The sequence below is a fragment of the Sprattus sprattus genome (assembly GCF_963457725.1).
Source record: "Sprattus sprattus genome assembly, chromosome: 15".
Taxonomy (NCBI): domain Eukaryota; kingdom Metazoa; phylum Chordata; class Actinopteri; order Clupeiformes; family Clupeidae; genus Sprattus; species Sprattus sprattus.
In genome coordinates this window covers 18,889,518-18,948,729 of record NC_137913.1, presented here as the reverse complement: position 1 = coordinate 18,948,729, position 59,212 = coordinate 18,889,518, and the positions used below count along the sequence as shown (strand labels likewise).

At 47.0% G+C, this 59,212-nt stretch overlaps 1 protein-coding gene across 1 annotated transcript; it reads right to left on the bottom strand.

The window, feature by feature from the left end:
* Nucleotides 1-9,706: 9,706 nt before the first annotated feature.
* On the bottom strand, nt 9,707-51,250 carry sema4c (sema domain, immunoglobulin domain (Ig), transmembrane domain (TM) and short cytoplasmic domain, (semaphorin) 4C). Its single transcript, XM_080852971.1, has 15 exons — nt 50,870-51,250; nt 25,115-25,317; nt 19,278-19,432; nt 18,793-18,855; nt 18,565-18,663; nt 18,119-18,215; nt 17,745-17,858; nt 17,385-17,536; nt 16,539-16,717; nt 15,312-15,456; nt 13,717-13,933; nt 12,234-12,343; nt 11,537-11,694; nt 11,273-11,364; nt 9,707-11,040 (listed from the first exon to the last, which is right to left on the bottom strand). The coding sequence occupies exons 2-15, from the start codon at nt 25,215-25,217 to the stop codon at nt 10,124-10,126; spliced, it is 2,601 nt and encodes an 866-aa protein (XP_080709097.1). The 5' UTR covers nt 25,218-25,317; nt 50,870-51,250; the 3' UTR covers nt 9,707-10,123.
* Nucleotides 51,251-59,212: the final 7,962 nt, after the last annotated feature.

Here is a 59,212-nt window from a genome sequence, read left to right as displayed (position 1 = left end):
ATATGAATCGATTTTGCAGTTTTTTTTGTGGCCAATTATACAACCTACACCTTTATTTAAACAGGTTCATAGCTCTTTTAAGACTAAGGGAGCATTGATCATTGATAAAGTAACATTACCTGTTCCTCTGGAGTACCTTGGAGTATGAGGTCACTGCTCACAGCTGCTTCCGGGCCTTTGGTCTGGCTAAGGGTTGGTGAACCACTACCGGCCTCTGGAGCTTCATTTACCAGTGCAGTCTTTAGCACTGGACACAGCTCTGCACCTGCAGAGGCTGGATGACGGAATGGGGTGCTACCCTTCTTTAGTGGGGTGCTGGAAGGGAGAGTCTTGTCAAAAAACTCAGGAGAGAGTGGCGCACCAAAATGAACCCGCTTCGGTTCTGAATGGCGTTGGGCACGAAGTGTCTTCTTCCCAGAGGCAGATGTGGAGGCCGTGCGGCTGGGTCTCCTGCTCTCAGACTGGGGCTCACTCTCAGCAGCTGTGGCTGCTGCTGCTGGTTGCTGGAACACAGAGGCGGGCACTCATGTCAACACCCATAGTACACAAGGAGCCCTCATCAAAGCTTGTTCTGAAGCAAAAAGAGAGACAGGTGCATCTGTCTGAACAGACGAAACTCTTAACGCTTAGATCTTACCTTTCTCTTCCTGCCGCGGGGTCTGCCTGGGCTGCTGGAGGTGGCGGGGTCCTGCTGTTCCTGCTGCTGGAGAGGAGGAGGCTCCTGCTGTGGGGAGGAGATGAGCTCTGGCTCAGCTCCTACTGGAGAAAAGTACACAGCTCAGATCCAGCCATTTCTGTGGTGTCCTACCAAGGAAGCTTAAGGGCTCTTACATAGTCAAGACAAATAAATCCATTACAATTTCGAGAGACATCTATAATGTGAGAGTGTATGTGTGTGTGTGGGAGTGTGGGGGTGGAGATGGGGATGGGGAATTACAATGATACCTGTCTGTTCCTCAAGTAGGGGCTCTGCTTTGCAAAGAGAAGTCACAACATGTGCCTGGGAGCCAGCCAGTTCGTCCGAGGAGGCTTCTTTGGAAATACCTGCGAGGTCATATAGGTCTTCTGCACTGTTCAGCTCTGCCTCAAGCTCAACCTCATCCTCCTCCTCAAGTACAAATCGAGGAATCTGGGGGGGGACATGAAAAAAAAAAAACTAATAACACCAGGAGCGACCAATCCTGTGCCCACAAACTGTGATATTTAAGATCAGCACAAAATATTGCTTGACCTTATTTTCCGTCAATTACAAAAACATTTGTAGATATAGGCCCCATACATTTGACTGGCTTGCAAGGTTGAAAGGTCTGTGAGCTGCATAAAACATAACATTAAGCAGAACCCATTCAAATCAGCATAGGCGCAGCGTAATTTGTATACCTCATCAGACCCAGCAAAAAAACTAAAAATCTACACAGAAAAATTCTTGCACCAGTGAGGTCATTTATTTTTTTCTTATACAATGTAGTATGGCCCTTACATCCTTGGTTGAATTTTCATCTTTATTCTGTAAAGACCAGTCGAAATGCATTTCTGGCCCTGTACCAAAGTCTGTGTAAATTAAGCCTTTAGTGATGTTTATTTATCACCGATATGGCTTCTATTCAGTGATTACAGTTATCAACATATCTTCTGTGGCACATTTTCTTGGACGTATGGATCTTAACTGTAACTAAACACAAGGAAGTAGAAACTTCTATCATGACTGATCATTAAGAGAGTTACGGTACCTCATCCTCTGCATCCCGGAACACAATGTCACTGCTCACTGTTCCTTCAAGAACTTTGGTCTGAATGATGCCTCTTCCAGCCTCTGGACTGATGAAGTTGGGCTTTCGAAGGGAAGCTTCATTTCTTTGGGGGGTCTTTAGCAGAGACCGCAGCTTTAAGGCCGATGATGCTGGCTGACGCAGCGGGGTGGCACCCTTCTGTAGTGGGGTGCTTGGAGGGAGAGTCTTGTCAAAAAACTCAGGGGACAATGGCACACCAAAATGCACCCGCTTCTTGTTGGTAACAGATGAGATCCCAGACTCATCTACAGTTGAAGATGGAAACAGATTTGCCCCAATTACTAATTAATATGCTGAAAACAATGTAGCCATAGATATGTTCATGTTTCATGAGGCATCAGAATAATTTATCACTACAATAATCCTGTAACCCACTTGCGTGAAACCACAAAAAACTTCACGCAACATCTGGGGAAAACGGGGTGAAAAGGCGAGTATTTATCTCATTGAGCTTGATCAAATAATTTGCTCTATGTACACAGAAAGGGTTTCAAGTGCACCTTTACACTGTCACAGATATTCTTACCTCTATGGTTTAAATTAGTTTTCATTTGTTGTGATAGGACAGGGAATGGCATATGTTGAACCAGTCGATGGAAGGCGGTGTCTTGATGTGCAATGGGGCTCTGAAAGTCAAAACCTTGAACCTGTGGGAGAGAAGATTTCATGATGACATTTTGCAAAAAGTGAATTATTGCCCTACTGTATTTAGCGCTGAGGCTGCTACTGTACCTCCTCCTGAGAGGTGCATGCTGGGACAGAGAATGTGGCCCCTGTAATCTTCCCTTCACATTCCTGTAGCGGGCCTCTGCACACTCGCTTCATGGGTGGGGGTGTCGTGGGGGCTAGATAGCCTGGTGTGACCCTGTTCTCCTTACCCAGGGGCAAACTCAAATGATCTGAAAGAGTTAGGGCATCTTATTAGTTGTAATCTTTAACAGCTCCACTAAATATATCCATCATTGTCTTCTCTCCTCAGAAAATAGGTTTATATTCATGTAGCTCAACTGGTAGAGCAAGGAGTTAAAAGAGTGTGCTGAAAGAAAAAATCTAAATATACTAGATATACCAGTGTGTTGACCTTCTGGTTGTAAATTAGAAAACAAATCGCAAAAGTTACACAATCTGCACAGCAGTCTATCTATCATGGGCTACGGTATGTTTATGTGGAGCTTTTTCTTTAATAAGAATTTCACTGAACTGAAACTGGACCCTTAATGGTTGCAGATGTAAGTGTTAAAACGAATTAAACGACAATGATACTCGGTAAAAAAGAAACACATTCATTATTGTTGTACACATTGTCCAATAACTGACCAGACTGGGCCTTGCCTGCCCAGATGCGATCCAACTTCTGATCTTTCTTTCCCAGAGTAATCATCGATTCTAATTTCTCTTCCTCATCAACGTCCTCCATCACAAACTGGAAAGCAGCCATTTTCTGCTTCAGCGATTGGCTTCTTGGCAGTGAGGATTTCAATCGCAGATGCTGTGCAAAAACAAAGTGCTGAGCTCTAAACAGCCATTAACTTAATAAAGACCAAATTAATGATATTGAAAACCTCATTGTGCCTTGAATATTACAAAGAAAGTCCAGCCTTGTCATTTCTGACACTCTAAGCAAAACTTCAGAAACTGTCTGTGTTAAATGGACTGCTTGCAGCAAAAGATCAATGTCATAATGGAACCAAAGTCCGCTCATACCTCTGTTGCAGGTGAAGGGGCCAGCATTCTCTGCTTGGCTATGTAGCGGATGAGAGAATTGGTTTCTGGGGATCCCCTGGCTCCAATTGTTGATCTCCGTCTGTCCTTCAGCTGTAACACTCTGGATTTGTCTAAGATAAAATGTGTGGTAAAATTCTCGCCGAGTTATTTCCCAACATATTTATTTGGCAAAAACATACCCTAGTTGCTTTGCTCAACATAAGACAGGGCATATGTTAGGGGGCACATCTGTTTACTGAAGAGCATTTGACAAGATACACTGAAGAGAGAGAAATCAAGAATCTGTTCAGCAACAGCTGTTCACCTTTGGGTTTGGAGGGCACAGAGAAGCTGTTAGTTGTTATTCCAAACTTCGAAGGCGTGAGGTACGAGAAATCAAGAGGTGCTGTTATACCGCCTTGTTTGGGTGAGGTTGGAGATGTTGGGGGGTCCAACAATGCCACATTAAGGCAGTCGTCCATGTTTGACGCCGAACCAAGGCTGGCCATTAAGAAGCTGTCACAATAAAACAACCGTCAAACTAATTAATACGTTTTTTTCTGTGTAAATTATGGAAGTATTTCAGCTTGAGGACAGCAAGAAAATGTAAAACGTTAAACGGCATTCAGTTGCAACCTGGCTAACGTCAGCTAACTGACCCAGTCGACGCTAACTTAACTCCTGGACAAACATTAGCTCAACACCTCAAACGTTACTTAGTCAACAGTAGCTCACATTCTTGTATCAGATATGCTATGAAACAACGACCCGACAATACAACCGAGTCTGTCGAGATACATTTAGTACAGTATGGCAATTCATAATAGCTGGGAGTCACATAACATAAGCTAACAGGACCTGTCCATGTCGTGAAACAATAACACACAGTTTGCTAGCTAGCAAGATAGCTAACTAAACTACAACTTTATCGTCAAGCAACTAACTTACATTCAAACTATCATACAGGCAGGGATACGTGCATATCACCCTACCTCTAAACCTAATCGTCCCAAAAACCTGTCTAAAGTGGAAAGCTGTTGTTTATAAACAAAGCCAAAGCATTACAAGGTATTGAAGGCACACTACCAACAAACGATACACGTCTTCTTCAGGCTAGTTCAAATTTCGCTCCTTGCTGCAGCCGAGTATTCCTCCGCTAGACACACCTAATTTGCTGTGTGAGTTTATAGGGAATTGAACTGTTGCATTTGAAATGTAATTAGAGAGGCTCAAAACGACTACATTGTTCAACTGTAACTGAAACCTCAAACTTTTAAATATTGAAATGATATGCGTCAGGGACTATTTCTTGTGTTGCTGTATTAAAAATGTGTGCGTTCGCAACGCCCCTCTCTGGATATGAATTGACCAATTGAAATTCAGAACAGACATCACGTGGTAAAACCATTTCCACGTTATGTCCGTCCCATTGAAATTCGATGAAAACCTGCTACCTGCACCACTTTTATTAATAAAAGTATCTTCGCTTTAGTTTGCTTAAACAATTCCAGCCAAAAAAAATAACCATTGGCATCTTTTTTTATGAGCTGCCCAGAGATGTCCCGCTCCATACGCTCACTGACTCGGATTATGACACTTTTGCTACAGCCCTTTCTTTCTTTTATTGGAATTACAGTCATTCAAATTGTTCAATGAAATGTTTGCATATAGGCTACATGAAATAACAACAATGATATTCTTTTTTTTCTTTTGAAACACTGCAGTACTCGTAATTAACAATTTGATGGAGAGTCTAGTGGGGTGCTGTACGAGTAGGGCCCTTGTGTCCTTTCCCCTTGATTGTTATGCTTATCATTTACTAGTGGAAGACGGGGTGGACGTGATGCACTGTAATAAAAAACTATCTCAATTAGTACCATCATTTAAAAAAAAAATTAAAACAGGTGGTGTATTTTCTTGTTTTACTTCCAATATTATGAATTATGCATGTTGTGTACATTTTAGTGAAACAATTTTTTATACTAGAACATAATGGCTTTGCAGCTGCATTTCAGAGAGAGCTCCCTCCCTCCCTTCATTTGAATGTCTTAGCAGTGATTGCAGGAAGGTATACACAGGAACACAGCTGTAAGCTATTCTCTACAGCTGTTCAATACAGTGATAGGCCTTGGAGTAGTATCCGGCTAAATAGGAGGACAAACAGATGGAGGAAAAATGAATGCAAAAAGGCTGTTGTGGCAATGAGGTCTCATTTTAATTCTGGCTGATTGGCAATTTTGCGTTTGTCGAAAGCAAAATCAGTCAAAGTGTCCAGTTAGTCTCATCCATATTCATGGACATACAGCCATCCATTCTCTTGGTATTTAGCCAGCACTTTCCGTCTCTCCCTCTCTCATGCCAGATGAAGGCGCGGCAGTGCCTGGTGACCAAAGAGGAGATTAGTGTGGATACTGTGGCCCATGGTGTGTGATGATGGCACGTAGAATCACACAGCACCAACTCAGCTGCATGCCTTGTATTTTCTCTATTTTCCTATCATGCTACATGGAAGAGTTCAACACACCTTATGATGTCAATTTCCTTCATATTGGATTTTCTGGCATACTGGATTTTATGAAAAAGCAGAAACTTGGTACAAAACCAAACTTGGTATATTGACTTGAGACCACATTGTGAGGAAGCTCGAAAACTTGTTGCACCTTTTAACCTCTAAAAAGCAATAATGGTTTTGGCTTATAACTGTTGATGTGTTCGCCATAAAATAAACCTGTTATATCAACCTGATCTTCAGATCAAGCCTCACAAAAGTTATTTGTTAACTTTTCAATTGTGAAAGTGTTTGTCCTAACAGCCAATCAAAATTCGCCAAAAAAAAGGTGAGGTGATACCTTAGCAATGCTTTGATTAATCAAACCAAACTTGGCACATGGACTCAGATGCTAAAGAATAAAGAAGCTTAAAAAAAAACCTTATTTGACATCAGGGGGTGGGGGGGGGGGGGGCACTACTAAACATGAGCTGTTTTAAGGTTGAGACATGGCAAAAATGTCATGTTTACATACGTGTTGCGACTGCCATATTGGATTTTATCAAAAGATATTGAAATTGGAAGCTGTCAAACATGACGTGAGGGCATATCCTAACAACTCTTTGATGTATTGACACCAAACATGGTATATGCATTCAAAACACATTTTCCAGGTGTAGGCCTTATACAAGTGATTGTTTTTTTCTGGTGATATCTCGGGCGGATGTATGTTTTCAGTATGTTGGATTTAATCAAAAGCCTTGTAAGTTTTCAGCGGCCACTGACCTTGTTGAATCTCCATCAAATCTATTTTCAAAACCATTCATCTGTTACAGGCTATCAAATTCTTTGGTGAAGCTGCCAAACAGGAAGTAAGCTCATATCTCAGCCAATCTTTAAACAAGAGTTAATTAACATGAGGCTTGCTGTGAGTGCAGAGCCATGCCCTTTGATATAACATCATCAAGTTTCCATGGCAACTAAGCCCTGACGGCTGCTTGGCCCCCTCATCACTCCTTGCATTCACTTATTTACTAAATGCTCCATTTTGTTCATGAAACATCAAGGGTTAATCCAATAAACAGACTATATCATTCAGAGAGACACAACGAGAGTGAATTGATTTCTACTTTTATTTCATGTTTATATACATATATAAAAAATAGGGAAATATGTACAATGGTAATAAATATTGACATTTTTACACACAAAATAAGTTACTTAAACATTAAACTCAAAATAAAAAAACTGAATATTAAAATGCAACCAGGAAGAATGTACATGACAGACATGACGTAGGCATTATGTTAATACAAAAAAAAAAAAAAACATCCAAATAAACAAACAGCAAAATTAAAGCATTATGAGAAATAGGCCTAAAAACAAAGGCCCTGTCTGGAACAAAGAATAATGATTTGGACATGATCCGAATTAATACACAGAAACCGTGCATTTGATACAGCAGCAGCCAGAATCCTGTATCTTCAAAGTATTTGTAAGTTAGTTTCCAGACAGTCCAACAATAATTTACCATCACCTATCAACAAAGCAGCAGCATGTTGCTTAAAGGAAACCAACCCAGGTTGTCTCAAAAGAAGAAATGAAAGATCATATGGTCTGCATTAATAATGAAGAGACAAGATGAAGCTTTAGATTTTGGCCCTGAGAGCTCTTTTAGTTCGACTGTAGGGTGCATGGTGTGCACAGGGCTTTGAAACTCTAAAACATCCAGAAACCCCAACAAGACAAAGAGACATGCTGACTTAGGTCCAGTCTGAGTCACAAACTATGCATTAGATCATGGGGATTCTTAGTTGTCACTGTCTCTCACATATGGATTGCTACGCATAGAAACTGAACAGTAGAAAAAAGTACTCTGGCATGCTTTGTGTTCTTGAAAGTGTTCTTTTTCTATTGATGAGAGGGTTTTATTGAATACATGTGCATTAGTCGAGAGAGCAGAAATCAGTTGTGGTTGGTGCAGTGGACGGACTTATAATGTTAAATGAATCAATGCACAAAACCAGAGGGAACCAAAGAGTAAGAAAAAAAATGCAGTCTGCTTTGGCTTAACCCAAGGTGAAGAGGCACAGCTAAAGTAAACATGTCACAATACATAAATTGATTTTATTTAAGCCACTAGTAACTCTAAACTAGAAACTTCACTTGAGAAAAAAACAAAACTTGCTCGTCCAGCTACTGAAAAAACAAACAATTCTATTGTAATGGCTATGGAACTGGATAGTACTGAACACGTGTAGCAGATCATGCAACATGAACCAATAGCGGCCATAAAAGTACCTCTTCACCCATGGGGTCATTTCAATCCTCTAAAACCCCCTTCATTTTTCTCCTCTTGTGGTTAATAACCAGACTGTCATCTTGGATTCTTACAGTCTCTGATGCACCATAAAACCACCACTGCAAGGAGAAAGAGATAGAGACAGATAGATAGATAGAGAGAGAGAGAGAGAGAGAGAGAGAGAGAGAGAGAGAGAATATTAGTCTGTAGGAAAATGTCACACCAGTCTAAGGAAAATCATATACTCTGTTACGAGGATAGGTTGGCCATCTACGTTTCTGATTTTGATAGTAATTCCCTTCATACGAGGGTCTAGGGGGGACTTAGGAAGAATTGTACCTGTGTTTCATCAGCAATGCAGCCCTCAATGGGGCATTCAGGCAAATCAGCCTGCCCGCCCCAATCACGTCTTCAGCTGTTCTCCAAGGGCTGTTCGCCCCTTCCACTGAACACCATCCATCCTACACTTGACATTCAACAGGGCAAGGAACACAGGGGACACAGTGTCCCAGAATATTTCCGTTGGATGCTCCAGGGGGCATTACATCACCCACCTACATTAAATTTGGCATACAAATGGTGGCACAGGGCTTGTTTCCATCATCTTTCATACTTTTTTTTTTTTGGCAGTTCTACTCATCACCCCCCGACTAAAACGCAAACAATAATGCACTTGTAGAGACATCCAATGCAGTCATCTTCATATAACATTTCAAACAGAGTCTTCTTACAGTGGGTTTTGTCATCCTCTGGCTTCATCCTGCACAGTGAAAGTGACTCCAACTGGCAAGATGAAAGCGAGATGGGAATAAGTGTTCCTTTCACATTCTAATTTACGCTCATTTAACACAGGGGTGATTCGACTGAGCTGCGACTGGTCATCAGCTCGTGTCCATTCTTCCGCGGAAAATACAAAATGAACATAGAAATGTTCTAATTTACACCATCACAATATATTAGTGCTGAGGGGCTGAAAAACATTCTCGAGAAGAAACACAATTAGAGACAAAAATGTATTAAATGAGCTTTTGAGAAAAGTCTGAACTTCTTCATTTGCATGTCCTTTTTTACGCTTTCCTCATACAGCTCACTCGTTTTTTTCCCCTCTCTCTCTCCGTCGCTGTGCAGCCCCCGCCAGGTGTGTCCTAGTGGAGGCGCACATGATTGTCGTCGTGCTTAGTCTGAGTTTTCATTTCATCCTGTAAATCACTCTCTGGCTCTCTCTGCTCACTTAAGGAAATTAAATGTGCTCTGAAAGTGCAGCAAGCAAATAACTGGACCTCCTACAGGAAAGAGGCAAGTCTGTCCAACAGAGTCTCTCGCAGCATGCCTGAGCATTTCAGCTCCTGGTCAAGGTCTGTCTGCGTGGCTGGCTCAATGTATTCTATTCAGTCTTCACATAAACAAGTGCCCTCCGACCCTAATCCAGATGAGACATGACAAGGTGCAATTTCACAGGTTGCCGCTCGCAGTGTTTTTAGATACAGAATTTACACAACGTAAAAAATGCACAAAGGATCTGGTAGTTACGGCAGAGGTTGCGATGTGTCGGTTAGGGGAAGCAGGCTTAAACAGAGCTGGAGTCTCTGTTGTGTGTGCAGGTTGAAGGGCACAACGAAGGTTTTGGAGCATGGAGACAGCGCTTTGAAATATGCCAAGAAAAGACACATTGAGCTGAACAAGCACTGGCAGAGAGGGAGAAAACGAGAGAGGGAAGAGGGAGGGTTGAGTCGTGTGACTCAGCGAGAGAGCGAGGGAGCGAGTGAGTGAGAGAGAGAGAAAGAAGTCTCCGTCCAGGAGGGAGGTAGGTCACTTTGCTGGGCTAGTCCGTCCGCTGCCTTACACAGAGGACTCCTCGGGGTTGGCGTCGGGTAGGACGGTCCTCTGCTGGAGGGTCCGGCGCAGCTCCTCCCTGAAGGGGCTAGAGTAGTCGTTCCCGCCTCCACTGATTCCCCCACCTAAGCCACCTCCGAGGGCCCCACCTCCGCCTCCCCCGCTGATGCCTCCTCCACTGCTCCTCTCCTCCGCAGCCGTGCTCAGGTTGAGCCGGATGTAGCCGTTGGTGCCCGAGTTGCGGATGTTGGTCAAACTCAGGCGGCTGGGCGAGTGGATGGGCTGGCCCGGGATGGTACTGGGGGATGAGGAGCTGGCTGCAGGGCAAAGTGCATGCCCCGGTACGATCTTCAACGAGCCGTCCGAGTAGTAGTAGTTGGCACCCGTCTCCCAGAAGCGGTCCTCATCGTTTGGCATCTTGCTTGGCACAAACGTGGGAGGCTCCTTGGGCAGCGTGATGGGGTACACCAGCGTGCTCTCCAAGGGTTTCATCTCAGCGCCTTTGCCCAGGGCCAGCTTCAGTCTGCGCCGCAGGTAGAGGGCGACGATGAGTAGCAGCAGGCAGGCCGCCCCCAGGGTGATCACCAGCACCCAGAAAAGCCCCATGCTGCCGTCTGGAGCCCGGGCCTCCATGAAGACGGGGGCGCTGGCCACCACTGCCACCTGATAGCGCTCCGTCTGGAACTTGACTCCCTGCTCCTCTGAGTAGCACACATAGCGACCTGCCTGGTGGGGGCCTGCCTCGGGGACCACCAGGGCCTTCAGGGCTCGGTCAAACCGGGGCCCCGAGCTGCCCTCATTGCCTAGGAGCAGCTCCCTGTCATTCAGGAGCCAGGAGGGCTGGGCCAGGTTGGACACGAGGTGGCAAGGGAGCACCAGGTCGGACCCGACAACCACAGTCACGTTCCTCAGTCTGGAGTGCTCTGCAGGGGAGGGGAATGGGCTTAGTATTCACTCTCACATCATTTCCACAGTTAATATTTAATTCATAATCTGAGAGGATGCTCAGTGCATACTCAGTGTTAATATTCAATTCATATTCAATGCTAATGTTCAATTCATATGCGGTGTTAATATTCAGCCTCACGGCTCTCATTTGGCAAAAACGGTAAACAGCGGCAGTGCTTCACACGTGCCACTAGGGAGCGCACTTACCCGGGCTGGGGATGGAGACGGGCTTGTCAAACTTGGCCTTGCTTCGGCTGAATCTCTCCAGCATGAGGTCCTGTGTCAGCGTGGAGGTCGAGCTGTCAGGGAGAATGAGAGAGTGCCTGGCATTAGGAACACGTCTGCGATCGCGCCTGCCACTCAATGATTAAAGGTGCACTGGCGCGATACGGAGCGCCGGGAGAGCTCGAGCTGGGGAGACAGAGCTTGCGCCGGTGGATGAAGATGGAGCCGCAGTGCCAGCTAACTCACCCGCGGTGGAGGTCGTGGCGGACGCAGGCCCGTCCCTCGCTGTCCCAGGCGCAGTACGGGTCCCTGGATAGGAGGCAGTCTGGCTGAGAGTGGTAGCGGCTGCAGTTGGCCAAGGGCAGCTGGAGAACTGCGGAGCTCGAGCCAATATACAAATACTTCTGCGAGGGGAGAGAGGGAAGATATGAGAAGGAGGAGGGATGGGGGGAGGGAAGAAGGAAGGGGGGGAAGAGAGAGATAGGAAAAAGGGAGCAGAATTGTGGAGGGAGATAGAAATAAAGAACGAGAGCGAGGGACAGGCCAGAAAGCAGGAATTAGAGGAATTAGGGAAGAGGGGAGGAATTTAGAGGGGGGTTAGAAAGAGAGAAGCAGGAAACACAGACACATCACACGCACACGCACACACAGACACACACACACACACACACACACACACACACACACACACACACACACACACACACACACACACGCACACACAGTGACAGAGCAAGACAGACAGAGATAATGGGATCATCATTTTCAATTACACTGACATTTTGTTTTGCTATTCTCTGTTCTGCTTTGGGGCAAAGCTTGTTAACAGCACAACGGCACCAAAACAGCTCTATTTAATTCACTGACTGATCAAAATGAGATTGGCCAGAGCAGAGCAGGCTGGTCGGAGTCAGTGACGATTTGTAATTAGCGTGTGTGTTACCTGGGATATGGTCAGGCTGTCCACGGGCTGTGGGGAATCAAACAGCTGGATCTCCTCAATCACGTGGGCCTCAGTGCCCAGGATTACAACCCTTTGAAGCCAACCGTCCGCTGGGAGAAGGGATGAGAGGAGAGCAGAGAAGAGAGGATGGGGGAAGAGGGGGATGAGAGGAGAGGAGGGGTAAGGACAGGGTGTGGACAACAAAGGAAGAAAAAAATGGATAAAAAGGATGGAGGGAGGATGGAGATAAAAAAAGAAAAGGACAGAGAGGGAAAAGGAGAGGGAGAGAAAAAGAGGGGTTTATGTTGCTGTGGTTAAAAGTTACGGCAATGGGCTGACTTTTCAGATCTATATTTTGGAGTGATGGAGGGTTAGCAGACAATATTTTGCGGCGCGCATTGGAATCGGGGGCTGGTTGTTCGACCTTTTGTGCTGTGCCATGCAGCGCCCCGGTGTGAGCCGCTTGTTTGTTCTGCCCGGCCGACCTCTCGGCGGACGGCCTGCCACGGATAATGTGAGAGAGTGACCCCATGCGCCATGGGGAGGTGCTACAGAGGAGTGCCAAGGACTGCAGGGGACCGTCTCGGCCTCGCCAAACACATCACGCATCTCTGCCTCTGTCTATTATCCCTCTCTTCCTCTCTCAGTCATTCCCTCTCCCTTCTTTCTTTTTCACTTGCTCTAGCTTTCATTCTCTGTATCGCTTTTTATTAATCTTTCACTTTTCTGCTTCTTTCCCTATCTTTCCCTTTCTCTGTAACCCTTTTCACTCATCTCTCTTTTTCTCTCTCTCCTCTTCACGCACCCTGTCTCATTTCATGTCAGGGCCTCTGCTCCCTGCTGCCATAATCATGTTTTATTTGTGCACGGCAAAGCTGCTCTCCTCTCTGACACACTATTTAATCATACACATTTGCATTCCCCCCCTCCCCCCCACCCCGCACCACCCTCCTCCCCCTGGGCCTTGGGCCGGGGTAATCTGTACCCTTTGACTCCCCCTGACAGCAGGCCGGCACCCCTCGCACCGCAGCCAGACGCTCTCTTAATAGCTAATCAAGCCCGGAGCTCCAGTTTGACAGCGGCGGTCCTGCCATGAAAGGGATGCCTGTTGGGTCTCTGCTCTTAAGCATGTTGGGTCAGTCGGTGGGAGAGGACCAGGCTCGGTGGCCAGTCACCAACAGTCACAGCTGTCACAGTGGAGGGGGGGGATGAGCATCGCTGTCTTCCTGAGGCGTGCCGAGCTTAATGTTTAACAAAGCAGGGGCTTATTACAGGTGGGAGGTGTGAAGTGGGGAGTGGGGAATGTATCGACGGGGCATGAGAAGAGAGTGTGGGAGCCTAAACTGTAACTTAGGTGTGGTGAGCGTTTGTAAATATTTGCGCTTGTGTCATGTGTGTGTGTAAGTAAGTATATGTCAAGGTGGGTCTAAGGTTTGGGTTTGAAATGCCTGTATAGGACATAGCACCCTCTCCTGTGGCTTACCTGTGCCGATGAAGAGCACGTTGCACTGCTGCCGTCTGTCCAGCGAAAAGACCCGGTCCACTGCCAGCCGGGTGAAGTTGACGCCCTTGGTGAGCAGGAGGGGATGCGCCTCTACCCGGTCCTGCATCAGCGGGTGGCTCTTGGCAAAGTTGAGGGTGGTGTCTGGTAGCAGCAGGGTGCTGTTGTAGCCGTTCTCCCGGTGCCAGTTGGTGATGCACTGCACACACGCACGCCAATGCACACCGAGGAGCCCGCGAGGGGAGCGAAGGAAAGAGAGAAAGGAAAGAAGAATGAAACAAGTGTAGTGCCGCGCAGGAGGTATTCTGTCACCAACCCTAATACTGAGTCTCATTCAGAAGTTATGAGGGAACATATTTGTGTTCACAAACTGTAAACTGTAGAAAGAAAATTATGTCGCCATTCATCCATATTTCAGTTGCTCCTTTAGTGGATACATTTGTACATGACTGCCTATCAGTTTGTTGAAAAACAGCTAAACATTGCCTTCCTTCATTGCTAATTACAATTCTAATTAACACTCAGCGATTTTTGCAATAACATAAGATTTGGTTGATTAATGAAGGCAAATTATTTCTTTCAAAACACCCAACTGAATGCTTTTAAAGCAGACATTCTACTGTCTCCTTCACCAAAGGTAGTCTTCAATCCATTCTGCTGTAGCAGACTGAGGCAGAGCTTTGACTGACTCCCTTAGCTGTGGTTCATTTCCTTCCTTTTTTGGCAATTTTCTTTGCATTCAGGCTCACGTCAACCCGTTGATTTCAGACAGAGCTTAACCTCTGCTGAATGCCCGATGCAAAAAAGGTCACTAAACGTGTGTGGACCTCGGTTACCTCTGGACAACAGCGCATTGAACTGTATTCAAGACTGTTGCCAGTGGCAACCAGTTTCTGTTCTACTGCAAACCTATGGAGTGCTAATGGTACTACAGCTGAGGTCTGTTTCAGCAAGTCTGTAGAAGCAAATTCAGTATGAATATTCTTTGGCCAATTACTGATTTGCCTGGCAGGAAGCCATGTAATACGTGGGATTTAGGTATAGCCGCTCATTATTGCAAGACAACTTTCTCCAGGGTCATACAAGATCCCGAGGGGTCCTGGTCATCCTGTAAGGATTTACCTTGCAATAATAACTGGCTTGCCATAGGCTATCTCATTTACACAGGATTTACACAGTTGCGGAATTATTTAAATTTTAAGCCTACTACTGATGATATACTGGAATTCATCATACACAAGAGGTGGTTACAGCCAAATCACAATTACCATGTCAATAATGAAATTACAGTTGTGAAAGTGAAAATATAGGACATGTCATCAATCTCACAAACACCTTTTCTATTTCTCTTCTCCTCTATTTTGTGCATGTGTGTCCCATGTCGGAGAGTGTACCTCTATGTACATGTGTGTAAAGGAAGATACTGTAATAGTAAGTGCACTTGTTTGTGTACGTGTGCATACATGTAAATGTAAATATGCTTCTACTCTTGTGTGTTTTTCTCTCTGGATGTGTGGCCATCATTGTGTGTGTGTGTGTGTGTGTGTGTCTGTCTGTCTGTGTGAATGTGGACTCACTGCTCCTGGTCTGGGACTGGGGACAGCGCCTCTGTACCGGGTCCAGCGGCTAGAACCCTGCTGGAATTCCTTATAAGGTCCGTTAAACACCTTTTTCATTTCATCAATCTTGTACTGACACACAGCAGATACGTCCACATCACCCCTGCAAGAGGAGGAAAGGGTTAGAAGAGAGGCAGGGAGGGAGAAAGAAAGAGGGAGAGTTGGGGTCTGTAATTAGATTTTCAAGATTTCATTGGCATTCATTGTTTGAATTGCTATTAATTAGATTTTATAGTGGCACTGTGGCTGTGGCGCTTTCAAGCCTGAGGCAAAATGATAATTTCCCAAGCTATTCATCATAACAGAACTGGACATTGAGACACTGAGTGTGTGAGATAGTGGCAAAGAGAGAAGAAGAGAGAGAGAGAGACACAAAGAAAGAGGGAGGAATGGAGAGAGAGAGAGAGATAGAGAGAGAGAGAGAGAGAGAGAGAGAGAGAGAGATAAAGCGTCTGTGATGCTTTAATACCCAGTGACGTTGCTTGTGCTGTTGCATTCATCATCTAACTGCTTCCTCTCTGATCATAATCACCGTGGAACACTTGTGCCCAGCAGGCGGGCGCGCAGAGACACTGGCCCTGCCACCTGCGCTATAAACGATGAGGATGCCCTTATCAGGGGTGACTTCGGGCTTATCGCTTTATCTCATGCTCTGGTGCACTGGTGGTGTAGCTCTTCGCTGGCGCAGTGACTCAGCGGTGCCGGGTGCCCTGTCTGCCTGAGTATATTCAAACAAAGCCTGTTTGCCTGGGACGACAGACGTAGGTCGGGCATTACTCTCACAGACAGTGGAGACATGATGGCTCAGGTGGGTAGCAATTGTGACGCTACTGTGGTGAGAGATAGATAGATAGATAGATGGATACTTTTTTGATCCCGAGGGAAATTAAGGATGCCATATGTTTGAACAACATTAGGGTAGGGAAACATGCACGTTCCCAAAGTCAAAGCGCCTCTTTTTTGAGTTGGGAATCTGGATTTGCTAGAAGCACCCCCATGAGATAGAGCTAATCAATGGTATCAGATTGTCTTTACCCACGGGGAGATGGATGGCCAAATTAAGCACAAAAAAACACAGCAGCACTTCGACTGTCTGACCCTGGGATTTTCTGAACAGGACCACCATGACTTTTGTTGTGGTGTGCTGAGCTTCAGCACCACTGGCTTGACTGTGCGGCGACTCACCACTGGGCATGGAAGAGGCCGAAGAAGCTGGTGCCCTTCCAGTCGTTTTTGTCGGGCAGGGTGAAGACGGCCCGCAACTTGTTGAAGGTGACGTGGCGGTCTTGGAGAGAGCACACCAGATGAGCCTTCTGGAAAGTGGTCCACTTCTTCTGCAGGGTCAGAGTGCCTCCTACATCTCCCTGAAGGCAGAAACATAGGATTTAAGACTGGATGGCACAAAATGTAACAAACAAAAAAAATCTATCTGTGTGTCTAATCAGTATGTGTGTGTTATGTGTGTTTAGATACATATTTCTATGTGTGTGTGTGTGTGTGTGTGTGTGTGTGTGTGTGTTAAAAGGGTGTCTTGATTTGTGGGTGTACATTAATGTATGTTTATGGCGGTTTATGTGTGCCTATTCAGGGGTTTTATGCATGTGTGAGTGTGAGCTGAAACTGGTTTAAGACCCTACTTATGTTTCTGTCACTCAATGTTTAAATGTGCACTAGTGGAGCAAGCCTTTTTCCATGTCTGTATATGTGGACGGGTGAGTTTATGGGCAGGTGCTGATCCCTATGTGTAAATGAGGGTCTACATATAGATGCGTGGATACCTCAGTACGTATGTGTCCGCGAGCAAGTGTGTGTGTGACTGATTGGGTGAGTGTGTGTGTCTGCAGGTGTGTGTGTGACTGATTGAGTGAGTGTGTATGTCTGCTGGTGTGTGTGTGTGTGTGTGTGTGTATGTTTCAGATGTGTGTGTGTATGTCTCAGTTGTGTGTGTGTATGTCTCAGGTGTGTGTCTGTATGTCTCAGGTGTGTGTGAGTGTGTGTCTGCAGGTGTATGTGTGTATGTCTCATACATACCTTGCAGACTCGGGCCACTCGGGCCACGGTGAGCTCTGGATCACAGTCCAGGTCGACGGCCCGCTCGCTGAAGAAGTAGTAGATCTTATCATCATCACCATTGCTGCTTTTCTGGCTCTCCCTCACCACAGCTGAGCCCACAAACTCCGGCTCTGCAAGGAGACACAGTGTGAAAACGCGTACACACACATGCATTCATTACATGCATTTACACACTCACTCACAAACTGCACATACACACGCATGGACATAGTTTGCACAAACATTCAAATACTGTGGCTCTGGCTTTTTTTTGTTAAGTGTGCCCTTAAATATTAGAGAAAATCAACACACTTATATAAAGATATTATATTAACTCACCACCAAGCCATGTAGGTTCACTTTTCATACTATAGTGCTGCTGGCCCAGGTTACGCAGAATCACTGGTTCAGTGCCCAGGAAATTGTTGAAGGTGGCAGAATACAGTTCTTTATCTGAAATAAAACACTGGCCATTACAACTGTGACCATTAGTGGGCACACAATTTAACGTATTAAGCCAACAAAAACTACATACATGACATTGTGTACATAAGACACTTTATATATGACAACATAAATTTAAACCTTGCTTTGATAAAATATCCATGTAAACAGACAGACACACACAGGCTGTCTACAACAGCTCAAACAGTCCAAGTCATCCATGCATAACCATATCTCTACCGATCCATTCACATGCCCACAGAACTCACCAACAATGAGGCCAGTGTAGCTCTTTGCAGGGTCGTATGGACACTTTCCCTTTCCATCCTCCAGGGCGGCAGTGTTGAGAGTGAAGTGGTCAGCGTTCTGCAAGGGGATAGGGAGGGGGTGAGGGGTGAACAGAGAACACAGGTGGTCAGACCGTTCTGGCGCGGGTAGTTGTGTCTGGCTGCGACAGCCGCAGCTGCAGCCTCCAGGGCAAAAAACACACACGCCAGCTTGATGTACGTCTTAGCCGAACACAGTCACCGATTTTCCATGGCCTCAATTCCAGTTTATACACCCTGCCACACAGGCCAATAGCCATTAGGGAGAGCATGGAGGTGTGATCGGCAGAGGAAATACCGGCCCAAATCAAAGCCTCTACTCATCCATGGGTGGCAAAAACACACACACACACACACACACTGGAGTTCCTGAAGGGTGAGGTACTCACAATGTAGGCACACTTGGGCTGGAAGGCGTATGTGCCGCAGGTGTAGAGATATGTGTGATTGTAGCTCTGCAGGAGTCGGATATAGTTGAAGCACTCGGTCTGTGAGAGAGAGAAATAGGAATATAAAGGGAGAGAGAGAGAGAGAGAGAGAGAGAGAATTAGGACACAAATGTAAGGTACAAATACAGAGAAAATAGCTGAAGGGATTTTACCTCAGACTGTAACTACCTGGTTATTTTTCCCCTTCGAAGCACACTCTTTCTTCTTGTCCTGAGGGGCTGGCCACTCAATCTGCACACAAGAAATCGAGAGAGAGAGAGAGAAAGAGAGAGAGAGAGAGAGAGAGAGAGAGAGAAACACAATGAAAAAAGGGATAAATGACTGTAAACTGCACAGAGTGGTTTACATAGTGTTCCTTTATGGGGTTTTTTTTCCGAAGTAGACATATTGACTGTGTTGTGTAGCTTGCGGCTGATATTAGCATTTTCGTCAGTTAACAGATGCTTTTATCAACTCTGCTCTAGACTAACATAGTAATGGTACCAGAACACAGCTGACCTGGGATCGGATACGGCCCAGATCCAGTGCTGTTCTCCACATATTCATTTTAGCCGTAATTGTGCCCAATGGGAAATGAGTCTGTGGTATCAGCATTGCTAGCGCTAAGCTCTGGCAGTTGATCTATCAGCTCACGCTGCAAACATTTTCTATACCTGAGGCCTCAGTTGCTTGCTGATGTCGTTGGGGTCCAGGGCGAATAGGGCCTCTCTCGCGCCGACATAGAGAACACTGTCGTTTTCGGACAGCGTCAAGATGCTGTAGCTGCACACTCCCGGCGCGTGAAACTGCGCCATGCTGTCACACACTTCTAAGGAACGAGAAGAAAGAGACAGAGAGGGGGAGAGAGATAAACTGAGTCAGTCCAACTTTCATAACCACATACATTTGGGGGGGGGGGGGGGGGGGGGATTATTGATAATGTATCCCGTTCATGCTGAAAGCAGAACCTGAGCTCCTAAAAGGAAGTGATGTCAGCTCTGATTTACAGCCGGCCATCGTGTACAGACAAATCGAGCGAGGCCCTGTCAGGTGTTGCAGGATTAAACAAACAGAGAGAGAGAGAGAGAGAGAGAGAGAGAGAGAGAGAGATGGGGGGAATAGAGAGGATGAGAAAGAGGGAGGGAAGAGAGAGAAGGACAAAGACAAGGGAGAGAGGGGAAAACAGAAAGAAAGCAAGAGAGAGCGCAAGAGAAAAAGAGAATGTGAAGAAAAGAGAGACAGGGAGAGAGTGATCGCCCGGGGCTTCAGAGAGACTGCAATAGGAAAGAGAATGTGAAAACAGGGAATCAGTGTGGAACCTCAGTTATTACCTAGAGAACAGCAGTGTATTAATATTAGAGTGCAGCCCGCGCCAAGAAGAGAGGAGAGCAGAAGAAAGGAAGCAATGTCCCTGGAGGAAGGCAACGCACATCTGCTTGGCTTCACAGACAGCTAGCACGGCAAGCATGCACACTCTCTCTCACATACACACACACACACACATGCCTGAAGAACGCCCCTGGATACCTGCTCACCATCTCAAGCGTTTCGCTGCAATCACACAGAGACTGTGGCTCTGCTTGTCAAGAGTCGTTTTTAATTATTGCTCAGCGCAGATGTCAATTACCAGCTATAGGAGAAGGGGGGTGTATTAACTTAACGTCACCACAGAGGGGCAGCCTTGAGGCTTATGCACACTTTGGGGGACAGGAAGGGTGCGTGGTTGTGTGTGTGTTTGGGTGGGGTGATAAATGAGAGATCCCTTTTGTGTTCCTTGCATTTTGTATGACAGAGCAGCAGCCAAGAACTCCACGGCGAGGAACAGCCGTGGGAGTCAACAGGAATAATGAAGAGAGAGGAGAAAGAGAGAGAGGGAGAGAGGGAGAGAGAGAGAGAGAGGGAGAGAGGGAGAAGCAGCAGCAGACGGCAAAAAAAAGTGAAAGAGTGCCCTCCCGACTTTGGCGCTGAAGGATGGATGAAAGAGACACAAAGAGAGGGGAGCAGGATCCCAAAAATAGGCCAAAGTGATGAAACAGATGTGCGGGTTTGACAGAGGAAAAGAGGTGTGTCGGGTCGCCAGAGGACAACCTCCCTCTCCCCGCTGAGATGATGGGTCCACCTCTGGTGCTGACCTAAATGAGAGATGAAGGTTTCAAAGCTCAGGGTCAAGAGTGTGTTGTGTGCCTGTGTGTGTGTGTGGGTGTGTGTGTATGGGTGTGTGTATGGGGTGGGACCAAGCTGAGCCATGGTGCTGGACTCACTTAGGTCTCCTCTGATGTTTATCCATGTGTGTGTCTGTGTCCGAGTCCAAATGTATGTATGTGTGTGTCTGTGTGTGTGTGTGTCTGTGTGTGTGTGTGTCTGTGTGTGTGTGTGTGTGTGTCTGAGCAGCTCCACGGCTCCTTTCAGAGACAGATTTACTATAAATACTGCCAGGCTCTGCTTATAGCTCATAACCACCGCACAGCTCAACACACTGCTGTAATTAAAGGTCTATTTTAGGCCCTTTGAAGCAGTAACATGGAGACAAAAAATATATTACACAGACCGAGAGGCACACACTAACACACATGCAATCACACAAACCATAACACAAACACCACCGCTAACGCTATTTTCTCACCCTCTCAGAAAAAAAAGAAAAACCTAACAGAGTTGCATCTTTTTGGCAGAGATACATTGAAGAGAAAACAGAGTATGGGACGGAATGAGAACAGAAACAAGGACGTGTGCAGCTGTAGAGAGAAGAGAAGTAGAGAGGAGGAGAGAAGGTGATGGCGAGAGAGAGGGAGGGAGAGAGAGAGAGAGGGAGAGAGAGAGAGAGAGAGAGAGTGAAGGATGGCTGTAATTGCTGTAGATTACGTGAGGGAGTGGTGCAGAGGGGCGCTGGGAGATGTCGAGCGGGGGAGTACGATTACAAACGGGAGGAAATGGTAGAAGTGGATTAACACAACAAAACGAACAAACACACACACACACACACACACACACACACACACAGACACAAACGCAGGGAGACGAGGGAGACGGCTGCAGAGGGATAGATAGACAGTTTGACTGGCAGAGCGGAGAGAAAAAAGAGAGGACAAAAGAAATGTGAAGATGTAAGAATGTGAGAGCAAGACAGAAAGTAAGAGAGAGAGGACACAGGAGGCAGACAGTGAGAGGGTATGTGGGAGCAGCTGATGGAGAGTGCTGTGACGGGAACTCTATTGAGCCGTACCAGTCATGAAAGAGAGGGAAGGAGAGAGAGAGAGATAGAGAGAGAGAGAGAGAGAGAGAGAGAGGGAAAGAAGGGGAAAGTGCAGGACTGAGGCAGACAGAGAAGGATGGAGAAGGGGTAGGCGGTAATTGCTGGAGATTATGAGAGGGAGTGGTGCGCTTGTTGAGTATGGGAGTGCGACTAGTGATGGGTGGAAATCAAATAAGTGGATTAACACAAAAAAAGATGAAAAAAAAAAAAACAGCAAATCCGACACGAAGAGAGCTGAGAGAGAGAGAAAAATCGAGAGCCTGGGGAACTTTTAAACAGACCAGGCCAATACTGGAAAGACCGGCGAATAAAAGCACACATAAATAGAATCTCAAACACAGACAGAGGAGGAGGTGGTGGAAAGTAAGTAAGGGAGTAACCATTAGTAAAGGTCACGACTTTGTGTCGAGCACCGTAGGAGTCATAAGTTTGGTTTGCTCCGACGGTGACCTTTCTGTGGAGTGGCACCTTTGAAAAGCCCCTCCGACAGCTTGCGGGTCTGGAGCGGCTGACAAATGGATTGATGCAGGGTAAAAGACCAGCACTCACTCGCCAGCTGTTGGGCCAACAGTAAGACCCAAGCACTCAGGCTCAGGACGAGAGGCGGATCTGCTCGCAGTGATAAATCCTGGATCTGTAAACCACCACTGGATGACTGACAAATACAGAGCACCTCAGCTATCTTAGGGGGCTTGCAGACGAGGTCACACACGTGTGCACTGATTGGGTAGACATACACCCAAACAGCGATATAGACACACTCACATGCATGCATGGGTAGGACATGGAAACACACACACAAGTGTGTAGACTATGTACATTGATATGCACGCCAAATATATACATATGCACACACACACATATGCATGCATGCTTGGACAAACACATACATACACAAGCGTATACAGTGTTTAAACTGACATACATACTGACAACACACAGACACTGCAGGCTTTACCCTCCCTCTACGGAACCAGTCATTACAGTAATTGGGGGTTAGAGAGTGTTCTGCTGGGACGGCACGGCCGTTCTCCATCTCTCCATCTCTCCATCCCCCACCTCCATTCTGTTCACTCCTCCCTCGTTCACGTTCCATTACTGTGCCCACTATACTCACCCACTTCCTGTATTTGTCAAATTTGTCAGAAGGTCGGTGGGACATGGAGGGTAATGGCACAGACCGGTGTTAGCAGGCTGTGAGCTCACTCCTCTGTAACTGTGCCCATACCAAAATCCAATTGCTAGATTAAAGCCTTAATAAAGCAAAAAGGTTCAGTGGCAGCCTTCAGGAGTAATTCCATCTCTCTCTCTCTCTCTCTCTCTCTCTCTTTTTTTTCTCTCTCTCTCTCTCTCTCTCTGTCTCTCTCACACACACATTTTTTTTTTAGACTGTGTCTTCCTATTTTGCTTAAAAAGAACACCAGTTGATCATCTTCTTTCTTTTCCCTGATGGAGGTTGTGAGTAAGATGGATTGTGTCTGTGGGAGGACTGGAGGTGGGTGGTGAGTGGTGGGTGGTGGGGTGGGGGTGAAGGGCAATGGCAAGGCTTCCAGTCTCCATAATAAATGTTCTATTCGTCTCCAAAGGCCGTGGGGTTAACAAGCTTATTTTTGAATAGAACATTTGAAAACAAGCAACTAATGGGCAGCTGAATTCAGATGCTGCCTGAGCTAACGACTGAGGGGAAACGAGGTGAGAAGAGGAGGAGAGAGAGAGAGAGAGAGGGAGGAAGAGAAAGAGAGGGAGAGAGAGAAAGAGAGAGGAAGAGAGACAGAGCGAGAGAGAGAGAGTAGTTAGATGTGTTTATGTTTCTTCCCCTTCAGAATGACTATAAGCCACACATAATTATAGAGGTGGGGTCTGCCCAGAGGGGGTGTGGAGGGAGGTGGAGAGTGAGAGAGGGGAGGTTGTGGGAGTAAATATTATCTCTGCTCTCATCTCACCCCCCTCCCTAAAAAACTCGAAATCCCTCAAACTGCCTGTCCAAGCACTCTGCATACGCACTTGTTTTCTCCCTCTCGGTCCCTCTCCCTCTCCCTCTGAGGGCTGTCCACACGAAAACAGTGACAACTGAGTGCCATTGCTTTGATTAGAATCAGATTTAGTTGTAGGCTGTAACTTGCAGCAAAGGTTATGGAAGAGATGTGGTTTTAAAATGACCTAGCAAGCAACGGTATTTGCACTCATTTTTGCGTTTACTTGTGGACGTGGATGACATCTCCAAACGATGTTGTGTGGATGCAAAAGCTTTTGAAAAAAAAAACACAAAGTCAAAACGTTTTCAAAACTGCTTTTCTTTTCTTTTCACTCTGCCTCTCTCTCTCTCGGCTGTCCCCAAGTCTCCGTCCTTCCCCCCCCCCCCATCCTAGTCCTTTAGCTACATAGACAGAACTATTGTTTATGTGGTTTGGTGTTCACATACAAAGACACACGCGACACAGCACAGAGTGCACAGGGCTGGGGTCTGTGTGTGTTTTTCTTCTCTGTCGCTGCGTCTCTCTCTCTTTCTTTACTTTTTTTTCTTTCTTTCGCTCCGTCTCTCCACTCGCGTTTGCTCCTGCGAGACCATTTCCTGTCCTTTTAAGGCAGCCTGTTTGCAACTCCCATTTTATCCTCTCCTTCAGCTGAAATGAAGGCAATCTCCCTCTCTCTCTCACTCTCTCGTGACTGTGTGTTTATTTTCTTTGCCGAGAGTTTATTGTGTCCATCTGTTTGTTTGTGTGTTATGACTGTGTGAGTTGGTTGGGGAGTGCAGAGGATCAAGTATTGTGCTTAAGTGAATGAGTGAGTGTATTTATTTTCCAGTGCAATATTGACTGCATGTCGATTTTTTTGTGTGTGCCAGTTAATCCCCAACACCCAGGCATAAAATGAGCATGGGGGGAGGGGGGAGTCATTTAAAATCAAATAAGAGAAGGAGAACAAGAACAAGAGAGGCTGGAGCTATTCTGAAGGAGAACAACATACTACTGTGGAGTGCACATGAAATATGATTCTTCAGCCAGAACAGTTCTTATCTGAGATCTGCATGGATAAGGAAGGGAGGGGCTGCACAAAGAAGAAAAGAAAAAAGGGCAAGGGAGAAAAGTAAGAAGAAAAGAGCTGAGGAGAAAGATAATGACAGAGCAGAAAGAGGGATGAAATAAGAGAGGTCTATAGAAAACAGTGACCGTGGCCTCGGATGAAGGAAGAACCCGTTCTGAGTTTGACATCTGACACAGGCAGAAACCGTACGAGCTCTGGCTCGGGCCCACTCACCACTGTGCCGGACGGTCTTGCGAGGGATTGGATTCCAGTTGACACACATCGTCTTGTCCCAGCCAATGACGAGCATCAGGAGCAGGACTTTAGCCCCGCCCATGTCTCCAGTCAGTCCCGTTCTTAAACCGCCGTGCGGCTCTTCTGTTTGGACGACGAGTGGTGGTAGCTAAAGACACTCAAGGCAGTCCCCCCTCGGAAGCCTGGGGAAACACAGAGAGAGACAAAATAGTACTCAACATTATGGGATGTGAAACCTACTTATTACTCCTGCCAACCAGCACAGAATTCAACTGTTGAGGCTCTGTCCCGGTTTAACGACAGATTGCGTTCACTGACAGAGGCGTTCAGACAAACTCCTGCTGGCAGACTGCAAGTAAAATAGAAAGTGCCTGTCACATTAGGGGAAAACTCAACCTACACTCCAACCTGCATCAGGATCACTCACTCTGTTTTTTGTCAGACACAGAGCCAATGTCTCTTTCTTTTCTCCTGTACAGGCCCTGCGGAGGCGAGCACAGAATGTGTTTGTGATTATAATTTCAGTCTATGTTTGCGAGGCATTATTATGATACCACAGGCAAGGTTCTCAGAGGAGATGCAAAACCTACAGAAAACAAAGTTCGCTCCATCTCTATTCAGCTCACACCCCGCTTTCCACTGATCTGGCCTCATCACCATGCTGCACCTGCCTCTGTCTATTAAAAAGGGAAATTAGGACCTTGATAATGTTTGCTGATTTGAGAGCAAAAGGCATTGAATTTTAAATGTGCGTAAAATGTCAAATAGTGTTTATCATCCGAGATAACAAAAACGCAATGCCTCTGTGGCGTACTTTGCCAGCGAAATGTATCAGCGAGGCCCTCGTGTCAAGCGTCTTGAAAACGCCCTGGGCTGATAAGCGGTGGACACTCTGCGTGTGTGTGACTTGCCATTTACAAAAATGAGATGCTGAGCAGTGCCACTGCAATTTCAGGCTTATTGATTTCTTGTTTCTTTTTTCCAAAGTCAGAGCTGTGTGCGGGCTGACAAAAAGTCCAAGATCATCGAAATGACTTCGCTTAAATGGAAGGGTAGGATAAAGCTATTTGATGACTCACGGCAGGTCTCGCTGCTACTTTATTGGATCGATCGAGAGCTGCTTACTCTTCAAGCGGAGTGGAGCGTAACATTTGGAAACGCCATGGATGAATTGTAGAGCCTGTCCAATAACCCCTGTGTCTGACATTGGACATGCCAAGACTACTGAAGAAAATAAACATCTGATTTTCTCTCTGCTGGACAGAAAAGTAGGGAGAAGACTAACCTGCATTTGGATTGCTAACAAGGACAGCCTCATAGGCAAAGAAAATAGCAGGTTCAAAAGTTCTCTTTTCTCTCTCACTCAGAAAAAAAAAACTGAGTTTGTTGCAGCAGCTGCCAACACCGACGAAGACCTTCCATTTGCTCCGCTCAAGATTTCTAAGGCACCAGCTTCTCTGCACTTAGTGTACTGCTGACCGTATCCAATAACTTTTTAATGATGGGTTGAAAATCTGGTTTGCGCCGGTTCACTAATTACGTCCAACAGCTCTGAACAGACAAATATTGTCATCCTGTGTTTTGAAGAGCCCTGTTCCTAATTGGCTGGTGTTGAGAGAAGAAGGACAGCGGACCCTGTTTACTCCCAGCACCCCTTCTCCTGTGTTATGATTTGGAGTTATCCCTAAGGAAAACTGACGGAGGATGTTGCTTCCGACAGTGTGAGAGGATGTGTGTTTGAGGGGTGGAAGGTGGGGTCGGGGATATTTCCTCTTTCCTATCTCCGTCTCTTCTGTCCCTCCTCCCTTCCTGTTCGGCTCTTCCTCTCTGTCCTCCCTTCCACCTCCATGTCCGTTTGCTGGCTGTTGCATCAAAACTGTGCCGGAACCTCTTGACCTATGACCTTCTGACCCCTCTCACAGGTCACAGGTGAGGGACCGGGGTAAAGATTAATGCAGGTCTGAGGTAGGAGGACGTGTAATTAGCACACAGGCCTCACACAGACACGTGAAGAGCACCTCCACTCTCCTCCTCTCTCCCTGCCCCCACCCTAAAACAAACAAGAGCGCTCCAGCAGCGGTCAAAGCTGTGCCTTCCCCCCTCCTTCCTTCCTTCCTTCCTTGCTGTCCTCATCCCTCTTTTTATTGCCCCTACTGAGGTTTGCACAAAAGCCTGATTCACGTCAGCCGCCGACAGGATGGGCAAGGAGGATCATTAACCCCCCCCCCCCCCCCATACACACACACACACACACGGCCCCCGCAATCCATTGGCCACTGCCGCAAGCGGAAAAATACAATAGAGCCTCGTGATTTAGTGCCTGTGGCCCCTCTGCTTTTTTTCCTTTTTTCGATCCTGTGCTCATTTTTATTTTTTGGTAACTGACATGCTGCACAACACCCCCCCCCCCAAATAAAACAACAAACAGCAACAACCAAAGGAAGAAAAAAACTGATAGAGGCAACACATCAATAATGCATCACAAACGGCTGCTGCTGTCACAATTCCACTCGTACTCCCAGGCCTTGGGGAAATGGGGGTTTTGAGGGGGGGGGTCGGACCAATGATCAAAGGACCAGATCTGTGACTGGCCACAGGCTGCTGCCCTCCACCCTCCCCACACCTCCCTCTAGCCCACTTCACACACCCCTTGCAGGAAGAGGGGTTATGACCTGGCCCCTCTGGCTAAGGCCTGTAGACGTAGCTCCACCCGTGGAGCACTTGGTTGGCACATCAGCCCGATCTGGCGGGACGGCCCTGACGTGGTGAGGCAGAGTGGGCGAAGCTCTGTTTGGTTTAGTGACAGCTGCAGTGTTACTGGTCCGGGGGTAGTGTGCAGTACGTATGCATGTGTGTGTATGAGTGTGAGAATGGAGTAGTGGAAATGAGTTAGTGTGTGGTTTTGTGTCATCACAAAGAGTGATGACGTTCACAAGGCTGTGAGCACCCTTGTGTGTGTGTGTGTGTGTGTGTGTGTGTGTGAGTGTGTGTGTATGCGCTTTTGTGGTGGTGCCAAGGCATATGTGTGTCATTGCCAGTGTGTATGCATGTGTGTGTGTGTGTGTGTGTGTGTGTGTGTCTGTGACAGCCCATGTGTCTGTGTGATTGTGCTGGCAAGCTGTGCTGTGTTTGAATAGGAGCAGAGAGAGGCCCAGATGAAAGCCCACTAATCAAATGGAGTTTGATCAGCTGTGGGCCTGTCTGCTAGATGTGCTCCATCCACCACCACCGCCATCACCACTGCCACCATCCTCCACCTCCACCTCCAGAGCCACTAATGTCCTCCTCTGCCTCCTGTGGTCCTCTGAGTGTGGTAGGGAGAGGGAGGAGCTGAATGGGGGGCAGGAACCCAGGCTTGCGTGCGCTCCTTTTGTTCGAGCCGAGTGCCATGATCAAGGGCTCCGTTGTGCTTCAACTGCTCTTCATTAGGGCTCAAACACATCAAACCCTGCACACTGACCCAAGCAGCTTGCTTCAAATCACTAAGTTCACCAGCTTCTCATGGAAACCCATCTAACAGACTCTTTTCCCTCCCTTCTTCTACCTTCTAGCTCTTCACTTTCCTTGTTCCAAATTGCTTTCTCCTTCTCTCTCAATCACTCTCTCCATTTCTCTAGCTCTTTTTTCTCCTTCTCACTGTCTCTCTTTCTACATCTCACTTGCCCCCTTTCCCTCCTTCTCTCACATCCTCCTCTCCCTCTCTCTATTCATTGCTCTTGTTCTCCCTCTCTCTCTCTGACCTTGTGCTGTCAGCCTGTTTAATGACATGGCGCTGGTGAGCACACAGAAGCGTAGGCACAGACCTGGCCTGCTGCTCACGTGTGTGTGGGGAGCTGTTGCATTGGCTCACCCAACCCTCCCCTCCCCTCCCTTCCCTTCCCTTCCCCTGGCCCTGTCCTCCCCTCCTGCCAGGGGCCTTGAGGCTACTGGGACTAGAGCCCGGCTCCAGCGATGGAGCTGGAGCTGTGACCTGTCATTGAGGTGTGTGTGTGTGTGTGTGTGTGTGTGTGTGTGTGTGTGTGTGTGTGTGTGTGTGTGTTTCACAGCTCGATCAGACCCTCATTCACTGGCGTCGCTTGCCACCCTGCTCATTAACACAGTTTTGCTCTGTCCACGTGCCCCTGCTCAGCCTCCCACCCCCCTTTCTGACAGCATCAGGCAATCAGGAACATGGTTGTGTGTGTGTATGTGTCTCTGTTTATCTGTGTGTGTACTTTTATATCTGGTTGTGTGTGCATGTGTGTGTGTTGGTGTGGTGTGTGTGTGTGTGTGTGTGTGTGTGTGTGTGTGTGTGTGGCAGCTTCAGCTCCTGTGAACTGCTCATTAAGGGTGACAACACAACAGGCGATAACGCATGGCAATGTGCTAGTCCAGCTCAGCCCAGCACAGCACATCGCTGGCGGCATGCCATGCTCCATGACTGTAATATGGATTGCAGTCACATAACAATGCAACACTATTGACAACGGTTCTGCAAAGTCAATGGTTTAACATGATGCATAGCTTAACAGTCTCTCCCCTACACTTCTGCAACAACAATGCCCCCCAGGTATTCTCCAAAAAGTACACTTTTAAATGGCTAATATCAGCTAGTAACACATGGTTTGACTACAGTGCTTGAGGCATGGTAAAAACTCCAGGAGCTCGGTAGCTGTGGCTCATTACTGAACCCAGTCACACACACAGACACACATGCACGACCCCGACTGCTCTGGCCTCGAGTTCAGCTGTGCGCAGTCGGCTTCCTAGGAGCGCTGTTGAATTTTGCATTACAGTTCTGAGCGTTTGTTTGTGTGTGTGTGTTTGTGTGTGTATCTGTGTGAGTGTGTTTGGTTGTATGTTTACTGAGGAGTGTTTGTTAAGAGTGTCTGTTTGTGTGAGGTATGGGTGTGAGTGTGATTGCTTCAGAACGTTTTGTGTGTGTGGTGCTTGTGTGTTTACATTTGTTGTGTTGTTAATTTGTGTGTGAGTGTGTGTGTCTAAGCGGCTGCCAGCGGTACAGACTCCATCGTGCCCCAACACTCCTGCATGGTAATCTGCTTTGCCCAGGCCGCCCACCAGGCTCCTTAGGGGGCTAATTGTCCTGTAGCCCTCCTACTCCTCTGCTGCTCTCTCTCGCTTCTTCTCTCACTCCTTCCACTTTCTCATTCCCTCTCTCCTCCTCCCATCACTGCCCGCGGGGCTCTCCACTGCAGAGGGCATCCTGGGGCACGCAGGGGGCGAAAGGAGGGCTATTTGTGCTGTTTTTTTCTCTCTCTCGCTTTCTCTCAGTTCACAGGTCTGTGGCCATGGAGGATTGGGGGATTGGAGGAAGTGTGGAGGGGGTCTGGTGTTGGGCTGCTGGTGCTCTTCCACTGCTGCTGATTAGTCGCCTTAATGGGGCATCACGCTGGGCCTCCACTGAGCACGGCGGCTCGGCTACTCTTTTGTTCACGCCAGTGGCGAAACCAGGTCTCCTCAGAGTTAAATAACTTGAGACATGAAAATCTCTTTAACACTAACATATGTCAAATTAACTTTAATTAAACATTTCACGTCAATGTCCAATTTTGATTATGTAGGCTACATTTTATTGTTACCATGACTATGGTGACAGGAAAGCTTTCCAAAGTCATATTGCTTGTAAATCCCTCGCTTTATAGTAGCTTAGGCTTGCACGTACATTTCATGCCACCAAGAGAAAGCCAGATTCAGATCACACCCACTTGGCCTCTCTCCTTTGTTTTTAGGAAAATTAACCAATCACTGTTGTGTTTGTACCAGTCTAACTGGACTGTGAATGAGGGAAAGAAAAGGCCAATATGGGTGTGTAGATTAAACCCACGAATGCTTGGCTTTCATGAAAACATTCAGTAGATTGCATATCGGTGGGTGAGGGAATCCAACCTGGTGTTGTCTTCAAAACCAATCAGATCAGAAAAAGTCATGCCAAGATCAATGTCAATTGTCAATGCTATTATGTGCGTTGATAAAACACACGTAGATACATTTGTTCTTGCACATCTATATGGTCATGATGCCCTAAGAATGAGGAGTAGAAAAGGGAGAAAAACGGCTGAGACAGCAGCGGTGAAACGGGGCAGTAGTATTAGGGTACCTAATCAAGTTTATGGTAAGGCTGCGACCTAGAAGGCTAGTTAGCCACACTACTTTCTGCTGAAGAGAGGACATCATATGAAATAAAAATAGATCACATTAGACCAGCCATGGTGGCACCACTGCACAGGTTGTGCGTCCGACACTAATTACCACCTCTCCCCAGCCCGACGTCCAAGTTCATGTTGGGGCTTCCTTAGTTTCAAAAGTGAGATGCTGCTACTTGCTCATGCTCTCTCAAATATTTCTCACCAGAAATCGTGATTGGTGTGATGACGTCAATAATAAGGCCAACTGTCAAATTTGCATATCCCCTTACGCTAAACATCATTCTGTACTATGTTCTCACAAGTTGGATATTTAGTTTGATTGGTTTTTGTTGTATGTTTTTCGGAGGAGTGTTGATGGGGATGGTGCCGGAGTGATCTTTTGTACAATAGACTATTAACGTTAATGCTATTATAATTAAACTACTCATTTTAAACTTTAACAGACTCCACCAGTAGACCAAAATAAACCCATTTGCGCATGAATGAACCACGTTGCCTTACAACATTGACCTTTGGCTTTGCAGGGTTCATTTTAACCCACTGATGACTCTTAATTCCACTCAAAACATCAACATAAATCCTGAAAACGCATACATATTTCCAACTGTCTCTACTCTTACACATTTTCTCAAGGTCTCTGCGCTGCGTTTACCAGTAGCCTAAAGAGCCGTCAGATTTCAGCTTTGTCCTCAGTTTTCTGGGCACATTAGTCTATTGACCGTTAAATGCTGAACGGTGATGTCGGTGTACATAGTCACAGTTTACAGGCTAAAATGATTAATATAAGTAAGCTTGAGTCAAGACCACAGCAAAGGCACATCATATTTGCGCACGTCCTGTGACATGGCCTTGACAGAGATTCGGGGCTGTGATTAGATCTGTAGATCATCCGCTTCCATATAATGAAATGTTCTGGTGCCATAAAGGTCAATAATTACTTCTAGAAACGTGGGCAGCGCAAAAGGGAAAATGCAAAACACATTTTCAAATCACCAGATTTGACACTAGTCGCTGGAAAGGATTTTTAGTCGCTAGGACAGGTCAAAGAGTCACTAAGATTAGCGTGGCAACACTGCACTCTCTCTGTGCCTCTGCTCTCTGTTTCTCTCTCTCTTTCCCTTTCTTTTCCACTCTTCCAGCATCTGCCTACTTCTCTCTTGCTCCACTCCCTCCCCACCCCACCCATCTTTCAATCTCTCTTAATCCTTATTCTCTGTTTGGCCCATGTCTGCCGTTGCTTTTCATTATTGGAGGAGGCCACAGCTACTCTGCGTAACACATGCACGGGTCGATGGGGCTCAGGGGCTGGAGGCAGCAGACCAGGAGATAAGGCTGATCGATGGGCCATCCGCTGCTGGCTCTGGCCAGCCTGCCAGTGCTGGGTGGGGGGTGGAGGGGGTTGAAGTGGGTAGATAGCCAGGTACTGCCCAACTGCCCAATGAATTTGCATGTGTGCCTGTTGTTCATGTTATTTTCGATGGGTATGTATTTTTGCTTTGGGTGAGGATTTGTGTTTGTGAGTGTGTGAGAGAGAGAAAGTTTGAATGAGTGTGTACTGCATGTAAAGAAATGTGAGTTTCGTGTGTGTGTATGTGTGCATGTGTGTGTGTGTGTGTCTTTGTGTCTGTCTGTATTTGAGAGACGAGGGAGGGATTATATGCAGAAGTGTCTGAGCGTCAGGTTACGGTCTTTTGTTTGTTGACATTCATATGCATTTGCCACATCCCTTCAGTGCTGTTCTGTCTCCACTCCTCTTCCCTTCCCTTCTTCTCCCCGCTGTCCTAAATCCTCCTCCAACAACCCCCCCTCCAGTTCCCGCCTGCCATTTACAACTCAATCCCTCCCTTCTTCCTCTCTGTCTTATCTCTTCCATTTCCTCTGTACAGTACACACCCAGCCCCCTCTTCCCATCTCTCCTTTACACTCCCTTCCCCCTACAACATCCCTGCATGCAAGCGCCTGTGCAGTCGGTGTACAGCTATTCGTGATCAGCCCCAATATCCCTGCATTTGATTACCCTCCAACTCTCTTCTTCTGAATTGTACAAACACAGGAGAACACAGAAGAGAAAACAAGAGAGGTAGGTGGATAGAGAGAGCGAGAGAGAGAGGGAGGGAGGGGGAGGTAGGTAGGGAGAGAGAGAGTAGAGAAAGGGACTGAGACGTTGCCTGGGGGAATTTCTTCCTCAGCTGTTGCCTCAGCGCCTCCTTTGTGTCTCTGCATTCTGCAGGTGGTGTGTTGATACAAATTACTCGGCCTGTTTGCTCCTGCTACTGCTATCCCCGGCAATTTCGTGAAGACCAAGGTTGCGGCTGTATCAGAGCGATTATTTCAATGCAACAATTGGGGTCCGCGGCAATCATTCCGTGGAGGTTCTTCTCTCTACACATATCCCCCGCTCAGGACTCCCCCTCCACACACACACACACACACACACACACACACACACACACACACACACACACAGACACACACACAAACACACAGACACACATACCTCAAAGAGTCCTAACCCATCTCAAACATTGTTTTATCTCGGCTCAGTCAGTATCTCTAAAAAAGATCGCTCCGGTTTCAAAGGCCTTTCAAGTGGCTATCATTTCCATGCTCCACCCTACCATTTCTCTTCCTTTACTCTTTTCCAGTGACCAATCTTCCCTCGCTTGTTCCATTTAATTTCTTCTCCTTTTGTTCATGCATTACACACACACACACACACACACACACACACACACATACCCACACACTCTCTCGCCCTCTCCTTCTCACTCCATCCATCTGTTGCTACCCGAGAGCAATGCAAGACCCTATCTCTCATACTGCCTTTGTTTTCCCTTTTCATCCTTCCTCTCTTGCTCTCTCTCTCTCCCTCTCCGTCGTCTCGTCTCGTCTCTTCTCAAAGAAACGTGTCTTCTTGTACGAAGCCTCCAGCCCTGGCTGTGTGTGTGTGTGTTTTTTTGGTCTCTTCCTCGCCCTGCTTTAAGACTTCCTGTGGGAGCGTTGGGCAGAGCAAGCTCAGCTCACACTGAAGGTCACATTGGGCTTGAAAGGGGAAGGGGGGGGGGGGGGGTCTGCTTTCAATCAGGTTAATGCTCCTCTCTAAAGAGTGAAAGATTGCACACACACACTCACAAACACACATATTCAGAGATACACAAGCACTCACACACAAGCATATACACATAGACATGCAAATACACTTCAAAGCACACACTCACACCCACACATACACATACGAACACACACACACACAGATGCACAAGCACACACACACACACACAAGCATATAACACACACACACACACACACACCCTTCAAAGCACAAACATACATACATTACACACACACACACACACAGACACACACATACAGAAGCACACAAAAGGGGAACCGAGATAAAAGAGACGCAAGAGCTCAAATTCATTTGAGATGCTCTCTTATGGCTCTGGCTTCAGAGCTTAGCGCTGCATATCATATAACTGCCAACTGCCATGCTGCCTAGTGCAAGTGAGGGGATTCATGTCAACATCAATGGTTTCATATAATAATGAAAATACAACACCACTGTGTGACAGTTCGCTCCAGTATAATGTATCCCGCACTGCACTGAGGAAAGCTTCAAAAACACAGCAAATGATACATGCTACCTTTTTCAATTTTTCAAATACAAATAGAATAGTACAAAAAGAAGCCAATCTAATTGTAGAATTAACAGATTACACCAAAAATATACACGTTCGTACACACAAAACACTGATGCTGATAAAAAACATGGTACACCAAGTCCCAAAAAACACATTAAAGCACAAGATGGACAAATAATGAATCTGGATTATCTGTCAATCAGATTACTTAAATTGAATGACCTGGAAACTCAATTTTTGGAGAATAATCAGTGGCAGGGCCCTCCTGGGAAAACACAGTAGCGTGACACACACACACATACATGTAAACACACAAATTACACTAAGCACTACACAAACACTACACGCACATTCATGTAAACACACAAATTAAACTAAACATTACAAAAAACAATCCATGAAACACACACACAAATGCATGATTGTGTGTGTGTGTCTGCTTAAACAGTTAACCCCTAATGCCAGTGGGGCCTTCCACCTGGGAATGAACTCCCAGCGTTAACCAGACCCAGCAGAATGGCTTTACGGTCTGTTTGAAAAATCTAGGGCACACATGAACAAATATACACTTTCTCAGAAACACTCACACACACACACACACACACACACACACACAAACACACACACACAGAAAAATCGCCCTACTGGATGGCCAGGTGGAAAATCCAAACTCACACACAATATGCACACTGACTTAGTGGAATATGCAAGCCCGTAAAAAATCCCTCACACACACACACACACACACACACACACACACACACACACACACACACACACACAAACACACTCACAAACACACACGCAGAGACTAAAGGAGCGTAATATCAAAAACATTTAATCGTGGAGCTCTCAACATGGATTTTCCTAAATAAACAGGCCTTCCAGACCTCGTTTTCCATTACCCCCTCCCCCTCGACTGGGAGAACAGGGTCACCACACACACACACACACACACACACGTAACCATACTCCATATTGGTAGGAGAAGTTGCAGGAGAACTCTGGGTTGGGGTGGGGGGGTAGGGGGGGGGCAGTGGGGCTGAATTTGAAAACCACCTGTGTAGAGAGCCTTGACTCTGACTCCAGCTGTTGGGAGGGAGGCGTTTTTCAAGGCTCTATCGTTGCCTTCGCTGCCACTCTGACAGGCCGGGCCTGCGGATGAAACAGAGACTCATGCCGCTCATGCATTAGGCATGTGTAGCACAGGATGCCGCTTTAAAACCCTTCCATTTAATAGGAAATTGCCTGTGGCATACAATAAATGAGTTTCACCAGTGGTCCCTTTGTGCAGAAGAATGAATTCATGCTGGCCTTGCCATCTCTTTTTCTCTCTCTCACACCTGTTGCTAGGGGGCCAAAACTGGCGACAGGAGCTGAAGTTATGAAGTCGGCCTTTTCTGAAAATCGATCGCGACAGGGAAATTAGCATTGCATACCACCTGAGCTTTTGTTTTTGTGTTTGGGAGCCAGGTGCGTCTGTGTTTGTTTGTGTGTGTGTGTGTGTTGACCTCCAGCATTTTGATGTGTCCTGTGAGTCACTCCAAAGTGTTTGCCACATCAGCACTGACTACTTCAATCAGGCCTGGTGCGGCGTGGGCCTCGATTGGATGTGGCATGTGGCAGTAAAGCATCTCGAAAGGTTGCCGTGGAGACTTAAGTGCCTCTAAAAGCTGCAAGCACTGAACCTTAGGCCCCTTTTAATGCTGACATCTGCATAAGGTCAATCCCCGAGCCGTAAAAATAGACCCAAATAAGGGCTCCGCGGGGCGGCTCTGCTGGCGGGGATGCATGCTCCCTTTGTCCCGAAAACAGCACTTCTGGGTTGACCTTTCACCCCTGACACCCTCCCCTCCCCTCCTTTCCACCCCAACAAATCCTGCCACAAATTACTTGAGGGGTCATGATGGATGAACTCAGATTAGCTCACTGTCCGGCAAGTCGTATCGTCTCTAAGTCCTACCCTATTATCTATGGAGGACAGAAAAGTCCTCCCCCACCCAAAGCCCCCAGTAATTCCAAAATGCAGAAGTGAATTTAAATAAATTCAGGGAACAGAGAATTTAAAGTGAGTTTTCACAAGTTTAAGTGCCTTTAGCTGCTTTAGCTCTCTTTGTCATGGCAATGAGGCTCACTGGCGAGTCTGAGTTGAAGCTGAGTCACCTGCGCCAATACACAGACAGGGGCACACGCACACACACGCACACACACACACACACACACACACACACACACACACAGACACACAAAGAGTAGAGCAGCTCGTCGCAAAGCTTTTGCCCGTGAATTGATCTCCCTTTTGGCAGAGAGAAGTGCTTGGGGCGCTGCTCATTATTATTCCTCCAACTTTGCCAGGGTGCTTGGAAGACATAAAATACTCAGCACCTGGTGTCAACGCTGGCAGACGCCGAGCTCACCGGCAACTAGGCCAGCCTGGGACAGTACACAACACTCCATTACCCTGACTACACAAATTGAATGCAGGGTGAAGCGAGGGAAGGAGGGTCTGTGTTCATGTGTGTGTGTGTGTGTGTTATGGAGAGAAAATGAGTGTGCATATTTTGAAGCTTTAGAGAATTTGACTTTGAGTATGTTAATGTGATGGAGAATGAGAAAGAGTTTGCGTCTTTGTGGGTGAGTGTGTGTTCATGCATGTTCATGCGGTAGCAGGAGGTGTGTGTTTGAGTGAATGACACGTATGACATTTATGTGCATATGTGTTTGCGCAAGCTTGCACGCATGTGTTTATGCATACAGAGCATGTGTATTCCTGCCTAAGGAGGAGTGATTGTGTAAACTTAGACAGGGACAGTGTGTTCTCCAGCATGCAGTTATATGTGTGTATGTGAGTGTGTGTGTGTGTGTGTGTGTGTGTGTGTGTGTGTGTGTGTGTGTGTGTGTGTATCATCATGTTTACACAAGTGGGAAGATCTCGCACTAATGCTCGAGCTTCGGTGGAACCCTTTCCACAACAAGCCCCGCGGCAGAGTGAGGTTTATCTGAATATTTCCCTCATAAAAAAAACGAAAGCCAAACAAATCCCGCACGCAGAAACGCCCACTGATAAAACGGCATCGTTCCCACAGGCCCTCATATGCGCCAAACCCGAACCCCCTCCCTCCTCAACCACCCCCCCCCCTCACCTCCACCCACCACTCCTCCCCTCCTCCATTTTGATCTATCCCTTTTTTTCTTACTTTGCCCTTCAGCCTCACATCTCTCCCTCTGCCTCTCTGAAGATAAGATAAGCATCAAAAGAGATGGTCGCAATAAACCAAGAGACAAATCAAGCCTCTGTCCCCTTTGTGGGACAACTAGTATCAACAGGCTGCCCGAGCAGGGCCCTGAATAAATGACGACCAGCCAGATCTGTTTCACTCAGGGGGTGGTGGACTTGCTCGTGCCCCGCGGAAACAAAAGCACCAAGCCGATTCACCTTCACTCCCACACGGTGATATTTAATGCCTATATAGCAGCAACGGCAACAACAGACTTACAAGCAAAACCCACGCTGTTTTTCCTCTCGTTTGTGAGAAGGCATTGGCGTTAACCTTGCTCTCTGGCCTTTGCCTCCATAACAACAGCTCCCAAATGTATTTGGGATGGTAGTGAGTGAGTGAGAAAGAGAGAAGGAAATAAAGAAGGGAAGAGTGAGAGAGAGACTGGATGAGTTGGATGGTAGTGAGTGAGTGAGAAAGAGAGAAGGAAAGAAAGAAGGGATGAGTGAGAGAGAGTGGATGAATTGTACCAGTGGCAATGATTTTCCCAGCCTGTCAGGCAGGCACCCACACCCAGGTGACTCCGGGGCGAGGTGATCTCATGTGTTTGCCCACTCGTGCGCATACACACACACACACACACACACACACACACACACACACACACACACACACACACACACACACACACACACACACACACACGTCCCCTGTGGAGCAGCACGTGGCTGGGTGGTGTAATGAGATAATGCCTCTCACAAGGCTACTGTAGCGCCGCCGCCACCACTGCTGCCCCCGCCCCGGCAGCAGCTCATCTCCAGAGGGCTGATGGGCTCATCATCATCGCATGCAGAGGCCACGCAGAGGCCTACACACACACACACACACACACACATACACACACACACACACACACACACTGAATGTCTTTCTCTCTCTCCTGCCCTCAAATACACACACACACACACACACACACACACACGGAGATGGGAACAACGCACATACACATTTACATTCACATACTATCTGTGCACACACATATACACAGACAGACAGACAAAGGCCTGTCAAAGGCAAATGTGTGCCTGACTGTGTGTGTGTGTGTGTGTGTGTGTGTGTGTGTGTGTGTGTGTGTGTGTGTCTGTGTGTGTGAGAGAGAGTGTGTGTGTGTGTGTGAATAAGGAGACTTAGAATTGGGAGAGAAAGGGTAACAGGAGGCAAAGAGGACAAGGAGCAGACAGACCGCGAATGAATTTAAAGTGTGACTTTTAGAGAAAGAGAGAGAAGAAATGAAGACAATCAAGAGGCAGAATAAAGAAGGTGACATACACACAGACAAAGGGTGTGTATGAGTGGGCGACGGCACAGTAACGGACAGGGGGTGAGAGAGGAACACAAAGAGAGCAAAGGGAAGAGAAAGAGAGAGGGAGAAGAGCAAAGAAAAAGAGAGGCAGAGAGCAAGAGGCCGCCAGAGACTTCAGACACTCTCCGAGGAGCCAGATGAGGTCATTTTTATTAATAACACCCATAACAACAAACAGGCAGTCCCAGAGCTACAAACACACACACACACACACACACACACACACACAGACACACACACACACACACACAAGGAGGTACACACACATGCATACACATACACATAAGCACATTCAAACACGCCAACACACACACAGGACACAGACGCTGGCTGTCTGAGCCGATGCAGCCCCAGCGTGTCCCTGGCTGCCTGATGCTGGCAGGGCACGGGGCTGTGTGCTCCTCTGCCATGCCCGGAGGATCTGTCAGAGAGCAGCCGAGCAGAGAGAGCCCAGGGAGGAGGCTGGAGCACACGGGCTATGAGGAGCTGCTCACTCTATACAGATAGAGGTGATGGTGCTGCTGGAGGTAGCTATGTAATGTGTGTGTGTGTGAGAGAGCCTGGGTGTCTGGGCGGGCATATGATGGTTGTCGGGGAAAGAGTGTGTGTGTTAGTTTGGGTTCAAGCCCATGTGTGTGTGTCAGCATGTCTCTATGTGTGTGTGCACATCAATGTGACTGCTTGTGTGTGTGTGTGTGTGTGTGTGTGTGTGTGTGTTTGTGTGTGTATGTGTGTGTGTCTGTGTGTGTGTGTGTGTGTGTGTGTGTGTGTGTGTGTGTGTGTGGTTGGAGATTTGTTGGTGCTGACGGGAGCAGAGGGGGCAATCTTCTTCCCTGCTCACCTGAGGAGGAGCTGCTCAGTCAGGCGAGCCGTGAGGGGAAGCAGGAGTGGAGGTGTGAGACAGAGAGAGTGGGAGAGAGAGGAGTGAGAGACAGAGAGAGAGAGAGACATAGAGTGTGAGATAGAAAGAGGACTGAGAGAAAGAGAGGCGTTAGAGAGAGAGAGTGTATGCTCATGTGTGTGCATATGCATGTATGTGTGTATGCCTGACCTTGTGTATGAGGGTTAGAGACTTTTTTGTGCATGAGTACATGCATATGGCTGTGTGCAAGTGTGTGTGTGAACACATGTATATCTGTGTGTGTGTGTATGTGAGTGTAGCAGCTGAGCATAGCAGGACACCCCTCTCAGCTCATCATCCTCAATAACCCTCAGACATCAAAGTGGTGGTTAGGCTTCCGTCATCCCACACTAAAAGCCCCTTCACCCCCCAGACCCCTGCACCAGACAGCTGCAGATCTGGGCAGCATCTGAAAGCCCTCTCTGCCTCCCCCCATCAGCTAGCTGCTGTGTGGTGTGGTACGGTGTAGTGTGGTGCGGTGCGGTGTGGTGTGGTGTGGTACTGGATCCGGATCCGGAGGTGCCTGCGGCGCGCTCACAAATGGGCCTTTAATGGAAAAGTAAGAGTAGCCGAATTGGACAGAACAGGGAGTGAGAGAGAGCCATCTCTTTAAGCAGATGTGATCACGGCCGTTTCTCACCCCGCAGGGCCCTCTTCCCTAATTCACTTAGGGCTTTCCATCAGCCCCCCCCCCCCACCCCCCCTCTCTATCCACCCACCCACCACCGCCCTAGCAATCCGCTGCCGCCAGCTCCATGGCCGCTCCTACCAAATGCAGTTAAGTGTAGTGGCACCTTTTAAATGCAGTCCAGGTTGGGAGGCGATCGATTCAGCACTGAGAGTGCTTAGCCCGTGTGGGGTGGGGGGAGGAGGGGGGGTGAGTGGAGGGTGATCCCAATAAAGCCCCATCTTTTGCATTTAGATGTAATAGATATGTGAGGGCCTGGTCGAGTGGGGTTGGTTATTACTGTGAGCCAAATAAAGGATTAAGCTGAAGTGCTTTCCGTTTTTTTGCCGCTTTGTTTTTGGAAAAATGGAAAAGATGAAATTCACATTTTCCGTGGCCACGGTAGCAAGACGAGACGGGCAAGTGGCGAGAGGCGGCAGCCAAGGTGGCGTGGCAGACACACACACACACACACACACACACACACACACACACACACACACACACAAACGCTCATACACCCACACACAGCGAGACTGCGGAGAGACTCTGTTCATAAACAGTGGGGAGCTGTGGCTCAGAGATGGCCTGTGTATGTGTGCCACCAGCCAAACACCACAAAGGCCCCATCACACACAAACCCTGACCTGCTGCTCACCTGCACCTGTGACTCCACACAGGCAGAATGAGAGAAGGGGAGAGAGAAAGTGTGAAAGAAAGAAAGAAAAAGAGAAAGGTCGGTAGGGAGTGATACCACAGAGAATAATGCCAATATCTGAGAGAGGCCGAAAGAAAGGAGAAAGACTGAGACAATAAAGGATCCTACAGATGTGATAGAGAAGAAGAGATAAAAGGGGATGAGAGAAGGGAGAGAGAGAGAGAGAGACAGGTGGCCACAGTGCCACATTCTCCCCTATGCCAATAAATCAATAAATCAGTTCCAATTACATCTGCACAGGGCTCACATACTAAATCATTCCATCATTCTGTCTTTATCTGGCCCTAGGAGACAACAAACCACCGCCTCAGGTGAGCCTACACTGCCAACAGCTTAGCTCTGTGTGTGTGTCTGTGTGTGTGTTTGTGTGTGTGTGTGTGTGTGTGTGTGTACGCACTGTGTGTGTGTGTGTGTGTACGCACTGTATGTGTTTGTGTGTGTTTGGTTGTGTGTGTGTACAGTACAGTGCAGTACAGTACAGTACACTAAATGCCTTGTGTCTCTCTTGTGTTCATGGAAAGACGCCTTGCAGTCTCCTTGCCTGCTGTCTATGTGACTCAGTCTTGCGGTGAGTAGAATCACCGTTTCACAAACGACACACATGAACAAACACACACACACACACACACACAGAACAAAACAACTGAAACCACCTCACACATAAACTTGTCATGACTAAACTGCAGGCAGCTGTGTGGCACTCAAAGAGGAGAAGAGAAGAGAAGAGAAGAGAGGAGTCACAAAAACAATGCGAGGAGTCATTTTAAAACCTGGTGCACAGCCGCCTCTGTGAGGAACCCGCTGCATGGCTTATATGCGTTACAGTGGGCGTAAGGAAAGCAATTAGTTGATTCAGATGGAACAGAAGATTTAAGTGCACGAGGGAGACAAGCACAAAGCGGCGCTCTTCATAAACAACAAAGCACCAACAAATGACCGGAGCCCCGTCACAAGTACGCCAAGTGCGCAGACAATACAGCATTGTTAATAAGGAGAGGAGAGCAAACCACATCAAAGTGTGAAACACACACACAAATACACAATCTGCAGAACAAAGTAGATGCCCATACAGCAGTGAATGGCATATCTAAACTCACACACACACACACACGTACACACACATACATAAACATGCACACACACAGACCGATACACATTTAAATGCATATGCATGTGCTCAATGGGCCCCACCCATGGCAATCCAGCAGCGAGGTTGACAGCCTTCCACACAAACATGTATACAAAACACCAGGACACACACAGATACACATACTGACACAACAGCAGCCACACACACACACACACACACACACACACACACACACACACACACACACACACACACACACACACACACACACACACACACAACACACACACACACACACACACACACACACACACACACACACACACACACACACACACACACACAAACACACACACGCACACATTATACTTAGAGGCACACATAATGTAGATGCGAACACACTCCTACACAAATAGCCACACAGCCACACACACACACACACACACACTACACTTAGAGGCACACACAATGTGCCTATACACTCCCACACAAAATAGCCATACAGTCACACACACACACACACACACACACATACCAATTTAATTAAAAAGCAATTAATTAAATAAGTGCTCTCACGAAGGGAAACAGAGACACAAATGTGAGGAATTTCACGCTGGCATATTAATCCCGGTGTGAGAATGGACGTGGTACTGGGGGAGCGGAAGAATGGGCAATTTAAAAGCCAGCACTAAATGAATGCACTCACTTTAACAGGTCTGCCCCCCCCTGCCTCTCAATTCCCCACACCACAGACAGGGAAAAAATAAAAAAGACAGAGAGGGGGGGGGATAGAAGAAAATGGAGAGAGGTAGAGATTGTTATTAGTTTATAGCCATCATCAGTCTTTTTTCATTCTATCTTCCTTGTGGTTGCTTCAGCAACACGAATGTGCTCACTCTGCCATGGCAAAAACGCTTATTCGTAATCTGAGAGAGGAAAACAGACCAGGACGAGAGAGAGAGAGAGGGAGAGGGAGGGAGGGGGGTGTAAGGGAGAAGGGAAAGCAGGAGACAGGAGATGGAAAAGAGGGACTGAAAAGCCTAGAAGAGGAGAGGAGACGAGACGAGACGGAACTAAACGATACGGGAGAGATGGAGGGTAGTGAGCTTCAAGACACATCCTTCTCTTTCTCAGCATTTCTCCTCTCCCAGTCCTTGTCCCTTCTTCCCCCGCTTCTCCTTAGAGAGACACCTGATTGATTCCGTGAAGCGTGGAGACACCAGGCTTAAGCGATGGTATGTGTATAAGAGGGTGGGGTGGGGTGAAGGGGGGGGGCACAGACAACAGCATCTCTCCCAGCGACTGCAACAGCTCTGCCCAGGGCAGCGAGGGCTCCACTGACAAAAGAGAGCCATAATAAAACCAGTTTGCCTTTCTCTGGCTGCTATTTTCTCTCTCTCTCTCTCTCTCTCTTTTCAAATGGGACTTTGCTTAATAGGCACAAAAATAAGCTTCTAGATAAACTGTTCCATATGCTGCTCGTGAGTTTGTGTGTGTGTGTGAGCGAGAGAGGGAGGGAGGAAGGGGGGAGAGGTGAGGGAAGGAGGAGGGGGGATGTGAAGGGGGCAAGAGGAGCAAAAAAAAGCAGCCGGCACGTGGAGAAGGTCTATTACAAATACACAAGGGCGCGCGGAGAGGGGATTGAGTGTAGAAAGAGACTTTCAGGAAGAGAGCGAAAGAGAGAGAGAGAGAGAGAGAGAGCCTGTTGGAGATAGAGAGAGGATTTTGCTGTGTGTATGGTCCTCCTTTATCTCTCTTAGGTTATGGGTTTTGGTGTTCTCTTTCTCTCTCTCTCTCTCTCTCTCTCTCTCTCCCTCTGTTCCTCCTCTCTCCCGCTTGTCTGCCCTTTATCTGTCAGTCTTTCTGCTTGACATAGCCTCTCAGATTTTAGCTTGACTCTCCAATCTATCTGTCTTCTTTCTCTCTCTCCTTTTTTCTGCATGTATGCCTTCACCACTCGCTCTACCTCTCTCTCTCTCTCCCCCATCTCCTCTCTCTCTCTCCCTCCCTCCCTCCGTCTGAGACAGACCGAGTGCAGCGGGCTGGAAGAGAGCGGCAGGGGGTCTGGCGAGTGCAGCCGGCAGGGGTCAGAGGTCGTGCTGCTACAGGGGGTGGTGGCGGGCTGGGGTGTGGTGCAGTGTGATGGGGTGAAAACAGTCACTCTTTTTTTTGAGTCCTGCCACCAGCCCAACGGCCCCATCAACAGGCGCGCCATTGTACATGGCCCAGCCCTCACCAGGCTGCTGCTAATGGTGCCAGAGCTCCACGCAGGCAGTTTAGCCTCCCGCTGACTCAAACAGAAAGAAGAACCACAGAGAGAAAGAGATGGAGAGATGGAGAAAGGAAGTTAGATAGACACGGAGGAGGGGAGAATGATGTAGGGATAACAGGATCATAGCCTATGGAAAAGAGAGGAAAGGAAAACTTGAGGGGAAATAGTGATACATAGATAGATCATAGATGAATAGATAGAAAAATTGATTAATTGATTGATTGATATTAAGAGTGTGAAAATAAAGAATAGATATCGAAGTGTTATAGATTCCAGATCTATATAGAACATATCATCTATACAGAATAAAATAAATAGGGGTGAATGGAGAAAAATATGAAAGATATGGAAAAAGGAATGGAAAGAAAGAGAGGAGAGAGGGGAAAGAGAGAGAGACGGTGCTAAGCCACACCCAGGAAACGTGTTGTCTGAGTGCAGTGGTAGTGGGGAGGCTTTGCTAGCTTTCATGTTTCTCAAGGACGAGACGGTGGAAGTTTTCAGCCTGTTTCCCTCCCCAGGGGGTGGGCATTAGCTCGATTTAAGACCACCTCCTCTTCCCCCTCCCACTGGATCCACTCCAGCGCTCAATGCCCCTCTGGCTAACACTCTTTTTATTGTTGTGTTTTGCTTAATTTTTGCACACACACTGTGAGTGTATGTGTGTGTGTTTTCATGCATCTATTTCGTGTGTGTGTGTGGGGGGAGGGGGGGATTTCATAATGTGAATGCATATGCACTGGCTAGTGTGCCCTTGTGTATGAATATGCATGGGAATGCACTCATTTGCCACAGTGTGTATGCACATGTGTTAGTGGGGTAGTGTGTAAATTTGCTTGAATGTGTTCTTTTATGTGTGTGCGTGTGTGTGTGTTGGTGTGTGCCCCCAGCGCTTCCTGCCGCTATCAGCCAGGCGGCACAGTCACACGGGAAAGCTCTGAGTGTGTGTCTGTGCGCACGAGGAAAACAAAGCCGAGGAAAAAAAGCTGTAATAAAAACAAACGGTGATGCTCAGCTGGGGGAGAACGCACTGGCCTCCCGCTGCTCATCCGCACGCACCGGCCACCGCAGCAGCCCAGCCTCTGCAGACCCCACCGGAGAACCCGTGTAGCGTGAACGCAGTCAAACTCACACACACTCACACACACACATACCTTCAAACACTGATGCGTACACACAAACACATGCACACATTCGAACACAGAGATGAAAACACACATACAACTTCAAAAACACACAAACAGACACACACATTCAAACACAGAGGCAGAAACACACATACAACCACATACACACACTCAAACTCAAACAAACACACAGATGCACTCACAGCTTTGTGTGGATGCTACACCGACATGACAACCGTTTTTTCCCCAAAAAAGGCACAAAAGAAGCTGAGAATCTCTCTGAGCATTAAAGGACTGATTCTGCTCAGATTTTACAAATTGAGTGAATGATGTCTGTCTTGTCTGGAATGCGCTAATTAAGCTGATGTTCGATAAATAATTAGAGCCTAATTGGAGCGTCACATCTGTTAAGGCCAGGACTGGAAACACGTATTCCTTGCCTAACAGTGATTGGGCACACATATTTTTGCAGCCCCAAACCCCCTTTTTTGGGGGGGGGGACACTCTTACATAGAGACTTGTTGGCAAACTACTCACACAAAGGAAATCATGGAACAACCAATTTAATCCAATCCAGGTTTCACCTGCTGCGGCAAAGCAAGAAAAGCAAATGTAGGCAATCAAAAGGCTGACCTGGTTATAGGCTGGGAGTGGCACATCTCTGGCTGAGGGGGTAACCAAGCATTTCCCAAACAGCACACATCAACAGACACACACACAGAGACTCACACATCTGTAATCATGAATGACCGATTGGTTCTTTTTAGGAATACCTTTTCACATTGTGCTGTGTTGTTTCGCAGTTGATTTGCACATGACTGTAGACATAGACTGAAGACTAAGTACAAAAGAAACATACGCATTACATCCAACTGTGTGCATGGCTTTGCTTCATATATGCACAGTGCCCTAACACACCCACATGCCGGTAAACATTCCATCAGTAATCGACACACAGAAAAACACATACATCTTACCTCTTGCTTGTGCACATATATCCGCACACACACATACACACACACACACACAAACACACAAACACACACACACACACACACACACACACACACACACACACACACACACAACACCCAGTTCAAGAAATCTCTACACCAGCCTTCAGGGGGGGACCGGCGAGCAGCAGATGGTCGATACTCGTAACAAGCAGACGGCCTCCACCTTTCCACTGCTCTATATTTTCCATATGTGAGCGCATGTGACAACAACCAGCAGCATGAGATAGACTGACTAACAGGACTCATTTCAGGCTGAGGTGATTGTTTCCACGCCTCGGCGCTCTGCCTAAAAGCCTTGGGGTGTTGGGGCAAACCCCAGGAGACAGTGCTCACACTGTGGGGAGCTCCCTCCATCTATGCAGGCAGAGAAAATAAGACTCCGGGATGGAACCGATGAGAACCGGGAAGCCACCCGGCTCCTTCTGGACAAGAGGAGTCCACGGTGGGTGTGTGTGTGTGTGTGTGTGTGTGTGTGTGTGTGCACATTAGGGGAGGTTGGTTGGGTGAGTGCATTTCTGCATGTGTCTGTCAGCTGTAGAGAATACATCCACACTTTGCAGCACTGTGTCGATGTGCGATTGGGTGCATTTATGCGTGTGAGTTTGTGTGTGTGTGTGTGTGTGTGTGTGTGTGTGTGTGTGTCTGTGTGCGCGTGCGTGTGTGTGTGTGTGTGTGTGTGTGTGGGTGTGCATGTATGTCTTTCTCTCTCTGGCTCACAGCTGCGCACACATTGCAGCCCCTCTCCGGCACACGTGCATACAGACCTCTGGGAGGATGTGCTAAACAGTGGACAGCTACTCCAGGATCCCCCTCTCCCCCTCGTCCCTCTCCCTACAACCCCAGACCCCCTGATCTGTCCCCTCCATCTCCCCTCTACCGCGCTCTTAAAACCACTCAGGCCTCTCGCATCCCACCTCTCCAACCAGACACCCTGCTGGGTCCATACTCAGCCCAACCCCCTGCTGTCTCAAAACAGACACACACACACACACACACACACACACACACACACACACACGTGCACGCACACACACATACACACATGCGCACACAAAACAGATGACCCATCTGCCGGAGCTCCTTTTGCACACATACACACACACACACACACACACACACACACACACACACACACACACACACACACACACACACACAACCTCTGGCTAACTGCAAAGACCATCACAGACTCAGCCCCATAACAGCCAAGCTGGTGGATGTGCAAAGGACCTAAAGGAGGACTAGCTCCCTCATTACACACAGAGATGGAGGAGACAGAGAGAGAAACAGAGGGAGAGAGAATGAGAGCGAGAGATGTTGAGAGAGAGGCGAGAAGTGGAGAGGAACCAGGAGAGAGAGGTGATAAGCTGAGGAAAATGAATTACAGCTGGGAGAATGAGATGGAGGGAACATCTGAGAAAATTGGATAGGTGAGAAATCAGGATAAGAGAGAGAGAAAGATAGAGAGAAAGAGAAAGAGAGAGAGGAGGACTGAGAGGTAGGACAAAGAGATGGAGGGAGAAGGAGAGTGAGACAGAGAGGTAGTGGGAGTGAGAGAGCATGATAAGCATGATGTCATCCAGGCACATTCAGTTAACACAATACTGTATCACCGCCTGGCTCTTGGTCAAGCTCTAATTATCTGCTGAGCATTAAGTAACCTCCCCCCCCCCCCCCCCACACACACACAGCCAGGCAGTTGGGTGAGAACACAGAGCAGATCACTGACTGACCAAAGCCATGCACGCATTCAGACGCCACTCACAACCTGAGATAACACGAACACCGACGCTGCACAGCATTGCACGACCCCAACATGGGGAGGCAGGCACAGAGAGGCAGTGTAGCAGGTGATTAGCTGCCCTACAGCGGATGATGACAGACTGCAGATATTTGCCATAGTGACTATCTGAGCACGCCCGGGCCAGGCCAGGCCAGGCCTAGCACGGAAGAGCACCCTGGCGCGGCGGCGGCCACAGCTGAGCGCTAACATCTGCTCCCCCCGCTTTGCTCAGGGGGTCAGCGCTTTCTCCAGCAGCTGCCATGTGCCATGTCATGGGTGCTTCGCTCAGAGCCATGACTGCCTCATCCAGCCATTCCAGTCAATGAAGGGGACTAGGGGGGTGGGGGGAGGTGTGGGGATGAAGGAGGGAGACACATCCACATCGTGAGGGTGTGCCAACACACCTCCCCCGTCTGTGTGCTAGCTGTCCACTTCAGTGTGAGGAAGGATGTGGCTCCATTGTGCTCGCAACAATGAAGAGATCAACCCCAGCAGGAGCCAAATTTGACTCTCAATGGACAGTTTCACATGTGGGCAGAGGAGCTGAGAGAGCTGGCCATCGCTGTCACTTCCTTCCCCCCAAAGTGCCCCAAGTCCATCACACATGCTCGCAGGAAGACCACATTTATGGAGGGGTTATCCTGGTAAGATGGCATTGTAAGATCGTTGGGTTGAGTCTGGTCACAGATACTTTCCAATATCACATGCCCAGTTTGGCGCACACACATATACATGCACACACACACACACCCACAGACACACGCACGCACACACTAGAAACTTAGAAGCACACTTCAACAAAATAAGGAACACAGGTACACACATAATACCCACACAGAGCTGGATACTGAGTTTAGAAATAGCTGTTTATCTACAGCATTTCTTTACTGGATCCCCAGACACACATACAAAATGACCAATGTCCATTCGCTGAGCGTCAGTTCGGTCTATTTTGTTTCTCTCTCTCCACTGGTCACGCTGTAATTACTGTAATCACCCAGCTGCAGCTAATACTTACTTCATTACCGTTTGAAGAAAGCTAAAAAGAAAACAGGCTGTGTGTTTCATTCAAGTCGCTTTGAGCAGGATTAGCCTACCATAAAGTCAGCTACAAAAATCACAGCTCTTGTATTATCTTCAATAAAGAGGGCCTTTACAAACACAAGCGAACCCAGATATATGTTATTTCGTCTTTGAGGGAAATATTTATTCTAATCAACAAGGCAGGCGGTCTGTGTCACACTGACAGTTGCAGGTCACATACATATTAATGGAACGTATGTGTGCAGAAAAACAAAATGTATCACTTGCTGTTAACGTGGCACACGTATTTACAGCAATAGTCGGTCTATGCGTTGTGTAGGCTACAGACTAAATGTCGAAAAGGCAAAACATCTGCTCCCCTTTGGTACTTTTGACGTCCAACTGAGTCACCCCTATTTAAATGGTCAATGTATTTTTTAACATCAGTGAGTTCTTCTGATTTGCTTCCAACAAACCGCAGTGCGCTAGGTTTTAGGCCACATTTTCAAATTAAGATAAACTTTCACCAGACAGATTACTTGGAAAAGGCAAATGCAATGGAAAACGGAGGGGGGAAAACTTCAGCAAAGCATACCGCTTTGCAACAGTTGGGGATGTACAACCGACTGACAAGGCTACAGAATCTAGAGTCAGATGGTTTCTTCATTGCCTCGTCCTCTGTTTTTCGGTTCAATTGGAAAACAAATAAACATCGACTCATAATTTCTCAGAATATAAACAACATTCCAGTTCATATCAACAAACTTACCTTTGTGTAGGTAGTGTAGGTACAGTGCCTACTCGCAGTTGTTACAATGTTATATTCAGGTTGTCAAGTCTTTTAGCACAACCGACTCCGTAAAGCACGGAATATCGGAACGCAGTCTTTCGTCGAGCCTAGTTAAGTCCAAGATGGAATAAAACCTTCATTGATCAAAGTTTCCACATTTTCGAACACAAAAAAAACATTTAGTCGTAGCGTCTTTGTCTCCCCATGGTTTCTTTCAAAAACAACGAGGAATCGAGAAAGATGCTGGTGTCAGTTTACATAGCAGAACTCTCTCTGCTCACTCCCCTCGTCAGGTTTTGCCGCTGGAGAGCGCATATAGGATATACATATGATCCAGGTTGACTCTTACATTCGCATGCGCTCAGAAATATCTCCAAAATCCCGGCGCGTTAGAATGATTATACGCAAAATTAAAACCGATAGAATAGGACACGGGCTTGGCGTGGCGCTGGAGAGCCTGTGAAATGTAAACTACTTTCGTTACACTGCAGTGAGCTGCACTCCCCGTGATGAGTATCGCTGTACGTACTAGGGCCAGACCAATACAAAGGCATATCCCCGCCCATACCCCCCTGTCCGGTACCGGGCAACGGGTGCAATCTGATTATCTACGATTTCATCTCAGGAGATTGCATAATTTTAATAATGGTGATGTCAATAACAACAACACTCACATTGACTATTCTGTTAACTGCCATAATATTGTAAGTAGCCCAGGGTTACAAAGGTATGTGAGAGCTAGCGTTTTTAATGGTGATATAAATAAGGGTACATGGCATAAACAGAAATCCTTAGTCTGCTGAAATACAAGTAAACAACAAGATGTGGAGTTATGATTCAAGATTAGGAGGAAAGATTATGAGGGAGACATTCACCCTTTAAATAATCCTAAAAGATTTCAGCACAGTTGGATTAAAAGGGATTGGTGCTAAAAAAAATTAAACTCTTGACCATAGCTGTCTTGTATATGTAAGACCACTGTTTAAAATTCATATGAATACTGATAATAAAACTATACTTAATATGCTGTAGCAATCAGATTATTCAAAGATGATATGATGTCATGAGTTTTTTTTTATAGCCCATAGTAATCCAGGGGAGTGACCTATATTATTTATGTTCAAAACAATATAGAAGTCTGAGCAGACAAGAGTGGAAGATTGCAACATAAATGTCTTTTGTTCCCCCTTAATGTCTCTAATCCACCAATCTAATCGGATAAAATGAGCATCGCCTAGGTGCTCTTCTTTTGATATCACGCTCCAATTGCTGATTATTTTTCACAGATAAACATCTTATGCTGCAACATAACTTAAAAACAAAACAAAACAAAAAAACAAAACAAAACACAGCACTCGCATCACAGGTGCATCTGTTCTTGCCTGTTCAACACTGGCATCCAGACTGAATTAAACAGTCCAGGGTCAAAGGAGAGAAAAAGCTCTCCACTGTGATGTACAGTCCTGGTCAGGTTCCAACCATGAAATGTAAATGAGAGGTAATGGCCAAGACAAATGAAGACAAGCTCCTGTGTGCTACCGTCCAATGTGCCCCACCTGATCCAACAGGGACATCTTTTAAAGGTTCCCAATTATACCCGAGAATGGCGAAATTATCTCCATGGGCCTATTAAGTAAATACTCATTATAATTCAGTGGTTGAATGCCCCTCTGGAGCTGAAGCAGCACTAGTAGAAGCCCTTGTCAGCCAAGGTGAAGCACATGAATGAAACATTCTTGATGTGCTGTATAGATGTGCTGTATACAGGGCACTGTAGGGTTTTTTGAGTGTGTCGTCATACAGATGTGCTTCAATGCAATTATAACACAATATGGATTAGAATGTTACATAAAACCTCATGGTTAAATTGCTAATTAAATTCTGACTTAAGTCCTTGCATTTAAATCATTTAGGTGCAGGCACAATGGGCACCACTGTCGGTGTGTTGGAAGTTAATTTCATGGGAAATAAATGACTGTGTTTGCATTTTCTGCAACATAACAAGTTGTAGATTATCAAAGGATCACTGGGTATTCCAAGTAATCATTTGTTGGATAAGCCACTGGTAGAAATCGCCGCTACAAGCACAAATAGTGCTGTTTTAAGTCTGGACTTGTCCGATTACTGCCAGCCACTGCCGCAAAGGAATCAAATTGATCAGACTAAGCCTCCCATTCCATCCTGATGCTCACCATCTAGTTGAAGATAGATCAACACAAGATCACCATTCCTCCCTCGAGCCTGGAACATTACACTTGCTGTAAACATCTCCACTGCTTAAACAAAGTAATTGGGCATCCCTGTGAAAGCCCTGCCCTTATCCACCACTGTGAACGTGTCTGGTCTTAGACACAACAAACAGAACAATAGTGGCTGCAGCATTCATTTTTGAAGCGATTGAATGGTTGGTGGGACGGAGAGAGTGTGGTTCAGCAGAGGGAATGATGCCTGGATTAACGTGCTTGATTCTCAAATCAGGTCAGTCTTCCCTGCAACAACAGGGGGATTTGAATTTTATTGATGGGAGCTAAACCTTGAAGAGATTCACTTTTTGAAGCCAGGAGAAAATCCCTAAACGGAAGATCCCGTTACTTGAAATGCGGAATCACAGTTCGGTGGAATTTACCTTTTAGTTTTTTTCTTTCTTGGTGAGGCCAACATAGAGGTTTTTTTTAATCAAGGTTGTGTGTGAGTCATGCTACAGCACGCCCGCCGAATGTGGCGCAGGAGTCTTACAAATGTGGAAACTAGGCCAGGACTCTGAGGTGGGGTAAGACTCATTATGACAAAGTTCAAAGGTCACGTCCCAAGTGTGTGGAAGGCTGCAGGTATGACACCGTTGCTGTGGCTGGCTCCTTTGGCACTGTTTCATTCCGCAGTCTTTACCACACAAAAGACATGGGGGCCGTGAAACACCGCAGCGAGACTGAGTGAGAGGGGAGAGAGGGAGATACGGCAAATAAACAAATGTGCATCCAAACAGTGTCTCATTACAAATCACAGAGCATAATAGCTGCGCACTGGGACACATGCACGTGTTGGATTGCATTCTGCATGGGGAGATTAATTTGGCACGACAGCCAGGTTATACAACGATCTGCTTATTGAAGGCTTCACACTGATTTTGTTGTATCTTTGTGTTTTTGTTTTGTTTCTGTTCTTCCCCATGTTTGTCACAATGTTCTCGTAGTATTATAAATGTAAATGAATTGGCACAGTGGCAATGGAGGGATGGGGGGGGGGGGGGGGGGGGGGGTGCTTTGGTAAACTGGCGGCTAGCTGGCTTAACCTCAGGGTTAGAGGAGGCAACTGCTGCATTTGAAGAAAATCAAAGCCCATTCCCCTGTGAGTAAGCGAGCGGATATCTTTTGATAAAAATCTATTTGCTTTGACCAACCTCCCAACCCCATAGGATTACAGATTAAAGAGGTACACTTATTTTGGAATATAAGGAGGTTGGGTCACTCGCACCGACTTGAAATGTAGATACATCCCTGAACACGTCCTTACACGGAGTGAGATAATTTGAAATGATAAACCGAGTGCTGGTATAATGAAGCTTGTGGATGCTAGCCGCCTCAACAGAATCATCGTTTCCACTTCAATAGGACTCGCCGCAACATTAGCTCTGTGACAGCAACCTGTCTGCTTAAATGATGAGCTGTCACATCGCATTACATTTATATTCCACGTGTAAACACTCAAAGAAACCGACAAGAGGGAAGGAGGTGTTGGGTGGGTGGGTGGGGGGGGCACCAGCACCCACCAAAAAAAATCTTTCATCATGGCGGGAAACCATTTGCATGGAGACATGCACACTGCTGCTATTACATGAGTGATGAGAGCATTCGCACCCTCCTCTTTCTGGCTTGAGGAAGAAATCACAGAGCGGCAGAACACAATTCAATTTGGCCGCTGTGTCTATTTTAAAAACAACGATGGGGCTCAAAGCGAATTCATCCTTGCAAGTGACAGAAAATGAGCACATATGGTAGTTTGCTTTCAATCCTCTGGGACAACATCCCATGTTTACAATTAAAGGGGCGTGCAGAATGAGTACATAAGCACATCGCATTAGCGACTATGAGCTCATTATGAGCAATCACATCTTCAAATTTACTTAAATCGACATATGTCACAAACGATCGAGAGCAATCAATAATTTATAAATAAACACAGGCACACCATTGGGGACTTAGAGGACCCCACAAAGAGACTATCTGACTAGTTTATAGAATCCGACAAAAATCCAACTGGACTGGCTGATTAGTATGGATGAGAGAGAGTCAGATTCCGCTGTACGTGGACTCCAGTGGTGCAGTGCTATGCTAATTTTCCTTCTGATGTAAATGCAAAGTTTTTTTTTGCTGTGCTTGACTACCAGAGAGTGTGTGTGAGAGCGTGTGTGTGTGTGTGTGTGTGTGTGTGTGTGTGTGTGTGTGTGTGTGTGTGCGTGTGTGCGTGTGTGTATGCATGAGTCTGTGTGGGTTGTGTGCATGTGTGAGTGTGTGTGTGTGTGTGTGTGTGTGTGTGTGTGTGTGTGTGTGTGTGTGTGTGTGTGTGTGTGTGTGCGTGTGTGTGTGTGTGTGTGTGTGTGTCTGTGTGAAAGAGAGTGCTTAGTGGCTCCCTGGGGCCACTATTGCTCTGTGGTGTTTCAGGAACAGTGAAAAATGCTGAGGGAGGCAGCCTGGAGACTCTAGGGGCAGCCAGCATCTCTCAGCCTCCAAGCACCTCCTCCCTCTGCACAGCCAGTCAATGGCAGCATCCCTCTGGTAATGAGCCTGCATCCCCACCACACTTCACTAAACCCTCTGGGCCTCTGTTCTAGAAAGTTCTTTGACACACGCGCACATGCACACAACAAATCTAGCCTTGATAGACTCAGTTGACTCCAAAAAGGCAACGAGGCTCACTCCCTAACACCCACACTCACACCCACAAAATAACTTTCGCAAGCAATGTAATTGAAACATTTAAATTGGATGTAAATGATCTCTTAATTTAGAAAGAGACTGAACTCTCTTAAACAAATAGGCAGTATTAATAAGCACATTTTGCTTCCGCAAGGCTCCCTATGTTCTGGGTGTAGGCTGAGGAATGTGTTTACACACACAGCTATTACTGAGCATCAGACTTCAATAGAGCATCTTAGACCTGGTAAAACTGAATTAAAGCTTGGCAGTAAGCTCAAATGAAATTGAATGTGTGATGCTGTGAATATTCAGAGAAGTGCGTCAGTTCCTAGGGTGGAAAATATCTACTGTGTGAAAAATTGTTTTCTACTCATTTTGTGTGTGTATATCTCTCTTTCACTGTGTGTGTGTGTATATGTGTGTGTATGCTACAATTACACATCACTGAAGCGAGTGCCATCAGCTTTTAGCGAGCTATACCCAAATTACCCTGCCAATCCATACAGCACAATGTTGAACTAATTCAATTCGAACCAATTGAGGATAGTGGAATGTACTGAATGACTTTGATGTGATTTGTCTGCCTATTTGTGCCACTTATACGACGCGCTGCCGCCTCTGAAGAGGACTAATTTCACGAGTCCATTTGAGTCAGTTCTCAATGACAACTATGTCAACGGCTCACCAACAGAACCAATTTTTAGCCCGGTGACTGTAGCAGAAGTACCCCCATCAACAAACCCCCCTTCCCCACCCATGCCACTCCTTGAGGGGGCATGTTCCGCTGGCATGGCACTTGGTAGTCTGCCCACATTCTGAGCAGTCGGGAGCCAGCACAGAGCAGGGCTTTCTCTATCAGGGCTGGGGATGGGATGGGATGGGCTGCGCTCGGCACGAAGGCCGCTGGCGCTGGGCTGGGTTGAATTCCACAGTGCAGGGGTGGTTGATCGTCGAGGCATCCTCACAAACCCCTACCAAAGGGCAAATTACAGAACCGTGTAAAATGCAGTGAGATGCACCCCCATTTCCTCTAAAAGCCAACAAGCCGAATCATTCACACCAATCACGTAACCATTCCCGGCTCTTAAGCTATTAATAACGCTGGAATAAAGTTTTGGTCTGGAAAAACGACAATTGAGAATGACAATTAAATATTGCCGCTTCAGCTGTTTGCCTTTCAAAATTCAAGCCCTTATATGACAGGTAACTACCCTTGTGCAGACATTTGACACAGTTTGATCAACATTAATCATCTCTCGCTTCTTCCTTCTTTGAAATGTGCGGATGGGAAACCTCCAAACAGAATTATGTTAGTCTTGGAGAGCTGAGTGAGTATTTGCATTAACATGTTAGCAACGGCACCCACACACACACGCACAAAGGCATGTGTAGGGCCCTGGGAGTCTCACAAAAATCAATGGAGTTCATAAAATCAGCCGGTAAAAACACAACGATCGCTACCAGACACTTTCCCACCGACCACGCGAGCTGGGCACGGGCAGACTTAGGCCCCATTGTTGTGCCAAAGTTGTTTAAAATACCAGCACATCATTAATACCCACACACTCTGATTCACATATCAGGCCCTCTGGAGCCTGACGCACTTACATACACACACAGTCTCTTTCACACACACAAACAAAAGCTTTGTGCTTGTGTCTGCCCAATGAAGACTGCTCCTCCAATAAGCTCTCTGTCAAGGAGTATGGCTAACAGCCGGTACTGTATATTACAGTACAGGCGCTCTTTGTGCAGGGGCATGAATTGTGCTTTACAGCCACTTAAGGCGCCCTTCCTCCAGCAGCCGCTTTAATAAAATGGGATTATTATTAAACTGTAATGTATGGCTGCTGACTTTACAAGCTCCCTCCCGCCCCGAGTAAAAGAACTGTGTCAGAAGTAGCTCCTGAGCATCTCCAAAACTGTCGACGTATGAGCCTTCCTGCCAGTGTGGAAAAGAAAACAGGTCAGTGGGCCGCTCACAAACTCTGTTTATTCTTTTTTTTCTTTCATTTTTTTTTGGGGGGGGGGAGAATAAAACACCCATTTAGAAATTACTAACGTTTTAGCAACAGATTTTTTATTTTTTAGCAAGAACAGCTTTTAGCAACTTTGTGGCCTCAACAAACCAGTCGCAAGAGAGGCTAAGAGAGTTTTTCGAGAGCTTGTTTTTAAAAAAACTGCAGCTGCAGAGCCTGCGGTGTAGCTGTGTGAAGTGTGTCAACTTCAGCCCGGTGTGATTCTAGCCCAGTTGGCTGGCTCTTGGCTTTAGCACAGTGCAGCTTGTGCCTGGGCCTGTGTGGACTGGCGACGAGGGGAGGCTGGCCTTTCCTGGTGCCTGAGTGAAAGTGAGGGATCCCCAGGGTAGGGAGGCAGGAGGGAGGAAGGACGGGGGAGTGGATGGATGGATGGGTGGGTGGTGCTGGACGGAGGCCGGGGTGGGGACGAGATGGGGGGAGGGGCTGGCTGCCGCCGCTGCTGCTGCTGCCTCCACTGCTGCATCAGCATGTGTGCAGTAATGCGATAGCAGGCCTGGCTGCACAAAGAAAACACAACTGCTCAAACACTCCCAGTCTGGCCCCCCGGGCGGCCGAAACCCCCAACAGCCCCCACCCGAAATAATTACTCACTCCAACTGGTACCAACTTCAGCCGGGGGTACGGACACCATATCACACGAAAACCCCCATGACAATGGCTCTGCTTTTGCCATTACTGCCGTGCTGTGGGGAGAGATTGGTTCTTGTGCGGAGGTGTTTTAACTGGCATACTCCCCCATGAGAGAGAGGGAGAGGGAGAGGGGCAGAGGCCAGAACTCCCCATCTGCAGGACTTAGTTCCTGGCACTCCACTCACCTCCCCTCAGGGCAGTTTCTATTTTGCTGGGGCTCCGCTCTCCAAATGACACACACACACATACACAGACACAAAGACACACACACACACACACACACACACTCACTCTGACACACAAATACAAACCTTTTTCATAGAAACATATACACACACAAACAGACCTTCTTTCTCTGACACATACACACACACGCACACACACACTGATGTGAACATAATCTCGCTCTCTCTGACTTGCACACACACACACACACACACACACACACACACACTTTCTTTGTAACACACACACACATACTTGCTTTCTCTGACACACACACACACACACAGGCACGTATACACGCACACACACAGACTTGTTTTCTCTGACACACACACACACGCACGTATACACGCACACACACAGACACACACATACGGTTCTCTTTAAAAAGAAATGGCTCTTTAGTCCCAGTCCCTGCAGAGCGCGCTGAAGGTAACCGTGGCATAACAATGCCTAATGCAGCACATGTGCGCAGCAGAGTCGGACAAGAGGGGCGCTGGAGTGGAGAGGAGATG

Excerpts from the sequence above, each read along its gene's own strand:
- sema4c (XM_080852971.1), bottom strand. The coding sequence starts at position 25,217 with ATGGGCGGGGCTAAAGTCCTGCTCCTGATGCTCGTCATTGGCTGGGAC. Across the intron at positions 11,695-12,233 it reads ACAGCCTGACCATATCCCAG|AAGTATTTGTATATTGGCTC; the intron begins GTAACACACACG and ends CTCCCCTCGCAG. Across the intron at positions 11,041-11,272 it reads CGTCTCCATCCCCAGCCCGG|AGCACTCCAGACTGAGGAAC; the intron begins GTAAGTGCGCTC and ends CCTCCCCTGCAG.